Below are 72,089 nucleotides of genomic sequence, written 5' to 3' on the forward strand. Positions count from 1 at the left end.
CTAACTCTTAATTGAAATTGTTGGAATTCATATTTTTAAAACAAGGCCTTAATTTTGAACAATAGACGTATTAATTACATCTACTGTTCACGTACTACCTAGTACCTACCTCTTCCTCCAACAACTTAGCATTTGGCAATATACATTGGTTTCAAACTAACTAGTCTGGTACGAGTTTGGTTTTTTTTTTGACGTATAATAAATAAATTGATTAACACAAGTTAGGCAAAATTAGGAAATTTTGAAGAATGCGTTTCTTCTTAATTTTGTTGACTTGGAAAATTAATTATTTAATATGGAAGTATTATATTACAATCACAAGTCACATGTGATCGATGGACTTAATATATTATAAGAGGTGGACCAATTTGATCCTCTTAGATTATTACTCGTATCATATAACTTGTGAGCAAGTACGTTGTGAGCATTCGAGTTCTAATTTTGGCATTCCCAGTCACTCATGATTTTTCTAAAAATAAGTTATAGAAGGTAAAGTGTTAATTTAAAGGGTTTAATCCCACCAAAATATTGTGAATTTTGCAAAATATAATTAATACCGAAATATGTATAAGTTATAAAGCATGGTATGCAATTAGATGATACCGATATATAGTTTCAATGATAGGCTTAAGTGCAAGTGTATCATGCACCACCAAGCACAAGTTGTAAGCACGCCATTGAATCATTGATGCAATAAGAGTGAGAAACATAAAATAAAATAACTAATGGTTCATGTTTTGTCACCTTGCCTTATTTTGAGAAACATAAAATAGTCTTGTCAAAAAAAAAAAAAAAGTTCTAAAATAAATATAATTCAATAGGGGTCATTATATAAGTAGATTAGGGTTTGGGTACGAGATATGGGGTTGGAATGAATAAAACTTATACAACTATACAAGTGATTGATTCTCACCTCGCTCTTGTGAGTTATGACTATCTAAACAACAACAAAAATATTGCGGAAATGTAGAGAATCAAATAAATATTATTTTCTTCTTATAATTAAAGATGGATATTCCTATTTGTTAAAAAAATTAGGTTAAGATCAAATTTGGGAGATGCTACCGGCTAGCTTATGTCCTAATTAAGTATTATTAATAAAGCTTTAATATACATTAACGTCCCCAACAAATAATAAAGTAGCAGAGCATAATGTTGAGACCTGAATTAGAGCTAAGCCTACGACCACTCCTCCATGATTGTGTCGCTATTAACCTATTATCATGTGTTCTTATCACTACTTATATTACTAATTACGCTATTAATCACTCTATATTATCACGCTGAATTGTATCTATGTAGGTATATATTGTACTACTACAGAAGACATTTCTAATATAAGTAAACAAAAACAAAAAAAAAAAAAAAAAAAAAAAGTGTACATGTATATATATATATATATATATATATATATATATATATATATATATATATATATATATATATATATATATACACTAATCTAGTGACGTAGAGGTAAATTAAGAAACCTTACGTATACTCCGTATATAGTTGATACTTGATAGGATCATAGGAGTTATTAATATACGATTATACGTGTTACTGAGAAACGCTAAGAGAAAGCTGCCATTTTACAGTGTTCAGTAGCTTTTAACTATTAATAACCATTTTAAGTCAATACATTTTGTATTTTCTGTGTTATGAATATATTCAGTTAGTTTTAAAGTAAGATCAGATTTTCTATCAGCTTAAATGATGAAGCTAATTAATTACTGTCTCGTTAAAAAAAAAAAAAAAAAAAAAAAAACCGTTGATAATTTGCCAAAAGTGGTCCATTTTAGACATGGAACATAAAGTTGCTACTTGTATATCTGATTTGTAAATAGTATATTAAGCTTTGTTATTCAAGAATTTAAAACAAGTTTAAAGAACCAACAAGTAAATACTCCAATTGGATTATGGAGACGAATTATATAAGATTCCACGTAATAGCGCTTAATGTGATGATAACGAACCCATAATATATACTCCGTATTTTAATGTTTGTATAAGTGCTAATATTTCGCTACTATGTTAAACTTATTGTAATAATCTGTTATGATATCATAAAAGATATGGATGAGTAAATTGAGGTGCTACAGTGCAAAATATTTCACAGCTTCTAATAATTGACTTTGTATTTCAATGGTGAATATAATTATTACTGGTATCTATAATTCTTCTGAAGGGCGGGTAACAGCAAGCAAAACATAATGTAAGTAACACTAATTAATAAGAAGATTAGTATTAGTACTGTGGCGTAAATGGTCCCGACGAAACAAAAAAAAAAAAAAAAAGGGGTTTAGCAGAAGCACGCACTAATAATGGAAGATTGAAGCAGTATGTAGTAAATGGAATTGATGGATTATTCTTTATTCTTTTCCATGGATCGGATCGTCTACTCTCTCATAATCATCTACATTATTGTAGGTGTACTGTTAAGTTGGCCAGCCTTAGTGCTGGACGGTGAGTGAATTCCAGAATAAAGTGTTTATAACTAAGGTAGTTATCACTTGCTCATGGTCAAGGACGTGATGTAAAGCCTTGATCCAAGGGGCATACCAACATTTGATTGATTTGCTCTATTAAACTAATTACAAATATGTTTTTAATTATTACTTATCTCAATTTATTCAAACTTTATTCCAACTTATCTCAATAAAACTTACTTGTCTAAAATAACTATTGTAACATACACTTGTTGTGCAACACACATTATCCTAGTTTCATTTACTTCAACAAAGCTATGTTCACATAATTACAGATAATTTAGATTCAAAAATAAGTTTAAGGCTAATATAAGTTCAATTTATAGCTGAAAAGTTCAGATTGGACCTGTTCTCATTGACTGAACTCAGCTAAACTGAACTGAACTGAACTAAGTTGAGCTGAACTGAAATGAATATTTTATAAGAGAAGGAAATTAGGGTTTGTTCTCTTACGTTGAAATTCAGTTCAGTTTAGTTCAGTTCGGCTCGGCTCGGTTCAGCTCCTAATTTCCTTCTCTTATAAAATATTCAGTTCAGTTCAGTCAATGAGAACAGACCCTTAAGAGCTGAGCTGAGCTGAACTGAGCTGAGTTGAACTGAATTTCAACGTATGAGAACAGGCCCTAAGTAGTTGAGTTAAGTCCATAAACCTAGCTAGATAAAATCTAGTGTGTTTACATGTTCTACTTCTCTTTATAATACCGCTTAATTTGCATTTTGATGCTTTTATATAAACATGTATAACTATTGAAGCATTTAGATTCGTCATATAATTTACAAGTTTATAATAAAAGTCATTCTGAAACCAATTTGTTGTACGAGGAGTTAGTTGGTCGCATTTATACAAATTTCTTATTTCAATGAGTGACAAATAATAATCCTAATTTACATATATGTGGATAATTATCATAATGCCCCCTCGCATGAGCCCATCTAGAAAGGCTTAAAAAATCTTTGATGGCTCTCTTTGGATTTCCAACATGAGAGGACCCTTACTAGAATACAATTAAATCTCTAAATTCTCTTGTCTTGCGTTTTTCAAATTAATGGTTTAGCTGTTCCTTTACGGGATTGATAATAGGCAATGATCTTAACCCTAAATTAAATTGATTGCCTAAATTAATCTCCATTTTCACACAATACTATGCAGTAAAGGTAATAGCTTGGGAATTAAATAAACTTTATAAACATATTGAATGATGATGCTTAATATAACTCAATAATGTAACAACATTCAAGATCGAGTAGATTCTAAAAAGGAGTACTATATTAATCCGCATGCACTGTAGATCATATATTAGCACAAAACAATTTGCAGCATGAGAAATGAAGTTATTGATGAATAGAACAAGTATCTAAGTAAAATTAAAAATGATGGTAGGAAAATTGATACTGGTATAAAAAGAAGGGTGAGATAAGTACTGTGATATTAAAGGTAAGGTGGCAGTTAATTGGAGGAAGAGGTAAGGAAAGAAAAAGCAGGTTGACAAGACACGTGGAAGAAGGAAGACCGTCAGATGAAAGCATGCAAATAGTAGCCGGATATTGAGATGAGGGCAATAACAGTATTCCGTAAGAAAGAAAGAGGGAATTGCTTGGAATTGGAAACACCAAACATCCACATTTGTTTTTAAAATGAATCAAGAAACAAACAAATAAAATCCAAAGAATTGTACTGTACTATTTGTTGATTATAATAAAAGGGTAATTATAAATGATATGATCAGCTTTAAGAAGAGAGAGAGAAATAAAGAGAGTAGCAGAGTACTATAGTGCAGCAGTAGTAGTAATACTCCAAAGAAAGAGAAAGAGAAAGAGGAGAGATACTCTAGAGTAAAAATTGTTGTTGGGAAGGGAAGGTGTCTAATTCTATGGCGGCGTAGCAGAGCTGTCTCAATAAAAAAAAATGTCTCATCTTTCTTCTTAAATGTTTCCTGATTAGCGCTGCTTCTCTTCTGACTTTCTTTCTCCTTCCATTTACTTAACCTATTCTATTCCTTCTTACTTTCTTTCTTTTTTTTTTTTTTTTTCTTTTACACCCTCATAAACAAACAAACACCCACTGTTAACCAAACAAGCATCCAAATCCACCCCTTTGTTTTAGGGTAAACATAATTTTCACTAAACAGTGATCTGCCCTTGATAATTTTTTTTTATTTATAAAAATAAGCTTGTATTGATATTTGAAAGAGGTTATGGAGAGTTTTGTTGAGAAATTGAGGGTAGGGGAGACCAAATTATGGCTGAATATTTCTCACTAGGGACTGGAGGAAACAACAACAAAAACATAAATTACAGGAATGAGCAAATCCCTAATAATAATAATAATTACCAGCAGCATGAAAATAAATTATCAACAGAAGAGCTGTGGCAACACCTTCCTTGCTCGGAATTAAGGATCGCACCGACGGAAGATGGTGGAGATGAGACAACGAGATCTGGTTTAATGATGATGAGAATGAGTAGTACCAGTGGTGCCGCTAATATTAGCTGCCAAGACTGCGGCAACCAAGCTAAGAAAGATTGTGTCTATATGAGATGTAGGACCTGTTGCAAAAGCCGTGGATTTGATTGTGCTACTCATGTCAAGAGTACCTGGGTCCCCGCTACTGTTCGCCGGGAACGCCACCAGAAACTTCTCCAGCAACACCCTCAGCAGCAGCAAGACCAACAACAGCAACAACACTTGAGAGGTGCGAATAACCCAAAGAGGAGAAGAGAGAATTCTTCTACCTCTTTTTTTTGCACCCAATTGCCCATCACTACTACTACTAATACTAACACCGCCTCTTTTTCAGGTATAGTAGTATCACCCTAGGGGAAGGAATCTTTTTTTTTTTTTGGGTTATGTAATTTATGCGTGTGAATATTAACATATGATCTTGATATTTTGCGTGTAAATGGGGAAAATGAATTTATTAAAAAAAAAAATCCCTCATGGTTGGTTAGTGGTGGTGTCTTTTGGTGATACTGTTTTTTAGTATTCCTGACGAATAGATTGACAAGAAAGGAGAGGTGCTGAGCTTTTGCCCCTTTCTTTCTTTCTCTTCCTCTTTGTCCGTGTTTTCCTCTATGTTTTTCTAAGCTATTATTTGACAATCTGTATTTTGAATCATTGTCATTCTGATGTGCACATTCACCCTTTTCCCAATTCTTTTTTTTTTTTTTTTAAAAAAAAAAAATTTATTTTACAATCCTGACTTTTGAGAAAACAAATTATTACTACTTAATGTTAATTTACTTGTAAAAAGTTTAGTCTGTATAACAGTAGGATATCATATCATGAAAATTCTACTGGTAATTAAAACCTAACCTGGATAAAGGTTAGTAGTGGTGTTTAATTTAGCATAGTTGAATAATGATATTTGTGTTTTAATAATACAGCAGGTATGGAAGTTGGAAATTTCCCGACAGAAGTGAACTCGTCGGCGGTGTTCCGGTGCGTAAGGGTGAGCTCAGTGGACGAAACGGATGATGAGTATGCATATCAAACGGCAGTAAACATTGGAGGACATGTATTCAAAGGGATTCTGTATGATCACGGAGTTGATCATTCTCACCAAGTTAATACTCCAAGCCCCAACTATGGTGCTGCTGAAACCTCTTCCGGAGCTAACCTTGCTGCTTCCATGGGTGTTCCCGCTTCTATCTCGGCTATGCCTACTTCATCTTCTTCGCCTCCAGTCGGGTATTTAGACCCGTCTTACTACCCGCTTCCTCTCAACACTTACTTGGGTCCGGGTACGCCATTCTTCCCCAACCCAAGACCTTAGAATATTAATCTAAGCTGCCCAAATAAACATACAACTATATGCAATATTATATGGACTTTTCTTATGTTTCTTGCTATTAAATCATTAGCTTCCTTTCTTTCCGCTCTCTACTCACTCATACATTGGTGAAATCCGGTGATGATCTTAGTTTTATTGGGAATTGTTTTTGGTAAAGATAAATTGAATAGGTAAAGCCTAGAGCAAGGGAAGAAGAATACATGATATGATATGGGTTGTTATTATATTTATCAAGGTTTATTTTGTTTTTGTATGTCAATGTCATCCATTTAGAATATCATCTATTTTTAATTTGTTATTGTTATAAATAAAAGCATGTAATTGTATCATTCTTGCTCTGTAACAACTCTCTATTGAATACATATATAGTTAGGCAAGTAGCTAGGATGGTTGATAAGTCTTACTAGCTTGATTGGTACCAATTCTTTGTTCAGAGTTTCAAAGTTGACTTCAACTTGAAAACGTTATTGAATTGCCTACACACATAGTTTTCCAATATTTACTCTATACATGATAGTTACATAATCCCATGTCAACTCCCTTTAGTATCATCACTTTTGGCTTAATCCACTGCTCTAGAATACTTTGCACCTCTGTATACTGAAATTACTGATCATACAGTATTGTAAAGCCCTTTCTTAGCTCAGCTCTCATATGACAATTAATGCTCTTGTCACAACTCTTAATTAATATTAGACTTCGTTTTTTGTTTTATCTCAACTTGATTTATGATGTAAAATGATCTAGTCTTAGTAGAACTAATTTTTCTATGTCGAACAATAATAATAAGCTTCTATTAGTGCATGATGGTTTTAAACAAATCTGAATTTATATATACATTTCTATTACTTAATAAGTCAAAACATGGTAATGTATTTCTACTAATGCATGTTGATCACAAATGACGAATGCCTTGTTAAAACTAATCTGAATTTACATTCTTCATACATCCCTAAAAGTTTTAACTTAAAATTTTTAGTCAAAAATGTGGTAATGTGTTTCTACAATGCATGATAGATTAACAGATGATCAATGTTGTTGGAATAATCTGAATTTATGCATATTCCCAAAACTTAACATTAGTAATCGAAAAATGATAGTAGTGTTTCACGAATAGCACGCATGATGATCAGATGATGTATGTTAGTAACCATCTCCTTTAATTTAAAACTTAAGCATGAGATGTTATGTGCTCTTCTATACATATTTTCCATAAGGAGCATTTCTTTGATGATCATGAATTCTGTCATTAACATGATAGCAATAAAGGGTGTTTCTTTTTTTTCCATGTTCTTGAAAACTCTTTTTATTATTTAAATTTTTATAGCACATGCATTTTTCTTTTTCTTTTTCTTGGGTGTGGTAGAAAAAGAATTTGAAGCCTTTAAATTAATTTATGGGTAATCCAAATAGATAGAAGGAAAAATGGGATGATGTTTAGTGGTTTATAATTTTTGGAATATCAAAGTTCCTTTTCCCAGTTTACCCGTAAGAGTGCCGGAGGGTTTTCTTGTTGAGTTGGAGAAAATATACTCCACTTTGGGGGGCGCTACAGCTAGCTTTCTTTTTTACTGTGAATGCACTGCCCTCTATGCCACCCATATACATTATACAGTAGAGTTGTATATACAGTAATGCTTTTACAATGTGCATGTCAAATTTTATCATATATATGTACACACCAAGAAAGAATATATGTCTAAACAAACTGTGTAAATAAATGATTGTACTACTAACTGCATACTTGTAGCATATTAACAAGTGACATAACATTAATAGTAAACCATGGAATGGAAATAAACTGTATATTATTTGCTTCTCCAAGTATAATATCAGTACTAAAATATGTTTTATATGAAGAGGACAATATTATAAACTAGTTGAGACTTTCAACTCCATGTTCATAATCCCCCAAGCCAGGCCAGCTGTTAATTGTTTCTCAATTATCATTACCTTTTCTTGATTCTTTTCTCATAATAAGAATATGGAATTTCAAATCAACTTTCTTTTTGGCTCATATTACCATGTACCTTTGTATTAATTAAGCTTAGTTAAGCTTTCCTATGCTTAATTAAAGTCGTAACTTGAACACTTTAGGCATCTGAGAAAACTTAGTTATCCAGTAATTTTGAATTGTTTACTTAAGTTCTGTGCTGATCAAAGAACTTTGAGTTTGCAATGATAAGAAAGTCGTCGTATACTCTAATTTATTGATTGCCTTCAACCCTCTTTTCAGCAGCTCATGTGTTAGTGTTGTAATGAATCTTTTAGGTTTTGTGATTTGTGCATCTTTTACATTTATCTGTTGGTAATTATCATTTTCAACCTTTTTATCTATCAATTGTTTTGGATTCCGTTGGAAGAGAATCATGAATTGTCCGCTTTAATAAATAACATATTCATTGTTTGCTTGGTTGCTGTTATTTCTTCATTCCTTCAAGGCAACTTCAACTTTAACACCCTCCCTCAGTCCCTCTCCCTTTAATGTATGCTGTGAGTTGCTACAAAAGTACTCTGTATATACAAAGTACGGAGTATTGCATTTATTCAATTAACAGTCACTTTAAAGTGTGATTTTAATTAGCACTCCCACTAGCTACAAATTGTGTTTAGCAGTTTAGGGCTTATTGTCAAAGCATCTGTATAGTCACGTATGTGCACCTCTAGGTGCACCCCTCCACGGCGGCTCCACATCAACTACTCACATGCGCTACATATGAGCTAAGTGCACCTAGCTCATGCTTTGACAATTTAAGATGAAATCCTATTGAAGTTGTATGTGGTTAAATACCAGTGGGGTAATCCTCTTATTACCAATTGACAATTTTTAGTGATAAAATCTTATTGAACTTGTATGTGGTTAAACTACTATAAGCTTGCTATAACGTACAAGGTACAACTACTAGTCTACCACCAAGTAAGATAAAGTAATTGTCTGGTAGTAGGATAGGATCAGAGGCAAAAGCTTTCCATGTATGTATTTAGAATTAACTCCCTAATATTTACAGCCATATATCCTCGCTCTATTGGAATTAGCTAGCAAGCTGAACATATTGTTGACTTAGTTTTTTTTTTTTTTTTTATTAAGGCAATGATGAGTAATGGTACACCAATATAAAGTCACTCAACATGATATTTTGTTTTTTTTTTTATAATATTTTATAATGACTACGAGGCAGATTGTGTAAAATCTACTCCCTAATAATCACATCAACTTCAAAGTCTCTGCACCATGGTAGGATAATTTTCTGGCACTTATAGATCCATGTAAATACGTAGTGCCAATTTTGGTTGGATATGAACATATGATGAAATTCTGTTTGATTTTACAGGTTGATTTCTATATCATTTTTCATCGTACACTTCTTGCTCGCATACATACATTGATACATATCGCTACGCTGATCGTACCCATCTACATACTTGTACATACATATCTATACAACGAAACATCTATTATGGTCTATATCTGAGTCTTAATTGTTAACTATCTTAATACAGTAATAATTACTCCGTCATAAATACCTATCTCTACTACAAAACATCCAAAAGCATGCAATGAATTCTTTTAAGACAACTACAAGACTAAGTAAACCTAATTGCCTAATCATTATCTGGAGTTTATCGACAAATAACCTTTCTGGTCTTTTAGTAATTTCCTTTTTTTTTCTTTCATTTAAATTCCTCTCGATTTTTCGACTAAGTTTCAAGATGTGTATGGTACGACCAATAATAAACCAAATAAAATGAACATATAAACCAAAAAATAGCCTTCCTGTTGTACAATAATAATTGACGAGTACTATGATCTAGAGTTTGGGAAGTGGAAGCTGAAATTGGAGGAGGTCGGTCATAGGATGGGAAAAAATAGTAACTAAAATCAGCCCATTTCTATTTTTGTACAACCTATAAAAGGTGGTGCGTGCTCATGTTTATTTAATTTGTTCTAATAAGTGCATGAGAATGATAATTACACAATTTTAATGAAATTTCAAGGTTAATAATTTTTGCGGTGACACATTACATCATTAATTAGCAAGTGTTCCGTTTGAATTTACAGATTTTCATTATCATGGCCGCTTCTATAAAAAGCAATTTTTTATTAAATAGTACTGGAAATGAGTATTGATGAAGAAAACATGTCCATATGAACTTGATACATTACTATAAAATTTTCGTACAAGATGTTATAATAGTGAAAATTCTACAATGTCATTCTTAAATACAATCTTAATTAAATAGATACAACCTTAGCTTGTATCAGTTGAAGTGTATGTGTATTAGTATTCATTATTCACTGTTATATAAGCATTTACTAATTAATATAAGCGTTTCCTTCATAAATTGATGGTTCATAGTCCTTTTTTTGGGGTCATTCAGAGTAGGATGATTTGCTACAATTGTAAACAACCATATGTCGCACTTGTTATTTTTGAACTTTGATTAATATATACCACCTCTTTTTGTATGCTTGCAACAAACCATTTTTATATGGAATTGAAGGTTGAGATTAATTAGAAAAGGTAAATAAACTAATAAATTAATAGTTAAAATAAATTCACCACTCGTGAATGGAATGTATTAGATTTTTATACGGAGTAGTTTACATTTTTTATGTCGATTTTGTCTATTAGCCATTTTTACTCACTCCGGATCCTCACATATTGTGCCATCCCGACCCTCAAATATTGTGCCAAAAAGGTTTATTATTAAGTATTATGAAACAGAGCAAGTAGCTAATATGCAAAACTTAATTTATATTATTGCATGAGTTTAGTCTCGAGGGAACAAATTTGGTTAATATACTTGTGTGTATGATACTATACTTTAATTTTAAAAATTTTGCTTAGTTGTATCGTATATTTATTTTTAATAGTTTTTCATACATATAAGAGTATAGTGCTTGTACAAAACTCCCTATGTTAGCTTACAAACAAAAAAAAAAAAAGTCTCTATGTTAGCTTACACAAATGGTATATGTATGTGCGACTTCTTGATGACCGACTATGTTAGTTGTATAAAACAATCTTATGATTGACGTTTAAGAGATAACTAATGTTTCGGGGTTTTCTGATGTCCTGCGGGAGAGTTACAATTCCGAGACTGGAACCGGACGCCTGTACCTGCAAAACAAACGGATGCTCCGGATGATTGGAGATCCGCCTCCGACGGTCAAGTTAGTACTTGATTAAGGAGTAATTAATGCGGAAATTAAAGTGATTGAGTCTCTCTAGGTGAGAGTGTTTAATGTGTGTAATCTGCGTAATCTCCCTTAATGAGGATTAAGGGAGGTATTTATAACCTCGGGAAACGTGCCAATCTAGGTTTAGGTTAACCTTGGGCTGATTGGGCTTCCCTCGGAAGTTGGGCCTAGGTGACCGGCTTCTCCATTAGGCATGGAGTATGCCACGTGTCATGACATAATAAGTCCAGGGTGGACGAATAAGCGTGTGCCACGTGGCAAGCCCTGAGAGGTCCAACTGGGGGACACTTGGCAGGACCTGATTGGCCCACGTGGCGCATTCCGATTGGTGGGAGCGAAATCCCCTAATCATTTGCCCCTCACAGGTGGCACGTGACTGGTCACGTGTTACCTGTGACAGGTGTCGCCCTGTAACAGGCGACGGCCTGCTACAGGTGTCACTCGGCGAGAGGCCGAGAGATTCTCCCGCCAAAATTTGGAATTCTGGAAGTGACCCTTCGCCTTCTCACTTCGCCTATATAAAGGAGTGTTGACTTCGGTCATTTTCACACTTGAAAACTTTGTGAGAGAACATTTGGACCCCTGAATTTGCTCTGACATTTTGGACCCTTTCTGCCTACCGCCTGCTCTGACAAGCCAACTGCAAAGGATTTTCAGAACTTCATCAATCGTCACTCGTTCAGGTAACCGTCGGTTCTCTTACTCTGAATTTTCTCTTTACTTTATTCTTTTTTGAAATGGCACCACGGAAGCACACGACTCGACCTAGGTTAGTGATCAGCCGGTCACCGGGGACGGCTGAATCTAGGACTAGGAGTGTCGCCTGCCCTTTTCTGGATCCATCTTTGCCTTTATACAAAGTCCGACTGTATCTGTGTCTATGCAGAGCATGATGGCCAGAACAAAAAAGACTGCCAGGATCTCAAACTCAGACGGCTCCTCCCACAGGGTGCCTATTAGTGAAACATCTGACCAGGCGCCAGATGTGGAAGTGAAACAAAGCGGCTTGAAAGCCGGCGGTTCTGAGGGAGGAGTCAAAGTGACCCCTTCCCATTTTACAGTTGACAATTCTACATTCTCTCCTGCTCCTTTTAAAGGAGAGGAGGCGGGCCCCTCCGGGAGAGGGGAGGAGTCGTCCTCTTCGGACTCGTCAGAGGACGAATCCGAGTCTAGCTCTTCTGGCCATGCTTCTCTGGACACATAAGAGAAAAACAGTCGCCTACAAGAGGCGAGGCTTTCTCACGCAGTTGAGAAGGGGGACGATTGGGCGGAGCCATCCGCCTCTCACCGAGAGCAAAATACCCCCTACTACTGCACGGTACCTCGGGGCCGGATCACGGCCATGAAAGAGAAAGTGGGGAGCTTTATCGCAAACCACACAATGGGCCCCGGCTTTTTAGTGTTCGTGCCGGATCCAGAAGACACAGTCGTCTGGCCGGCTGGTACCAGTTATGATGGCGCCTGCTTTGACTGCTACGAGGCGGCCATCAAGGCTGGGCTGCGCTTCCCACTACATCCGGCTGTTCAGCGGATCTTGGATGGGTATGAGTTGGGGTTATGGCAGTTAGCCCCGAACTCCTGGGTCAACGTACTCGGCTATGTGGCCGGGTGCGAACTGCACGGGGTGGAGCCGAACTTCGAGGCTTTCGCCCACATGAACTACCTCAGTCGGGCCCCTAAGGCAGGCGGTACCGGCTGGTATCAATTGACGAGCCACAGGGGCTACCTCATGACGAGAGGTAAAGCAAACAAATGGAAGGACTGGCGGAGCACCTTCCTTATCATTGAGAGTTCAGACACAGAGCTGAACAAGCGCTTCAACAGGTGGAACAGGAATCCGCCCCTTCTTGCAGGCGGCCGCAGCATGCCGCCTGTTCCCCCCAAGGCTAAGAAAGAGATCCTAGATAAAGGACTCTTCAAAGTAGAGTCGAAGGTGAACTCTACTTCAGGGGTACGAGAGCAAGTACCCCTGCACTGCGTCCCGAGCTTCAAATGGCTCTACGACGAGTACTTTTTGGCCGCCTGTGGCCTCAGCAGTCGGTGCTCAAGAGGTAGCCGGCCTGTCGAATACTCTGTTGTTCCGTGCATTTCTTGTTATGACTTTTATTAACTTTGCTATTTGTTTTTGCAGCGGACGCCATGAGCAAAATTACCGCCTCCAAGACTGCGGCGGCCATGTTGCGGGCCTCCATCATGCAACAGTCTTCAACCGACTCCCCCAACAAGGGGGCACCCTTGGTGGGCTTCGAACCTTTCACCCTCTTTTTGGAGTTGTGTTTATGCATATACTGACTCTTTTCTTCTTTTTTAGACAGGCGCTCCAAGTTCTTCTTCTTCCCAACAGCCGGACCCCAAGGCCCGGAGGACGACTGTTGCGAGCTCTCCTGGTTCTGCCAGGAAACATGCGGCGGCTGAGAAACAGCCGGCCACTTCTTCTAAAACTCCAGCAGGGCCACCTAGAAGTATGAAATTGTCCTTGTAAATTTTAGACTTTCTCCCTCCTTTACTAGGTCTAATCCGTTTGTTTATGCTTGATGCAGCCGGCCCTCAGGAGCCTGACTTGGTCGAAGTGGCCAAGTCTATGATCAAGGTCGTACCTCCAGCTGAAAGGGAGGCGGTCAGGGGTGTCGGCACCCTTGAACTAGACGGGATTGCAGGGGTCCTTGCTGAGGTATACTTAGCATATTTTTGAGTATTTGAATTCCAGGACGCCTGTTTTCTTTTTTGTTTGGAAACTGACGCCTGTTCCCCTTTTTACTTAGGCCCTGCTTCGAGTGAACGGCCTTCGCAAGCCGCTTGACCGGAAGAACAAAGAGGTAAAGGCTGCAAAAGCTATGGACGCCTCTGACTGTGATAAGGCAATGTTTCAAATTGCCCAAAATGAAGTTCTGACAATTGATATTCTTTATTATCAGGCGCAGGCTACCGCCGCTATCCGGGCTTAGTTAGAGGCGGCCCAGAAGAGGAATAGCGAGTTGGAGGCGACCATCAACAACCTCAAGACCGAGCTGAGATCTCTTCGCCAAAAGATGTCCTCATACGAAACCTTGGAGAAATCCTTGGCGAGCGTAAAGGAACGTCTGGTGACCCAGGAGAAGAGTCTTACTCAGGAGCTCTCGGAAAAGGCCGAGCAAGAAAAAAAAGAGCTGGTCCGGGAGATGATGGAAGACTCTGCTCAAATCCAGCGCATGACTTGGGGCCGCCTCTTCCCCAATGCCGACTTTGCCTCCTGGGAAAAAACGTACCGCCAGTGTTCTGATAGATATAATCAAGAGATCCTGGCGGCTGCTGAGGAAGAGGTGTTGGAGGAGGAGGAGCAGCCGGTAGTGGCGCTTGTGCCGCTTGGGGGTAATACATCGAAGAAGGATGCAGCTGAAGCCGAGTCCAGCAAAAAGAGTGCTGACCAGGCGGCAGCTGCTAATATTGAAGATCTGCCCCCTTCATAAGCTTTATGTCTTCTTTCCCCGGCCTGCATGCCGTTTGTTTGTATTTACCCGGCCAGGGGGTCGGGGCTCTGAATATTTTGCCGGTCTTTAATGACCAGCTTCCTTTTAATGAATATTTTTGTTTTGCTTCAAATTTGTTCAAGTATTGAATATTCTGATATCCAATTGTACACTATACCGACTGTTTTACATGGCCGATAGTTGCAGACAGGTACGGATAGTTAGTCACGCCGCCTATGCCCCTGGACGACTGGTTGTCTGTTTCCAGGCTAGACGATCAGTCGGCCATTTATCCAATCGGTATTCGAACCATTTTAAAGGCAGGTGGTCCTGTCATTTGTAAAATTAACCAAGTAGGAAAGTGGTTTCCTACTTGTCATGTTTTTAGGCTAGAGACTTTAGGCCGTCTAGGCCGACTGTTCCCCGCCATATTTAATCTAGTGTGAACAGGTGCTGTATGAACACCTTTTTAGTTTCATACTAAATTTTTAAGGAGTGACCAAGTAAACATGATTGTTACCTAGTCGCCAAGTAACTGAGTAGTAGAGGTATCAAGCGGTGGGTACCGGTTGTTCCCCTTTATTCGCCAATGTTTGTTGGCTTTTAACTCATAAAATACCAACTGTTCTTATCCCAAGTAGTTCAGTCGGTCGGTTGACCCGGATGGTTACTGCGAACACTTGCTTGACGTGATTAGTCAGTTAAGTGAGAGATATCCTTGTCCGGGAAACGGCCACGTGGTTGTCTTGGTTAGACAGTCGTATAGGTGCCGTGTAATGATTTTATGGAACAATGTTCCACCCAAAAAGGGAGCTGCTCTCTGCGACGAATTTCATCCGGATGGATGCCGTCGGACGCCTGCTATAACGTTGGGACAGGTCGAATTGAATTTTTATATTTTGATCAGTTGGCTTGGCGCATGGTCTGATCATTTTAGCTATGAGCCTTTGATAGTTCTTGGTGAACTGTATTATGGGAGTGTAGCCGGTTGAGTGAAACAAGCGACGTGCCCCTCTTAAGTAAGAATAAAAATTAAACATGGAGAGTAGCCGACTGTTTGTCAGTAGGCATGCCCCTCTTAAGTAAAAATGAAAACTGAGTATGGAGAGTAGCCGACTGTTTGTTAGTAGGCGTGCCCTTCTTAGTACAAAATTGAATATTAAGTATGCAAACTTTTATTAAGTAGCCCTTGACTATTTACATCATTCAAAAGAAATATTTCTTAAGATTATCTACATTCCAAGTTCGAGGCAACGGTTGGCCGTCTGGTGTTTCCAGACGGTAGGTACCGTCCCTGACCTCTTCACAGATTCGGTAGGGTCCTTCCCAATTGGGAGTTAGTTTTCCAGACTCATTAGCCCTTCCAACTGCTTCCATTTTTCTAAGTACAAAGTCCCCCACTTTGAGTGGACGCCTGTGTACTTTTTGTTGTATGATCTAGTCATTCTCAGGCGGTAAATTTCATGGCGCAAGACAGCATTGCCCCTCCTTTCAGGAAGTGAGTCTAATGCCAGGCGCATGGCTTCCCAGTTTGCCTCTTCGTCATATAGCATTACTCGAAGAGTCGGCTCGTAGTGTTCTATTGGAAGAACAGCTTCCGCACCATAAGTTAGGAGGAATGGAGTTTCTCCAATCGCCCCTTTTTCAGTCGTCCTAATGGCCCAGAGAACATGTGGTAATTCATCCGCCCATAGGCCGCCTGCTCGTTCAATCTTTTTCTTGAGACCGTCTGAGATGATTTTATTAAAGGCTTCTACCTGGCCGTTTGCTTGTGGACGGCCGACAGATGCAAAGTAGTGTGCAATTCCTTGGTCACCCAACCAGCTTTTGAGAACAGGCGTCTCAAATTGGGGACCATTATCAAAAACCATAGACATGGGAACCCCGAACCGAGTGATGACATTTTTCCAAATGAATGAAATTACATCCTTCGTCTTGATTCCCTTTACAGCCTCCGCCTCTACCCATTTAGTGAAGTAGTCGACGGCAACAAGTATGTACCTCCTTCCGCCTGTAGCAGGCGTATATGGACCCAGAATATCCATGCCCCACTTAGCAAACGGTAGTGGGATATGAATGGTAGTGAGGTCAGTAGCCGGACGGTGAATTAGTTTGCCAAACCTTTGGCACTTGTCACATTTTTTCACCATCTCCATCGCATCTGCTTCTAAAGTAGGCCAAAAGTAGCCCTGTCGCCTTGCCCGTTGAGCAAGCGTCCTACCGCCTATATGGGAAGCACAGTAACCAGAGTGAAGATCATCTAGTATCTCTCGCCCCTTTTCTGGAGTAACACACTTTAAGAAGGGTTGAAGGTACCCTCTTTTGTGAAGTTCTCCCTTTATTATTTCAAAACTGGTTGCTCGTTTTTTCAGTGTTGCCGCCTGTTGATGATCATCCGGCAGGGTACCATTTGTCAGATATGCCCTGATTGGATCCATCCAGGTTGAGCTTCTGTCTAAGATTCCAATAGGGTCTTCCTCAATGCTTTTCCTCTCCATTACTTCCCAAAAAACAGTTCGAGGAGTATCACAGGAGGCGGATGATGCTAATTTTGAAAGTGCATCCGCCTGGTTGTTTTCTGATCTCGGCACTTGGGTCAGATGGAAATCCTCAAGGGAGCCGACTGCTTGTCGGACCGCCTGTAAATACTTGATCATGGCCGGATAGGTTGCTTCGTATTCGCCATTGTACTGACTCACTATCAATTGTGAATCGGAACATGCGTCTATTTTTCTTGCCCCTGCCGCCTTGCACATGCGGATTCCGGCTAGTAAAGCTTCATATTCTGCCTCATTGTTTGAGGCCTGAAAACTGAAGTGTAGAGCATACTTGTACCTGTCGCCCTCTGGCGACTAACATATGACGCCTGCTCCACAACCATTTGAAGTAGAGCTTCCATCCACATATACCTTCCAGACTTGGTCTGGAACTTGAGAGTAAGGAGGACGAGTCATCTCAACAATAAAGTCAGCAAAGGCTTGCCCCTTCACTGCTTTTCTAGGCTCGAAGGTAACTTCGAGGCTCTGTATTTCTATGGCCCATTTGATCATTCGGCCTGTTGACTCCATGATGGTCAGTGGCCGCTTGATAGGTTGGTCTGTATACATGACGACTGCATGTGCCAAAAAGTAGGGCTTCAATTTTTTAACAGCCATGAAGAGTGCAAGACTAAATTTCTCCACTAAGGGATACCTCAACTCGGCATTTTTCAGTACGTGACTGACAAAGTAGACCGAGAGTTGACAACCGTCTCTTTCAGCAAGGAGAACAGCGCTTAACGCATGATCAGAGACGGCCAGGTACATGTAGAGTACTTCTTTAGGCAAAGGGCTGACCAGCCTCGGCAAGGAATGCAAGTGAACTTTCAATTTCTGGAAGGCCGCCTCAGCATCCGGCCCCCATTCAAACCTTGCCTTTTTCTTAATTGCCTGGAAAAAGTATAGGCATTTGTCGCCTGATCGGCTTAGAAATCTTCCCAAGGCCGCCAGACAACCTGTTAACTTTTGAACCTCTCGGATGGTACGAGGCGACTGCATGTCGATGACCGCCTGCACCTTCTCAGGGTTCGCCTTTATTCCTCTCTGATTGATAAGGAATCCGAGAAATTTCCCAGACTCAACTCCAAAGAAACATTTCCTGGGATTGAGCATGACATGGTGCCGCCTGAGTGTGGCGAAAGTTTCTCGGAGGTCCGACAGATGATCTTTCTGAAGTTTAGACTTGACAATCATATCATCAATATATGCCTCGACATTTCTCCCAATCTGATCAAAGAACACAGTGTTTATCATTCGCTGGAAAGTGGCCGGGGCATTCTTAAGACCAAACGGCATGACCGTGTAACAGTATAACCCCTGATCAGTGACGAAGGCCGTCTTCTCCTGATCTTTCTTCCATAAAGGAATTTGATGGAAACCAGAGTAGGCGTCCATAAAGCTCATCAAAGCATGGCCGGCTGTTGAGTCGACCAGGTTATCAATTTTAGGCAGAGGGTAACTGTCTTTGGGGCACGCCTTGTTTAAGTCTGTGTAGTCTACACACATTCGCCAGGTGCCATTCGGCTTTTTAACAAGCACCATATTTGCAACCCAGTCTGGGAAGTAACATTGCCGAATGAACCCTGCATCAAGTAATTTTTTAAGTTCGGCAGCTGCCGCCTGACTTCTTTCTTCGCCATGGTTCCGCTTCTTCTGCCGTACCGGCTTCTTTTTCGGATCCACGGCCAGTTTATGTACCGCCAGATCAGGACTAATGCCTGGCATTTCATGGACTTCGAATGCAAAGATGTCCTTGTATTCTTTCAATAGTTTGTGAAAGTCGTCACCCAGGTCCCTTAGAGCAGTCGTCCCAACCTTGATTGTTCTGTCAGGACGCGAGTCATCTAAGATCAGGTCCGTATGCTCACCAGCTGGCTGAGGGAGGAATTCATCCAACCACTCCTCTGCCAATGATTGCTATTTTCTGTCTTTTCTTGCGGCCCCTGTCTGGGATGCCTTTCTCTTCTTGCCGCCTGCTTCTTGAACACGCGCACTCTCTTTGACATTGTCAAGGTCTATTTTTCCACCTCTCGACCCAGTGGCCATAACAGTGGGCTTGACATCCGAGAGATAGCACTCTCGGGCCATCCTCTGATCTCCCCTTAGGGACCTGACTGTTCCATTATCCCTCTCAAACTTGAGCAACATAAGAGATGGGATTATAACAACCTTGGAATTATTCAGGGTTGGTCGTCCCAGAATCATGTTGTAGGCCGAGAGTTCTTCTACTACCAGGAACCGGACTACCATGTGTCGTCCTTCCCCTTTTCCGCCCAGGCGGATGGATAAATCCACTCGTCCCACTGGGTGGACTCCTCCTCCTCCAAACCCTACTAAAGGGTAGGATGCCGGATGTATGCAATCAGTCTAATATTATAGTTTCGACAGACATTTGCTACTGATGAGATCTGAGGAGCTTCCGGTATCTATGAGGATTCGGCCAACTCTCTGGTTGGCCACTTTACATTCAATAACGATAGGGTCGTCATGCGGCCCTCTTACCCCTCCTAGATCTTCTTCAGTGATGACAATCTCAGGACCTCTTTTCTCTTCTCGTCTTTGTTTGACGACTGCTTCTGTCGTCCTTCTCTTTTGTCGGACCTTTTTCCGTCTGACTGTTTTACCGTACTACAAAGATCAGTCGCCTGTATATAGGCTTCTGCTTCAATCAAGGCCTCTTGAAGAGTCGCCACCCTCTTTCGGACCAAATCAAATTTGAAGGTCGACCCGTCTTTGAGACCTCTGAAAAAGTCAGTATAGGCTACTTCATCCGGTAACCCTTGAATCTGTATTCTCATCAGGTTAAATCGCCTGATGTAAGAACGAAGCCCTTCCTTCTCGCCCTGCTGAATTGTTCCTAAATCAAGGGTCGTCTTCTTCGCAGGGATGTTCATGGCGAAGTTGGAGGTGAATAAGTAAGCAAGCGTCTTGAAGTTATTTACACAACCAGTCGGCAGGTTGCCGAACCATTGTTGTGCGATTCCTTTGAGAGTCGCTGGGAAACACTTGCACCAAGTGGGATAATCCAACCCTTGAAGGTACATCAGGTTGGTGAATGCCATCAGATGGTCTTCTGGGTTAGTAGTGTCGTCATAGGCGCCTACTAATACATTTTTCACTTTGGCCGGCTGAGCGGCTTCAGTAATTTCCTTGGAGAAGGCCGACGGCTGTTCACCAAGTCTAAGCAACCGTAGCTGCCAGTCCATAGGTTGGACATTTTTTGCTGCATGTCCACCAAACGGAGGTGGCTGTAAAAAATATTGTTGTTGCGGTACAAACGGTAAGTTTGGTACCGCCTGGTCGCTATGAAAGCCGGACTGACGGGAGGTGCCGCCTGACTGACCCTCATGATACGACTGAGTATGCCTCATCGAGGTATTTCGCAGACTGTTTTGGAAGTTTGAAGTAGAGGCCGACTTTGACAATCGGTCACTCTTCTTCTGCTCTAGCAGTAGCCGAGCGTCTGTGTATGTTTTCCTCGACCCATCCGCCTGAATATGACGAACAGGTTTCCTATTTCCTGGAGTAGGAAAACGGTATTTTGTGAAATCAAGGGCAGGTGGCTCCCACTTCCTAGATTTAGGATGAGGGGTCGCCTCTCGCCCTTGAACTGGCTTCCTCTTCCGTGAAGTGGAGGGTTTCTTAGCCGACTGCTCCTTGTCCAGAGCAGGCGGCTTCTTGTTGATCAACTCTTGAATTTCTCCCTTGAAGTCCCTCATGAAGGTCATGAGTTCGTTCCTTGTGATGGGAGCAGACCCATCAGTCGGCTGCTGCCGAACAGGCGGTGTGCCTGCTGGCTCGCTTCCAGTTTGAAGATGTTCCCGTTCCCTCCTTTCGGTATGACGGGTACGTCGGGCCCTTAGGGTCCCATCTGAATCTGTGTGAGCTTCAACTTCAAATTCATTCTCAGTATCGTGGTCCGACTGAACTAGAGGATCGTCCAGGGGACGTCTCTCTTCAGGAGCCGGTACAAACGTGGGTGCCATCTCAGAAGTACTCTCCCCACAGACGGCGCCAAAATGTTTCGGGGTTTTCTGATGTCCTGCGGGAGAGTTACAATTCCGAGACTGGAATCGGACGCCTGTACCTGCAAAACAAACGGATGCTCCGGATGATTGGAGATCCGCCTCCGACGGTCAAGTTAGTACTTGATTAAGGAGTAATTAATGCGGAAATTAAAGTGATTGAGTCTCTCTAGGTGAGAGTGCTTAATGTGTGTAATCTGCGTAATCTCCCTTAATAAGGATTAAGGGAGGTATTTATAACCTCGGGAAACGTGCCAATCTAGGTTTAGGTTAACCTTGGGCTGATTGGGCTTCCCTCGGAAGTTGGGCCTAGGTGACCGGCTTCTCCATTAGGCATGGAGTATGCCACGTGTCATGACATAATAAGTCCAGGGTGGACGAATAAGCGTGTGCCACGTGGCAAGCCCTGAGAGGTCCAAGTGGGGGACACTTGGCAGGACCTGATTGGCCCACGTGGCGCATTCCGATTGGTGGGAGCAAAATCCCCTAATCAACTAATAAAGAATTAAAAAGTATAAACCCAAAAGTATATGCGTATAATAATAATAATAAGCAAATTAAAGGGTACTAATTAGGGTGAGAAATGAAAGGATTAATGATGAATTGAAAGAAGCATACCTTATAAAAACTTATGTGCTTGCTTGAACTGGTACAACAATCTTATGTTGACGTACGATAGAAATTGTAACTAGTTAGGCACTTGAATTCATTGTTGATGATCACTGGATATTGATGAAACACACAATAGAATAGAAGTTGTAAGTAGAAGAATTAAAGGAAAAAGAAAAGAAAAGAAAAGAAGAAAAATGTAAGTGTAAATGAAAAGAACGTAAAGAAAAAAGAAGGAAAGTGTCTTGTAATTTAAGGCACAACCTAGTCATTTATGGGTAGGCTTTGTCAGTCAATTATTATAGGACACTATTCTTTACAAATCTACGGTAAGATCGAATGAAGGAAGCTAGCTAGAATTCTATAAAGGCATGTCTATCTAGTGTCTACGCTCTACACTCTACAATAAGAGGAGAGGAAGCTAAAGCTAAGGCACCCCAACAATCACGGGAATTGAGAAAGTAACCAATTTGAGGGCATAGCTTAGGGTTTCTTTTCGTGTCATTAGCCCATGCATTTTTATGCTTATTTTATTTCTGACGTCCTCTTTTTTCTTTATTATTATATTTGGCATGCATTACATTTTTCATTTTTCATTTTTCAGGTCCCTTAAAATGAATGATACATACTAACCAACAATAATGCAACTTGTTTACATTTCTTCTAGCTAGGGTAATTAATAACCCCCCACCCCCCTCTAATTTTATCTACACAAAATTCTTTAGGTTCTATTTGATTTGACTATTTATCTTTTGAACTTATTGATTTGGTTCATAATTAAGCATCATTATTTAAATACGTTGCAGTAGTACTATTGACTATTGAATTGGATACCCAATAATCAGATATAACGATATTAGTTCGGATACATGACTCATATATGCTCATCACAGTCAGGGGCGGACCCACCTTTAGTCATAGTGGGTCCGGTGACACAGTATTTTTTTTTAAAATAAAATATCAAAGAGACCCCTTATTATAGATAGGTGGTCTCTTTAATGCTGCTATTGGTAACAACAAACAATATCAAAGAGACCTCTTATTAAGATAGGAGATCTCTTTAATGCTGCTATTGCTACAAAAGACTTGCTGTGGTTTTTTTTTAAATATTAAAGAGACCTGTTATTTATATAAGAGGTCTCTTTGATGCTGCTATTGCATTCCGCAATTTTTTTGCGCTACTTTCTTTTTTTCATTAAAGAGACCAGTTATATTTAATAACTGGTCTCTTAAGTTATCTCACTTTTTTTTGTATAATTTTTTAATAATTTTTTTCCCTTTTTATATCTTATATTTGTACAACCAATTTTAATATTTCCCCATAAAGCTTATCAATTAACGAAAAAATCATAAAGTTAATTCAATATAATAATTTTATTGTACCATTTGTTTATAACATGTTATTTGTAGTATTTTCGACTTGTAAAATTGAATTCTTAAGTACTGTATTTGGTTGTGGTATGAATTTTTGTGTCCTATTTTTGGATTGAAATCAATTTGGTGAAATATATATATATATATATATATATATATATATATATATATATATATATATATATATATATATATATATATATATATATATATATATATATAAAAAAAATTTTTGGATTGAAATTAATTATGAACAAGACATGGAAAAAAAATTGTACTTTCACAAATGATCAATAATTGATGGTGACACACTATCTCGAAAATCCTGGATCCGCCACTGATCACAGTACTTAAGTTCGTTGTGCCGATGGGATCAAGTTATCGATGAGCACAAAAGAAAAGTAGTGTATGATATACTGTTCAAACAATTCTACAACGAATTTACAACGAATGTAATTTGCAGAACAACAATACTCATCAGTATATAATATAATGATAAACTAATAAAGTATTTGGAATGAAGAAGACAATTAAAAGTACAGTGAGATTAAAGAGGAAATAATAATGGAGGGGAGTAGGGGACCTTAGAATTGAATATTTGAATGGGCCACGTCACGTAACAAATACGAGTAAATAAATGCAGAGCAGTAACTAGACAGTGGCACAAGATGCTTAGTTACATTATGGTTGGGGCTCATTCGATTCTAAGCTACTCCGTATAAGCCTATATCTAATACGGAGTATCCTTCAATTCCGTTAGGGTTGAGACTTGAGAGTGCGTGGCGGAATTAATCTAATTAAAGATGTAGACAATAAGAAGATGTCATTCATGGCATACACATATACACTCAATTCCCTCTTATTATATGATTACATGATTATAAATATAATTACATAATACGGAGTATGACATCATTATCCTGATGTGGCATCATTAGATTCACATGACATTATTATTGTCAAGTCACATCACTCCAATACACTTATATGACATCATTATTGTCAAGTCACATTACTTTAATATACTTTTATGACATCATAATATAATTTTATGACATCATTATATTCATATGACATCATTATTATCAAGTACTATCGATCTCTTCAACATACTTTTGTGACATCATTATATTCAAAAATTTCAAAATAGAAACATAACACATTCTTGGTATTTTATAGACATCTTTATAGGTGTGTTATGGTTTCAAACCACCTTATATGACCCCGAGAGTCACCCCACGTATTCAGTTCATTTTTCGAAAAAATGTCAAAAAATCACTCGAAATCGTGTATTATAGCCTTCAATTCTAGACAATTTTTCACTTTTTTAGACCCGGAAATAAAAATTGCCGAGATGTTTCCCATGGACCCTAATACACCCGTGAGTCCATTTGGACAGGTAAAACCATCCAATATACCTTCAAACTATTAATTTATCCGTTTACAACTTGCACCGATTTCATAAACTCGAGTCTACCCGTTTTCAACCAGGCGACGCATGCGCCACACGACCCCTTGCCCATGCACAAGGAAGAAACCCCACCCCCTAGGAGAAACCCCACGCCGAAGCTCAAACCCCACGCCCAAGGAAGAAACCCACGCCCATCGATCATGAAACCCCACGCCCTAGGAGAAACCCCACGCCGAAGCTCAAACTCCATGCCCAAGGAAGAACCCCACGCCCATCATGAAACCCCACGCCCTAGGAAAAACCCCACGCCTACTGTATCAACCCTACACCCAAAACTCAAACCCCTCGCCTACTGTATCAACCCCACGCCCAATGATTGACCCCACGCCCTAGAAGAAAAACCCCACGCCCAATGAAGAAACTCCACGCCCAAGATGAAACCCCACGCCTAATCTCATACCCCACGCCCAAGGAAGAACCCCACGCCTAAGAGGGACCCAACGCCTAACCTCAAACCCCCCGCCCAAGGAATAACCCCACGCCCATCCTAATACCCCTCGCCTAATGTATCAACCCTACACCCATCCAAAAACCCCACGCCTAAGCTCAAAACCCACGCTTAAAGAGGGACCCCACGACCAAGGAAGAACCCCACTCCCAAGGAAGAAACCCCACACCCATCTTGAAACCCCACGCCCAAGGAAGAACCCCACGCCCAAGGAGAAACCCTAAACGAACCAACCCCACGCCCAAGGAAGAACCCCACGCCCAAGGAGAAACCCTAAACAAACCAACCCCACGCCCTAGGACCAACCCCACGCCAACAAACCAACCCCACACCCAACTAATAAGCCCCATGCCTTAGGGAGGACCCCATGCTCGAGGGACACCACGCTTATATAGGGGCGGGGCCAACGCCCAAGGAAACCCCATGCTTATAGAGGGACCCCACACCTAAGGAACCCCACGCTCATAGAGGGACCCTACACAATACTTTTTTTGGGGTGCTCAAAGTTTCCGAGGATAGTACTCTTTACGCCCTAGATGAACAGAATAATATCTTTTGGTAATCAAATATATCTAATGATCAGGCAAATAATTCAGTAGCTCAGCTTTTAGATATTCTGCTTACAAATGCTATTGGGGAGACAATCTAGCAGAGTTCGGAACATCCTTCACACAACTTTTAGATATTCTACTTTCAAATGCTATTGGGGAGACAATCTAGCAGAGTTTGGAACATCCTTCACACTCATTGTTGCCATCAACTTGTTGCCATCAATGCACGTTGATGTGCATAGTAGCTCAGCTTTTAGATATTGGAAATCTTATTCTTCTTTCAAATGCTACTGGGGAGACAATCTAGCAGAGTTTGAAACTTAAGCTTAGGTACTCTTCCTTGAAACCATCTTGAATTTTTCACTTTAGATGGTGATCCCAGCTATAAGATCAAACTCAATTTTCCTCCAATGTGTCTACAAATTCCTGACTGACTATAAAAGGTAATAACCCGGGTTATTACCTTGTCTCTAACAAGGTGATTCCTTACTGATGGGAAAATCCTAAGTGGAATAGCCAGTTGTGACCCAGTTGATAATTTTTTTTCTTCCTCAACTCTTTAATATCTTTCATTGTGCGTCATGCGTCGGATGACGAGGACGGACACAACTCGTGGTACGATGTTGCTCGTTGGGCCTCTCGGGGGAGTGGGGAGGGGGTTCGAGCGAGCCCGATGTCCCCGTAAGGGCGTTTGAGGGCTAACGTTGGACAACAGGACTTGCTGAACCCTTTAATTAAGTCATTTTGGTCGATGAATCCTTTCGAGTGTGAGGGTACTCGTTGAATGACGGTGACTCGGATTGGGCAAATGGCGAGGATAGGTGCTCAAGGATCCCTTGTGATCAACTAGCCTCAGTCCCTCAGTCCCGAGAGGGTGTCTTACATGTCTAACCATCAGTCCCTTGTCGTTGGCTTTGTCCCTTGTTCACGGGGTCCCGAACTTGTCGGTGCGGACCTCGCACTGCCGCTCGCCTGTCCGACACACTATAATATGATTGTCGCCACCCGCTCGCCAAAGTCTTCACCCCCATTATGGGTGTCTCACATGTCTAACCCTCGCACTGCAGTTAAGTAGTAAAATGTAAATGCCACAATATATAATGTGCATAATACATTAGCTTATATTCTGGGAAATTGAGACATCATAGCTATAGCATTAATAAACACTAAATGGGCCTGATTCATTTTGAAGCACTATAATGGCAAGCTACTTGGGCGTAATAAACTTCTTTATGAATAGAAAACTATTAATTGTTAATGACATATACAAACACACATTCCAAAACAATTTTACTTAAGCGCTCATTCTAAACTTACTTGGCGCCATTGGTTATGAAACTTTATCATTACATTATTAAAAACTCCAATTAACATACCGTATTTTATTTCTAAAAAAATGAAAAATTTATGTGTTCAACACTTCAACATGAGAAGCCCATTACTTAGTGAGAGACAAAGTTAAAGAGGCAAAGTTGTAAGAAACAACTTGTTCCAATTTCTATAAAATAATTTGATCCAATTTCCCAGAGAATAATTTGATCCATTTTTCGCATAAAACATTTTTAAAAAAAAAAGTAAAAAAGAAAAAGTTTCCGCCATAAAATCCATACATCATCATCATAAATCATCATCATCATTCATCACCATCATCATACATCATTATCATCATCATCATCAGCAGCATTCTCAGCAAGCACCATCATCTAAAAATAATCATGATCATGATTAGTTATGATAACCATGATGCCTAAGAATTCAGGCTTACAAGAACGTTAATCAAGATTAATTGATCCTCAATTTCAAACAAATTAGATAAAAAAAAAAACAAATTATTGTGGGCTATGAATGAAATGTAACAAATGGATCTGAAATTGGAGTATCAAAGCCCTGTATAATCACATGAGACCTCAATCCCGTAAAGTGCCATGGAGAAGACTGGTGGAACAATGTGGCACTTGGAAATTACAGTTGGGTGCTCAAAAGAATCATAAAATGTACAGAGTTGGGTCCATACTTTGTTTGGACCTTGCTTGCTCCTTCTGTTTCAGAGGTGTACTGCTGGGCAAACATATCAAAGGGGGTTGGTTTCTCTATGCAGGGGGCTACTGGTCAAGTCAGTGGATTCAACTGATGCCTGTGGTTTTGGTTGTGGTCTAATGACCTGTAACAGATGGTTTTTTTTTAGGGGGGGTCTGCAGAATGCGGTTTAAATCTGCAGATGGGGTTGTTGTTTTCTGCTGCTGGGTGGTATAGCAACAGAAGGGGTAGGCATCATGCTAATGGCATCAGTGGTTGAGCTGCAGTGGTTGTGTTGGTAGGTTCTACACATGTTGTGATCAGCTTGGTGAAGGTGAGTTAGACTATAGCAGCTTGGATTTGGCTGTTGATCCAGGTTCAATTAACTGTGGGTTTTTTGAAAGGTTCAGATTTTCAGAGCCTTGTGGGCTTTCTTTTGAATTTTAGGTCTGCAGTTGAGCTCCTATTTACTGTCATGCTTGATTTGATGCTTGTTTTGATGTTGTGCTATAGTGGAATCAATTATCACTAGTAGAAAAAGGCTCATTTGCGTCGCTCATTTATAGTGTATTTGCGTCGCTTCTATGAGCGACGCAACTGCTCGCGACGCAAATGACTTTTAAGTCATTTGCGTCGCTCCTAGGCGCGACGCAAATAAGAGTCATTTGCGTCGCTCCTTTATAAAGGAGCGACGCAAATGACTTTTTTGATAAACTTATTTTTTGTCATTTGCGTCGCTCCTTTATAAATAAGCGACGCAAATGACTATTCTGACAAACTTATTTTTTGTTATTTGCGTCACTCTTTTATAAAGGAGCGACGCAAATAACTCTTCAGATAAACTTATTTTTTGTTATTTGCGTCACTTGTTTATATAGGAGTGACGCAAATGACTGAGTAGACAATACAAAACTGCTGTATTTGCGTCACTTGTTTGTTTAATGAGTGACGCAAATGAGGTGAATTTTTTTTTTATAATTATAATATAATAATTGCCTTGTATATGTTTGTAGTACCTGTTTTCCTAGGTATAAAGTAATATGCTAACGCTAATATAATTGAAATTAAAATGCAATATTATTGAATAATGCAAATGTAAATTTCGGCAGAGTCTCCTTTGTAATTTGGCCTACCCATAAAATTTCCAAACCATGTTTCTTAACCAAATCAACGTATAATACAACTCCAACTTCTAGACTTAAACTTAAAGGTAGAAGTACCTCAACAGCTCAACCTAGAGTTCAAAACGTGGTAACTACTGATTACTGACTATAGTATACAATTTCGCCCAAGCGAGCAAGAGGCATATGGCAGCTTGCCTATTGTGACCAGAAGTGAGACAGCCCTTCCATTTTTGCAGGCCGCAACACACTCAAGCACATATTCTCTGAGCTTCTTCTGAACTTCTTCCATTGGCAAGCAGGCATCAACCATCTGTTATCATTCAGCATCGTATGAAAATCTAGATGGCATTATTACGGAATTTGATGAAACAACAACTATCTCACAGAATCTAGTTAAAAAACATAATTTACAAAAATAAAAAGAACATTGCAAGAAACTGGAACATGTTTAAGTAAAAGAAAATTAGTATAACCTGCACTACATAATATTGCAGGCATCACTATAATGACACTATGCAAGATAAAGTCACCACTGTCAAACCTATTAACCTTACAGCCTTACCAAAATTGTACAGTCTGATGCAAGCTATGAAAAAACTAAGATTTGGTTTAACAGCCATGTCTCAGATCTTACCAAATAAATTAACCAATAAATAACAACATAGAAAGGAATTAGATTTAGCTAAACATAACATCAAACACATGGTATGCAACTCACAAATTATGTATAAAAAAACAATCATAAAAAGAAAAAAGAAACAACCTTTTCTCCCAACGATTAGCACTGAACAAAAGATGAATAGTATGATCATCCAAATTAGATTGATTGGAAAGATAAGCAGAGATCATCTGCCCAACAGCAGTATTTCGATCCGGAAATCGCCATAACTCAGCAGAACACCCAATACTTTGCAAGTGAGAGAGAAGCTGAATACACTGAGAGCTCTTTCCACTTCGATCTAACCCTTCTAATACAACCAAAGCACCTCTTGATTGTAAATTGGGGTTTAGGGCAGACACTTCAATTTTCTTGGAAGAATCATTCTCCATTTTTGTAGCAAAAATTGAACAATTTAACTGAAATTTAACATCCTGGTTTCTCCTCTGTGCTCCTGCAAAGTGCACCCAAGAAACAACTCAGATCAATATTTTGGTAATTAATATCGAAATCCTGCTTCTGTTGCAAAGGAAGATAACTGGGCATAAATTATACATCATTAGTAGTTATTACTTGTGAACTTCACTGTCATGTCTTTTCCTTGTCATCTGCCATGTAAACGGACTATTAGGATCCACACCAGGCTGTGAAATTTCCAAACCATGTTTCTTAACCAAATCAACGTATCTGAAAATTCAATAAAAAAAATGACAAAAGTTTTGTACTGAATAGCTCAAGACATTAGAGGATATGATGTAGAAAGAGTGCTAACTTTTCAGAATCAAAATTATCCACTCCCAAATCTTCGTCCCAGATAAATATGTAATCATATGGTGCCACAATGTCAGGATGTAGAAATCGTTTTGCATACCACCTTTAACCATACAATGAAAGAACGGATCAGTATGATAAAATTGATAATTAATCTGACCCTATTGCCTTAAAAACTAGAGTACTAACCATTTCGCACTAGTTTGCAAAATTACCAAGCAGGGACACAATTATGAATCATGTAAGAATAGCCAAAGTTTGCAAATAAAGCTTACTCAGCACACTCATTAATCTTCCCCGAATTCTGGCTTTCCACAATCTTCAGAATCAAAGACTTGTTTTCATTTAAGTACTGCCAAGATTTAAACCAACCAAAATTTAGAAATCAATAAGAAAAAAATATTTCCAGATGAGAACTAACCAAGCAGTATATATAGATGAAGCGGCTAATAGACTAGAATCATAAGTGAATTAATGTAACAAAGGATGAATATGTCATGCATAACCAAAGTGTATTACAGTACATATCAATTTTTACTTAAGCGTAAGGATCAAATGATCTGCAATTAGCAATGTTTTAGAATCTACCCCGGTAGCCCTAGACTAAGATAAAAAGCAATGCATACAACACCATTCCCTTATATAATTTCATATGTATTAATTGTTTTATCAATGATCATTTGATTCACAATAACTTCCTTTTATTCAACCATTTACAAGGGAACATACGGATTCTCCATTTTAATGAATCGGAGATGACAGTTGTTCATGCTTGAGACTTACAAAAAAAAAAATTGAAAATAATAATAATAATAATTCTGGGTTTTTTCCTCCAAATTTAGGCCTTCAAAAGTAGCTTAACAGATAAGAAAACTTGATACTAGGTTTAAAAACAAGTTAAAAACCATCATCACTAAAAACCACTAGTTAAAAAAGTACATTTACACTATTTTTCATTATTAGCCAAATAGTCATAACATTAGTTGAGTAAGAAATACTGACATTGCCTCCTTTTCAATAAAGGTTTAAACTAAATTTCTAATACCAGCAAAACAAAAAGGTCTTACAGAACTGATGAATATGTGAAGACCATTACAGGAGCCGACACCTAAAGCTTCATTACAGTAAATTTTAAGTTTGCTACACTTCAATGATTACACTGACATTTTATACTTCCATTTATATTTATATTTATATTTATATTTTTATGTTAATTCTTGAATTGCTTGTTGTGGTCCAAGTTCAGAAAAGGTTCAATTTCCAACTGCAGGAAAAGTTAAGTTTGGACCAAAAGGCAGATCTTAGGCCAGGGGTTGAACCATGCTCTTAAGGTATGTTGAACAGCATGCCAGCAATAATCAAGCTGCATGATAGTATGTATGATGGATATCGACTTTTCGATGCTTACAAATGCGAGCACGTAAACCTTAATCATCTGTTAGGCTAATTACAACTAAGATAGACATAACAATGTATCACTCGACTGAAGTGCTCATTCAGCATGCTTCAATGACTAAACCCGAGATCATAATGGACTTTTTAATTGCAATTAAGGCAGTAATAACTTAAATCATCAAGTAATGTACATTTGTACTAGACTAGAATAGATTAAGGCAGTAATAACTTAAATCAAAGTTTGCAAAATTACCAAGCAGAGACACAATAATTATGAATCATGTAAGAATAGCCAAAGTTTGCAAATTAAGCTTACTCAGCACACTCATTAATCTTCCCCGAATTCGAAGCCTTAAACCAAGAAAAGATTGAACATAAATAGAAGCAATCTTACCATAGGTGGAATTGACTTCAAAAATTCAACAATGTCGAGCCGAAATCGAACTTCAATTGTTGTTGCTGTAATTTGCTTGAACTTCCTCGGGTTTTTTGGGGCGAAATTAAGCGATTTTTCCACTCGAAAATTTCAGTTATTGCTCGAATTTTTGTTGCTATAATTTCTTGACTTGAACCCAGAAAAAGACGTAATTCAAACAATTATTGTTGCTGTAATTTCTTGACTTAACCTATTGTTGCTATAATTTCTTGACTGAAATTCGAACAAAAATTATTTATGACTGAAATGGGACGAATTTCTTAGGGTATATTGCGTCGCTGCCAAAAACCTTAGAAATCCCCCCACGAAATCCCCCAATCGAACTTGAAGACCGAAATTGAATTTTTTGGGGCTTTTAGGGTTCGAATTTGTATGATTTTGAGTTGATTTTTTGCTCGAAATGGGGGATTTTTAGTCGAAAACAATCAATTTTTCTGGGTTTAAGGCTTCGAATTTCTTATGGTTTTTGGTCTAAATTTTTGCTCGAAATTGCTCGAATTTGCAGCCGATTATGGGTCTTCGACTTCACTGCGATTTCAGATGTTAAATTTGCTGGGGAAACGCAAGTTTTTGGCCGAATTTGTTGGATTTCAGAGACAAATTTGTGGGTGTTTTGCTGTAGAAATTCGCTGGAATTTAAGAACTCTTGTTTTTTTTTTTTCTTTTTGTATAGTGAATGTAGGTACCTGATGAAAAACTAAGGTAAAAAACGCTGAAAAACCTAAAGCCAAAAGAGTTATTTGCGTCACTTTATTATAAAAAAGCGACGCAAATAACCTTGTTTATAATGTTGTACAATGTACATATGCATCGCTCATTAGTAAAAGAGTGACGCAATTTACTTAATCACTTATTTGCGCCGCTTGCTAACTAATGAGTGACGCAAATAAGTTTATTAATTGCGTCGCTTTAATAAATAGGAGCGACGCAAATGATAGAAAGATGAAATGCACTTGAGTTTTGCGTCGCTTCTTAAATAATATGCGATGCAAATAATTTAAAAGGAAGGTAAAATAAAACATTTGCTTCGCTCCTTAGAATGAGTGACGCAAATATGGCGACACAAATGTACATTTTTCTACTAGTGTATGCACCCTGTGGTTCTGTTCTAAACACGTGTTTGAGTGACTTTGGTTCCAGAATTCTCACTTAGTTTTCATTAATCAAACATGACCATCAACATTTTATAATTTCTAACACATAAAACATCATATATTTCACAAAAAATCAGACATAAGAATCATAAACAAAAATCAATATTGACCCTAACGAGGACCCTAATGATGACTTCTAACCTATAATCTAAATCAAAATTTTTTTATTTTTTTCGCCTGGAAATAAAAATTTCCAAGATATTTACCATGGTCCCTAATACCCACCGGGAGTCTAATTGGGTGGGTGGAATGATGGGCGTTAGAACGGTCGTACATTCCACACTCAATCAAACACATTTATTAACAAACACCTTACAAACCAAGCATAATGACAAGTAAGAGTTCGGTCCACAAGGAACGGGATATGATTGCCAAAGATCTTTACACTTAAGCTAACTCGAAGTCAATTGGTGAATTGGGGTTCGTCAAGAAGACAAACAAACTATGGTTCTAAATCAATGAATTAAAGATACTAGGGAATGAGATCCACTCAACCAAGGCAAATAGGCAAACGGGGAGTAAAATAGACCTATATGTAAAATCAACCTCATGCAATTAGAAAACAACTCACACTACTAAACTTAGATTCCTCATTAGTTTAGCAATAGATGATACATAATCAAATTACAATAAGTAATGACGTACTCAATTTACACTTCCATGTCAAATTAGGCATATCATACTATCAAGCTCCTTAGTCAAGGGTAGCTAAACCTATCATGGGGAACTAACAAGCAATCTCATATAATCAATTTAATTGCAATACAAACATCAATGCTTCTCCCACATTTGCATAGTTAACCCAAAAGGTCGAGCTTCACCCAACCCCTAGCAAGAAGACTACTCACAACTCATGTTTATCAACATGCAATCAAGAATTAGGGTTCTAAATACTTCAATAATTGGGGAAAAGTGGTTAACAATTGAAATAACTATCATCCAATAACAAATTACCAAGAACAAAGAATATTTAAATAACATGCAAATACCAAATAAAATCTGAAATTAAAAGGAAGAAGGTTGGAGAAATTACTAATTGAAGCTTCAAATGTTGAATACAAATTGCCAAACTTTGAGAATAATTCTTGAATTTCACTAATACAATGATTTGATTTGATGAAAACTAAGCTAAATTAATCCTAAGGAATGTTTCAAACTAAGAGAGGTTTCTGAAAACTAGGCTACTGTCCTTCTTCTCCTCTTTTTTAAACGATCTCAAAAGGACCTTAAATAGTCCGTACAAAATTGGCTGAGATCGGGAAAAGGTCCGACCGAACTCTGGGTAGGTTCGGTCGGACTCAGGGTGGGTTCGGTCGAACCCTGTGTAGGTTCGGTCGAACCTCCCTGATCCTTGTTTGGTCGAACTTTTGAGGTTCGACCTCTCCTGCAAAATTGCTGAAAACTGGTTTGACACTGCCTTCACTGCACCCTGGAGGTTCGGTCAAACTTTTCAAAAGTTTGACCACACCAAGGTTCGACCGGACCTTTCAGAGGTTCGGCCACACCTCCTCTTGCACTTCCTTTTCTTGCTTCCTCTCCTTCCCTTTTGCTCCTCTTGCCTTTGTCCATGGCTTCCATACTTGGCCAAGGGGCCTCCCACCGTGCATAGGACCGTCATGGAACCTGCAGAAGATACCAAAGTTCACAAGAGCATGGGGATGATAAAATAATGCATAAAGATTATCAAAATAAGCGCAAATAAGCATTACTTTTCATCAACACAAAAAGAAGCCATAAGAGGATAATGAGGTGGAAAAACCTAAGAAAAATAAGAGGAAAAAGACCTAAATACTACCCCTAAGAGTGACATAAATGTCACTCATCAAACTGCCCCACGCTAAGCCTTTGCTCGCCCTCGAACAAAGCAAAGGAAAAAGAACAAGGGAGAAAGAATTAGTTATTCAAACATGCAAGGAACAAAAGAAAAACCCAAATTGCTTTTAGCAAAAGCAACAAGCCATTTAAACCCCAAGGTCGCCTATGAGGACGAGTTGTGATCTCGTGAGGGTTTCCAGAGAGCATACCCCACAACTCTTACAAAATTGCGTTCAAGACAAACCAAAAACAAGGGAAAGAGAAACAACAAATCCAACACAAATCATAGCCAAATCGAGCTTTTGGAGATAACAAACATGAATGAGTGTCAAACTTTCTGAGTAGTAGAAGTGAGCATGCAAGGGGATGCCGAAAGTTGATTGAAGGATAAGTTATGCTAAGCATAGTGAACTCAAACATGCACCACTCCCCCCGCATTCCATACAATCTTACCGCGTTCCCTCATCTAGGTTCAAATCCGCCCTTGGAGATAGCATCAAGTGACTCCTCGAAGGAGCCGGAACAAAGATAAAACACTGCAAAATAGGGGAACCCGACATCTCACCAAGTCATGCCTTCTCCATATGCTTGAGTTCCAGCTCCCTCCACCGATTAGTGACTCAACCAACCTAGGACAACAGGGCATTGAAAGGGTTGTAACGATGGCTAGGGGGTAAGGGTGTGGAGGAATTTGGAAATTGGTGCTTAGCCTAACCGTGAAGCAAAGGGTGATCAAGCCTCTTTTTCAAAATCAATCATCAACCAATTTTCAAACTACGTTGCCACAATCTTGAACTATAATGCCAAACACTTTTGAGCTTTCGCTTTCCTCTTACATCTTCATTCATCAACTCTTCGTTTCTCACATTCTCTCTGTTTTTTTTTTTTTTTTTTTTTTTTTTTTTTTAAGCTTCAAAGGATTTTTCTAGGATTTACATTTGCTTTTCTTGAACATATATTCACAAAAACACTGCTTCACTTTCCAAGTAGAACCATTCCCTTCCAAATTTCAAATCAAAACTACAATAAGCCCTCATGGCTTGAGCTTCACGATTCTAAGGGTGAAAGTAAAACAAAAGGGCCATGGGCTTGCAATGTGCTATAATCAAGGAGGGGAAGATTCAACATGGTAAGGGCAAATGCAACCCAAAAATACAAAAGAAAAAAAAACTAATACTAGAAACAAAAATAGTCACCGAATGAAGAATGCCTTTGTCATTCGTAGGTTAGTTCGGTCTCGATCTCGGGAGCCAGACGCCAAGTTCTAGATCTAAGCATGCCTTGGTGAGGATCCTATACCGCTCATACAAGTAATGTTGGAGGCTTGAACAATAAAGCTCACATCGGGTTACAAAAACCATCTTTAGGGCTTCAAATCCCCTAATGAGAGCAACACCTTCTTACCACAAACAAGTGAATTTGGGTTCGATGGGCCTAACGAGTTCTAGAACAACTACCTTAGCATGAACATGTCCCAGAGTCAACCAATGGCAATCCTGAAGCATGCAAACTTATAACACTCAAGAAGCAAAGCATTCAAACACACGAGTCAACATTATTATGCTCGAAATGAAAATGAAACAACTAAGCTTTTCGTGGTTTACCATGAATAAAAAGGAAAATCTTTTTCATTTTTTTCACATTTTTCGAATTCTTTTTTTTAATTTTTTTTAATGCAAGGAGTACAAGAGAGATAAGAGGCTAGTAAACATATAATTCTCAATCGACAAACAAAGATCGTTCGGCATCAATACCAACGATCACCAGATTCCGAGGAATCAAATGCAAACAACCTCGAACAATCAACTCCATTCTAGTCTAAACTAACTATACACACAAAGAAAAATAAAGGAAAGTAGGGAAAGATCTCACCAAATGCTGCTTGAAATAGAACACAAGGCAAAATTGCGATCTCACCAAGGTTTCCGGAGCTTGAGTTGCTCCTTATCCCATCATTTTGTGCTTCCGTTTTCAAGCTACAAGGAAAGTGAGCCAAAAGAAAAGAAACACTACAACTATACAAAGAAAAGTTAGTGAACAAAAGGAAAAGACTAGAATTATAAACAAAAGAAAATGATTGACAAAAAGCTACCTACAAAATTTGGATTAAGGGATTTGGATTTTGGGATTTGGATTATGGGATCAAGAGAGAAGAGGGAAAAACAACTTCAATTTTTTTTTTTTTTTTTTTTTTTTTTTTTTTTTTTTTTTTTTAATTTTTAGAAATGGTTCATAACATCATCATCATAAGAATATTACCAACCAAAAATCATCTCTAACTACAATAAATTCATTATCCGTGATGGTTCTCCATATGCACAAGCTACCATCCTACCACACTACCCTCCTATGTACACTTCAACCAAAAGGAACATCCTCCCCCACGAAACATTTGGCGCCGTCTGTGGGGAGAGTACTTCAGAGATGGCATCCAAGTCTGTACCGACTCCAGAAGAGAGGCGTCCCCTAGACGATCCTCAAGTTCAGTCGGACCATGATACCGAAAGTGAATTTGAAGTTGAAACTCATACAGCTCCAGACGGGACCCTAAGGGCCCGCCGTACCCGTCATACTGAAATAAGGGAACGGGAGTATCTTCAAACAGGAAGCGAGCCAGCAGGCGCACCGCTTGCTCGGCAACAGCCGACTGATGGGTCTGCTCCCATCACAAGGAACGAACTCATGACCTTCATGAGGGACTTCAAGGGAGAGATCCAAGAGTTGATCAACAAAAAACCGCCTGCTTCAGTCAAAGAGCAGTCGGCCAAGAAACCTTCCACTTCACTGAGGAGGAAGCCAGTTCAAGGGCGAGAGGCGACTCCCCATCCTAAATCCAAGAAGCGGGAACCGTCTGCTCTTGATTTCACAAAATTCCGTTACCCTACGGGAAATAGGAAACCGGTTCGTCATATTCAGGCGGACGGGTCAAAGCAAACGTTCACAGATGCTCGGCACCTGCTAGAGCAGAAGAAGAGTGACCGATTATCAGAGTCGGCTTCTACTTCAAATTTTCAGGACAGTTTGCGAAATGCCTCGATGAGGCCAACTCAGTCGTACCATGAGAGTCAGTCAGGCGGCACCTCCCGTCAGTCCGACTTTCATAGTGCCCAGGCGGTACCAAACTTACCATTTGTGCCGCAACAACAGTATTTTATGCAGCCACCTCCATTTGGTGGACCTGCAGCAAAAAACGTCCAACCTATGGACTGGCAGCTACGGCTGCTTAGACTTGGTGAACAGCCGTCGGCCTTCTCCAAGGAAATTACTGAAGCCGCTCAGCCGGCCAAAGTAAAAAATGTTTTAGTAGGCGCCTATGATGGCACTACTAACCCGGAAGACCATCTGATGGCATTCACCAACCTGATGTACCTTCAAGGGTTGGATGATCCCACTTGGTGCAAGTGTTTCCCAGCAACTCTCAAGGGAATTGCACAGCAATGGTTCGGCAACCTGCCGACTGGTTGTGTAAACAGCTTCAGGACGCTTGCTTACTTATTTGCCTCCAACTTCGCAATGAACATCCCTGCGAAGAAAACGACCCTTGATTTGGGAACAATTCAGCAGGGTGAAAAGGAGGGGCTTCGTTCCTACATCAGGCGGTTCAACCTGATGAGAATACAGATTCAAGGGTTACCGGATGAGGTAGCTTATACTGACTTTTTTAGAGGTCTAAAAGACGGGTCTACCTTCAAATTTGATTTAGTTCGAAAAAGGGTGGCGACTCTTCAAGAGGCCTTGATTGAAGCAGAAGCCTATATACAGGCGACTGATCTGTGTACGATGAAACAGTCGGACGGGAAGAGGTTCGACAATAGAGAGGGACGACAGAAACAGTCGTCCAACAAGGATGAAAAAAGAAAAGGGGTCTGGGCGGCTGATTCCTCTAAACAGCCGGCCCAGAAAAAGAAAAAAGAATTCAAACCATACTCCCCAAAATATGTGTTTAACAAGGATAACCAGTTTATCCTAAAAGAAATAAAGGGACGGCTCTCAATTGAGAAGCCGCTCCCCATGAAGGGTTCTGCGAGCAACCGGAACCAAGACAAAATCTGTGCTTATCATGATGACATTGGTCATCACACCAATGACTGCATCAGTCTCATGCGGTACCTAGACCGATTGGCTGATCAAGGTGATCTTGACACTTATGTCAAGAAATCTGCGGGAAACACTTCCTCAAAAAAGCAGTCGGCCAAAAAGAATCAGCAGGCCGACAGTTCTGATACAGATGATGCAGTCGTCTACACCATTGCAGGCGGCTTCTCAGGAGGCGGCCCCACTATTAGGGGCAACAAAGATAATATAAGGCGGTTAGATGTAAATTCCGTTCACCAAGAACGACCGTCCAAATATACATTTCCTGAGATTGTCATCACTGAAGAGGATCTAGGAGGAATAAGGGGGCCGCATGACGACCCTCTCGTTATTGAATGTAAAGTGGCCAACCAGAGAGTTGGTCGAATCCTCATAGATACCGGGAGCTCTTCAGATCTCATCAGCAGCAAATGTCTGTCAAAACTGAAATATCAGACGGACTGCATACATCCGGCCTCCCACCCTTTAATAGGGTTTGGAGGAGGAGTCGTCCACCCACTGGGACGAGTAGATCTACCCATCCGCCTGGGCGAAAAAGGGGAAGGACGACACATGGTAGTCCGGTTCCTAGTGGTAGAGGAACTCTCTGCCTACAACATGATTCTGGGTCGACCAACCCTGAATAATTCCAAGGCTGTTATAATCCCGTCACTTATGCTGCTTAAGTTTGAAAGGGACAATGGAACAGTCGGCTCCCTTAGGGGAGATCAGAGGATGGCCCGAGAGTGCTATCTCTCGGATGTCAAGCCCACTGTTATGGCCACTGGGTCAAGTGGAGAAAAAACAGACCTTGACAATGTCAAGGAAAGTGCGCCTGATCAAGAAACAGGCGACAAAAAGAGAAAGGCACTCCAGACTGAGTCCGCAAGAAAAGCAAGAAAATAGCAATCATTGGCAGAGGACCGGCCGGATGAGTTCCGCCCTCAGCCGGCTGGTGAACATGCGGACCTGATATTAGACGACTCCCATCCTGACCGAACAGTCAAAGTAGGGACGACTGCTCTGAGAAACCTTGGTGACGACTTTCACAACCTGTTGAAAGAATACAAGGACATCTTTGCATTTGAAGTCCATGAAATGCCAGGCATTAGTCCTGATCTGGCGGTACACAAACTCGCTGTGGATCCGAAAAAGAAGCCGGTACGACAAAAGAAACGGAACCATGGTGAAGAAAGAGGTCAGGCGGCAGCAACCGAAGTCAAAAAATTACTTGATGCAGGGTTCATTCGGCAATGTTACTTCCCAGATTGGGTTGCAAATGTGGTACTTGTTAAAAAGCCGAATGGCACCTGGCGAATGTGTGTAGACTACACAGATTTGAACAAGGCGTGCCCCAAAGACAGTTACCCTCTGCCTAAAATTGATAACCTGGTCGACTCAACAGCCGGCCATGCCTTGATGAGTTTTATGGACGCCTATTCTGGTTTTCATCAAATTCCTTTGTGGAAGAAAGATCAGGAGAAGACGACCTTCGTCACTGATCAGGGATTATACTGTTACACGGTCATGCCGTTTGGTCTTAAGAATGCCCCGGCTACCTTCCAACGAATGATAAACACAGTGTTCTTTGATCAGATTGGGAGAAACGTCGAGGCATACATTGATGATATGATTGTCAAGACTAAACTTCAGAAAGATCATCTGACGGACCTTCGAGAAACATTCGCCACACTCAGGCGGCACCATGTCATGCTCAATCCCAAGAAATGTGTATTTGGAGTTGAGTCTGGGAAATTTCTCGGATTCCTTATCAACCAGAGAGGAATAGAGGCGAACCCCGAGAAGGTACAGGCGGTCATTGACATGCAGTCGCCTCGTACCGTTCGAGAGGTTCAGAAGTTAACAGGTTGTCTGGCGGCCTTGGGAAGATTTCTAAGCCGATCAGGCGACAAATGCCTATACTTTTTCCAGGCAATTAAGAAAAAGGCAAGGTTTGAATGGGGGCCGGATGCTGAGGCCGCCTTCCAGAAATTAAAGGTTCACTTGCATTCCTTGCCGAGGCTGGTCAGCCCTTTTCCCAAAGAAAATCTGTACATGTACCTGGCCGTCTCTGATCATGCGTTAAGCGCGGTGCTCCTTGCTGAAAGGGACGGCTGTCAACTTCCGGTTTACTTTGTCAGTCACGTACTGAAAAATGCCGAGTTGAGGTATCCCCTAGTGGAGAAATTTGGTCTTGCACTCTTCATGGCTGTTAAAAAATTGAAGCCCTACTTTCTGGCACATGCAGTCGTCGTGTATACCGACCAACCGATCAAACGGCCCCTTACCACCATGGAGTCCTCCGGACGAATGATCAAATGGGCCATAGAAATGCAGAGTCTCGAAGTTACTTTCGAGCCTAGAAAAGCAGTGAAGGGGCAAGCCTTTGCTGACTTTATTGTAGAGATGACCCGTCCTCCTGACTCTCAAGTTCCAGACCAAGTCTGGAAGGTATATGTGGACGGAAGCTCCACTTCAAACGGTTGTGGAGCAGGCGTCGTATGTCAATCTCCAGAGGGCGACAGGTTCGAGTATGCTCTACGCTTCAGTTTCCAGGCTTCAAACAATGAGGCAGAATATGAAGCTTTACTAGCCGGGATCCGCATGTGTAAGGCGGCAGGGGCAAGGAAAATAGACGCCTGTTCTGATTCACAACTGATAGTGAGTCAGTACAATGGCGAATACGAAGCAACACATCCGGCCATGATCAAGTATTTACAGGCGGTCCGACAAGCAGTCGGCTCCCTTGAGGATTTCCATCTGATCCAAGTGCCGAGATCAGAAAACAACCAGGCAGATGCACTTTCGAAATTAGCATCATCCGCCTCCTCCGATACTCCTCGAACTGTGTTTTGGGAAGTAATGGAGAAGAGAAGCATCGAGGAAAATCCTATTGGAATTCTAGACAGAAGCTCAACCTGGATGGATTCAATCAGGGCATATCTGACAAACGGTACACTGCCGGATGATCCTCAACAGGCGGCAGCACTGAAAAAACGAGCCTCCTGTTTTGAAATGATACAGGGAGAACTTCACAAGAGGGGGCACCTTCAACCCTTCTTAAAGTGTGTTACTCCTGAAAAGGGACGAGAGATACTAGATGATCTTCACTCTGGTTTCTGCGCTTCCCATATAGGTGGTAGGATGCTTGCTCAAAGGACAAGGCGGCAGGGTTACTTTTGGCCTACTTTGGAAGCAGATGCAATGGAGATGGTGAAAAAATGTGACAAGTGCCAAAGGTTTGGCAAATTAATTCACCGTCCGGCTACTGACCTCACTACCATTCACAGCCCACTACCGTTTGCTAAGTGGGGCATGGACATTCTGGGGCCATATACGCCTGCTACAGGCGGCAGAAGGTACATACTTGTTGCCGTTGACTACTTCACTAAATGGGTAGAGGCGGAGGCTGTAAAGGGAATCAAGACGAAAGATGTAATTTCATTCATTTGGAAAAACGTCATCACTCGGTTCGGGGTTCCCATGTCTATGGTTTTTGATAATGGTCCCCAATTTGAGACGCCTGTTCTCAAAAGCTGGTTGGGAGACCAAGGAATTGCACATTACTTTGCATCTGTCGGCCGTCCACAAGCAAACGGCCAGGTAGAAGCCTTTAATAAAATCATCTCAGACGGTCTCAAGAAAAAGATTGAACGAGCAGGCGGCCTATGGGCAGATGAACTACCACATGTTCTTTGGGCCATTAGGACGACTGAAAAAGGGGCAACTGGAGAAACTCCCTTCCTCCTAACTTATGGTGCAGAAGCTGTTCTTCCAATAGAACACTACGAGCCGACTCTTCGAGTAATGCTATATGACGAAGAGGCAAACTGGGAAGCTATGCGCCTGGCATTAGACTCACTTCCTGAAAAAAGGGGCAATGCTGTTTTGCGCCATGAGATCTATCGCCTAAGAATGACTAGATCATACAACAAGAAAGTACACAGGCGTCCACTCAAAGTAGGGGACTTTGTACTTAGAAAAATGGAAGCAGTTGGTAGGGCCAATGAGTCTGGAAAACTAACTCCCAACTGGGAAGGACCCTACCGAATCTATGCGGAAGTCAGGGACGGTACCTACCGTCTGGAAACACCAGACGGACAACCGTTGCCTCGAACCTGGAACGTAGATAACCTTAAAAAATATTTTTTCTGAATGATGTAAAGTAAAGAGCTACTTAATAAAGTTTGCACTTACTATTCAATATTGTATTACGAGGGCATGCCGTCTGTACCTTTACAGTCGGCTACTCTCCATTGAGTTTCACTTTATCTTCAGAGGGGCATGCCGTCTGTTCCTTTACAGTCGGCTACTCTCCATCGAGTATTTTACTCACAATACTTAGCTAAAAAGATTAGGGCCTGGCCGATCCTGTAACTAACAGGCGGCTACCCTTCTTTTACTTAGCACCTACGTTCACCAAGAACTTACCAAGGCCACCGGCCGAATGATCAGACCAGGCGCCAAGCCACCTGATCAAATCAACAAAACTAATTCGACCTGTCCCAACATCATAGCAGGCGTCCGACGGCATCCCTCCGGATGAAATTCGTCGCAGAGAGCAGCTCCCTTTTGGGTGGAACATTGTTCTATAAACTAATTACACGGCACCTATACGACTGTCCCCAAGGGCAACCACGTAGCCGTTTTTGAGACAAAGATAACTCTATCACTAACCAAACCAATGGTAGCAGTTGACATCTGAGTCAGATAACCGCCTGTATTACTTGGGATAAATGCAGGGGGTACCTATTGAGTTAATAGCCAACAAACATTGGCGAATCAAGGGGTCTAGCCGGCCTACGCCGCCTGGTACCTCTACTTCTCAAACAAAAGTGATGGCGACTGAGTAACTCCAAAGTTAACTCATAGTCACTCCTTCAAATTTGGCATGGAATCTAAAAAGTTTGAGTCGTCCGCCTGTTTTAAACAAACGAGGGCACTCGAACCCCTATTCCTACTGGATAACCTATTGAGTTAATAGCCAACAAACATTGGTGAATCAAGGGGTCTAGCCGGCCTACGCCGCCTGATACCTCTACTACTCAATCAAGATTGTGACAAAGACTAAGTAACTCCTATGTTAACTTAATAGTCACTCAAACTTAGTATGGAGCCTAAAAGGTATGAGTCGTCCACTTGTTTTTAATAAACAAAGGCTCTCAACCAATACTCTTGCTAGGTTAACAAATAACGAGTTAAAAGCCAACATTGGCAATAAAGGGAAACAAACGGTACCCGCCGCTTGTTTTCCTACTTAAATTCCTTGGCTACTAGGTAATTCTATTTACTTGGTCAAATTGAATAAAGAGTTCGAATACCGATTGATTAAATGGCCGACTGATCATCTATCCTGGAAACAGACAACCAGTCGTCCAGGGGCATAGGCGGCATACTTACTATTTGTACCTGTCTTAACGTTCGGCCATACACAACAGTCGGTCAAGTGAGCAAATTTCAAATACTTAGACAAATTTGAACAAAAACAAAAAATTTGATTAAAATGAGCCGGCCATAAAAGACCAGCAGAATATTCAAAACCCCGGCCCCCTGGCCGGGTAATTACAAAGCAAACGGCACGCAGGCCGTGAAAAGAAAAAAAATACTTAAAGCTTAAGAAGGGGGCAGTTCAGTATCAGCAGCAGCCGCCTGGTCAGCACTCTTCTTGCTGGACTCGGCCTTAGCTGCATCATCTTTTGATGCCTTACCCCCAAGTGGCACAAGCGCCACAACCGGCTCTTCCTCCTCCAACGCAACGTCCAACGCCTCTTCTTCAGCAGCCGCCAGGATCTGTTGATTATATATTTCCGAACACTGGCGGTACGTTCTTTCCCATGAGGCAAAGTCGGCATTGGGGAACAGTCGTTCCCAGGTCATGCGTTGGATTTGGGCGGAGTCTTCCACCATCTCCCGGACGAGCTCTTGTTTCTCCTGCTCGGCCTTGTCCGAGAGCTCTTGGGTAAGACTCTTCTCCTGGTTCACCAGGCGTTCTTTTACGTTAGCCAAAGATTTCTCCATGGCTTCGTAAGAGTGCATTTTCTGGCGAAGGGGTTTCAGCTCGGCTTTAAGTTTGGTGACGGTCCCCTCCAGCTCGTCAACCTTCTTTTGGGCCGCCTCTAGCTGAGCCCGAACAGCGGCGGTCGCCTGCGCCTGATAATAAAGAAGATCAATGGTCAGTACTTCATTTTGGGCAATTTGAAACATTGCCTTATCACAGCTGGAGGCGGCCATAGCCTTTGCGGCCTTTACCTCTTTGTTTTTCCGATTAATCGGCTTGCGAAGGCTGTTGACTCGGAGCAGGGCCTAAGTACAAAGAAAAACAGGCGTCAGTTTCCAATCAAAAGAGTTAACAGGCGTCCTGGAACTCAAAAGCTCAAAAAGGTGCTAAGTATACCTCAGCTAGGATCCCTGAAATTCCATCGAGGTCAAGGGTGCCGGCACCCTTGACCGCCTCCCTATCAGATGGAGGAACTACTTTAACCATAGACTTGGCTACCTCAACCAAGTCTAGTCCCTGGGGGCCGGCTGCATTAAGCGAAAGAAAAAAAAAACAAGTTAGATCTAATCAAGAAGGAAGCAAGGGTGAGTTTTTACAAGTGAGGGTCCATACATCTAGGCGGCCCCGCCTGGGTTTTTGAAGAAGTGGCCGGCTGCTTCTCAGCCGCCACTGTTTTCCTGGAAGACCCAGGAGAGCTTGCAACAGTCGTCCTCCGGGCCTTGGGGTCCGGCTGTTGCGAGGAAGAAGCCCTTGGAGTGCCAGACTGAAAACAAAAAAGAGTTAGTATATGCATAATACAACTAAAAGGAGAAGAGTTTTCAAAGCTTACCAAGGGTGCCTCCTTGCTGGGGGAGTCGGCATACGACTGCTTCATTAGCGAGACCCGCAGCATGGCCGCCGCAGTCTTAGATGCTGTTATTTTACTCATGGCGTCGGCTGAAAAAAATAAACAGCAAAGTTAGTAAAAATCCCAAGTAAACAAGGCGTGAAAAAACAGAGTATTCGTCAGGCCGGCTACCTCTAGAGCACCGACTGCCGAGGCCACAGGCGGCCAAGAAGTACTCGTCATAGAGCCACTTGAAGCTCGGGACGCAGTTTAGGGGTACTTGCTCTCGTACCCCTGAAGTAGAGTTCACCCTAGTCTCTACTTTGAAGAGTCCTTTGTCTAGGATCTCTTTTTTAGCCTTTGGGGGAACAAGCGGCATGCTGCGGCCGCCTGCGAGAAGAGGCGGATCCCTGTTCCACTTGTTAAAACGTTTGTTCAGCTCCGTGTCTGAACTCTCGATAATAAGGAAGGTGTTCCGCCAATCCTTCCATTTGTTTGCCTTACCTCTCGTCATGAGGTAACCCCTATGGCTTGTTAATTGATACCAGCCGGTACCTCCCGACTTAGGGGTCCGGCTGAGATAGTTCATGTGGGCGAAAGCCTCAAAACTTGGCTCCACCCCGTTCAGTTCGCACCCGGCCACATAGCCGAGTACGTTAACCCAAGAGTTGGGGGCTAACTGCCATAACCCCAGATCATACCCATCTAAAATCCGCTGAACAGCCGGATGTAATGGGAAGCGCAGTCCAGCTTTGATGGCCGCCACATAGCAGCCAAAGCAGCCGTCACCATAGCTGGTACCAGCCGGCCAGACGACAGTATCTTCTGGATCCGGCACAAACAGTAAATACTCTGAGCCCATTTTGTGGTTAGCAATAAAGCTCGCCACGTTGTCTCGCATGGTTGCGATCCGGCCCCGGGGCACCCTGCAGTAGTAGGGGGCGTTTTCCTCTCTGTAAGAGGCGGACGGCTCTGCCCAATTATCCCCCTTCTCCACTGCATGGGAACTTCTCGCCTCTTGTAGGCGGCTATGTTTTTCTTCTGAGCCAGAAGAACTATGGTCAGAAGAGCTGGATTCGGACTCGTCCCCTGACGAGTCCGAAGAGGACGACTCCTCCCCTCTCCTAGAGGGGCCCGCCTCCTCTCCCTTAGAAGGAGCAGAAGGAAAATTAGACATGTCCACGGTTAGATGGGAAGGGAACACCTTGGTCCCTCTCTCAGAACTGTCAGCTTGACAGTCGCCTCGTTCTACATCTGGCGCTTGGTCAGATGTTTCACTAAGGAGCACCCTTTGGGAGGAGCCGTCTGAGTTTGATATCATAGCAGTCTTTTTTGTTCTGGCCATCACGTTCTGCATAGACACAGATTCAGTCGGACTTTGTATAAAGGGCAAAGATGGGTCCAGAAAAGGGCAGGCGGCACTCCTAGTCCTAGATTCAGCCGTCCCCGGTGACCGGCTGATCACTAACTTAGGGCGTGTCGTGTGCTTCCATGGTGCCATTTCAAAAAATAAAAAGAAAATTAAGAGTAAGAGAACTGAGTTACCTGAACGGGTAACGGTTGATGAAGTCCTGGAAGTTCGGGTCAGTCGGCTTGTCAGAACAGGCGGTAGGCAGAAAAAGTCCGAAAATGTCAGAGCAAGTTCAGGGGTCCGAATGTTCTCGCAAAAGTTCTCAAATGTGAAAATGACCGAAGTCAGCACTTCCTTTTATAGGCAAAATGAGAAGGCGAATGGTCGCTTCCAAATTCAAAAATTGGGCGGGAAAATCTCTCGGCCGTCTGCAAGGTGACACCTGTAACGGGCCGTCGCCTGTCACCGTGCGACACCTGTCACAGGCGACACGTGACCAGTCGCGTGCCACCTGTGAGGGGCAAATGATTAGGGGATTTTTATCCACCAATCACCGTCTGACAAGTGGACCAACCAGGTTCCGCCACGTGTCCTTCACGAAGGCCAACAGGAGCTTGCCACGTGTCAATCACAGATACGTCCTCCACGGACCACTTAAGACACGCCACGTGTCCACCCATGCCAAATGGGACAACCGGCCATCAAGGACCATTTCAGTCTAGAGGCCCGATCAGCCCTAGGTTTACCTTAAACCTAGAGAGTTGCACGCTTCCCAAGGCTATAAATACTCGATTAATCCTCATTAATCACAGAACCGAATAATTAAGAGATCAAGCAGAGAAGAACAGACTTATTAACAACCGGCTAATCTCGCTAACAACACAGATTACCAACACTAAGCACTCTCACCTAGAGAGATCTGATTACTTTATTTTCTGTATTGATTACTCCTTAATCAGGTACTAACTTGACCGTTGGAGGCGGAGCTCTCAGGAGTCTCCGTTATTTTGCAGGTACAGGCGTCCGGTTCCAGTCTCGGAATTGTAACTCTCCCGCAGGACATCAGAAAACCCCGAAACAAGAGGGAATCAATTTAGGCATAGAAGAAGGCAAAGAAGTATTATCAGAAAAATCAGATTTCATCACATCAGAAGAAGCAACAAAAGAATCTATCATTTCAGTGCTCTTGAAATCATCAAACACACCATTTTCAAACAAGTTTTCACACCACTCATCAAAGACTTCTTGAGCCATCCAATCAATAGCATCAAAAGAATCTATAGAACTAACATTACTGATATCACTAGGGTACTTCATAACATCAAATATGTTAAATTTAATCAATTCACCATCAAATTCAATTGTAAGATTACCCTCATGAACATCAATCTTAGTTTTAGAAATCCTTAGAAAAGGTCGACCCAACAATAAAGGAACACTATCAGATCTATCACCCATATCAAGCACATAAAAATCAGCAGGAAGGGCTAATTCATTCACTTGAACAAGTACATCTTCTATGACTCCCATGGGAAATGCACTAGATCTATGAGCTAATTGGATAACAACATTAGTCTTGGATAAAGGACCTAAAAAATCACACCTTGTTGCAAAAATCACTGATAATAGCTAATGGGAAATGCATTAGACTAATAGCCTTGTTGCAAAAATCACTGATAACAGTAAAAATAATTTAAGTTCAGTAACAATAAGTTTAGTTACCGTCTGGCAAAGTGCTGGGATAAAAAATCCAAGAAGAGGAGGATCAGTAAATTAGTTTAAGTTTAGTAAAAATAGCATAGTTTAGGAAAATTAATTTCAATTCACTAGAAATAATTTAAGTTCAGTAAAAAGAAAAAAAATTTCAATTCATAAAAAATAATTTCAGTTCAACATAAATGAGGTGAAGTAAAAAGTAGGGTCAAAATAAATTCAACTCCTTATAATTTTTCTTATCCTATACTACCTCCGTTTTTATTTAGTTGAGACCTTTTTTTTATCACTCTTGCCAATGCACTATCTTAACGATTGATATCTCTAATTTTCGACATTGAAAAATTATAAAAAGTGGATATCAATAAAATATAAATTGAGACGATTCAAACAAGATCCCACTTGACTATATTTTATCATAGCTATAAATCACAAAAGCTAGTTAAAGCATAATTTGTGAATTAATAGTGTAAAAGTCGAATAGTCTCAAATACCTCCGTTTCATAATAATTGCAACACTTTGACCGATACACATATCGATGCACAACTTTGACCATTAATTTTTGGACAAATGTTTAATAAAGGCCGGGGCACACTAAATTATTGTGTGGCGGGCTTTGTTTGGAAATAAAAGTATCCAAATATTCACTCCACTTGTGCCAGCCAAACTTTCTTTTTTTTTTTTTTTTAATTTTAATTTTTTATTATAACCATTTCTCTTTCCTCTTTATTTCTCTTTCTCTCTCTTCTGCTCTCATCCTCTTTCTGTTCTTAGCTCAATTTCCTTCTGGGCTCAATTTTTCACCATTACAAATTCGATTTCTCAATTTTCTAGGTTTTAATCTACTTTTCGATTTCGATTTTTAATTTTCTGCATTTTTCTTTTGATTTTTGAAGTTTGTTAAAGTTCCAAACATATCAATAAAGAAGATTAGTACAAATCCACCACATGGAAATATGTTTTCTGAATTGCTTTACGTTGCTTAATTTCAGTAAAATTTATGTGATTTTGCTATTGTTGAACTTTGATTTCTATTTTTGATTGCATTTCTTTTATCGTTTTTAGTACATTTTAACTTGTAAATTGTGCAATGAAAAAGACTAGTAATCTAGCTTCAAATAAATGATGGAAATCTATTATGTATTAAGTTTTTTTAAGTTTTGCGTATTATAATTTAGCTTCAAACAAATGGAGATCTAAGTTTAATCTTGCGAAATGCTGATGTATAGTAAAATATGAGTCACTTTTATAGTAATATGGGTCACTTTTGTGAAAATATTGGTTACTTTTGGAAAAAAAAAAAAAAAAACTGATGAGATTATGGATAATTTTGTGTAAATATGGGGTCACTTTTGTAAAAATATAGGTCACTTTTGCAAAAAAAAAAAAAAAAGGGTCACTTTTGTGATAATATAGGTAATTTAAAAAAAAAAAAAAATCTCTGTATTACAGTTTACACACACATGAAATGTTTAATGTACAATAAAATTATTGTAAATCTATTTGTAATTATAAATAGTGTAAAAATTAAAATATGCGATTATTGTAAAACAAGATGAAGTAAAAAAATCGGAGGAATTACTATGCATTAGCAATTTAGCACGGGTATATTCCATGTGAAAGTTAATTTACCACATCGTAGAAGTTTATTCATTTGTCGTGGACCAACCGGCTAATCCACATTGCAATAATCTCCCGCATTCTCAGGTGAAATCTGGTTATCAAAATTCTGAATACAATCTTCTTCTTTTTTTACAACTCAGAAAATTCCCAGGAAAAAATACGTAGTATAAATCCTACCAAAGATCAGAAATTTTCAAAAAATTAACATTCAAAATATTAAATATCTCAATCAATCAATCACATTTAAAAAATCACACCCAAAAAAAAACTGGTTCAAAGCAATGAACTCTGATTCTCTCTCTTCTTCTTCTTCTTCATCTCCTCCTTCTTCTTCTCCTTCTACGTTGTTGTTTGTTACTCCGCCATCATTGGTTGAATTGGGTCCTTCTTCTCCGACGATTTCTCCTTCTGGGGATGCTCAATTTTCCCCTAAATCATCGTCGTCGCGGTCGCAATCGCCGCCGCGAATTCCACCGCCGATTTCAGGAATTTCCACCATGACTACTCGGGATCCTGATGCTGTTTTCAGTGGTGGAGGTATAAGGTATTTTTCTCTTTCCTTTTTTCATTTTTTAATTCCCATCTTACCTTTTTTTCAGTTTTTGTTGGTGGGTAATTAATTTATTTTCATGGTTAGAATGTTTTGGGTTTAATTTTAATTTCAGTTGATGGGTTATTGTGGGATGATGTAAATTTTCTTAATGATGTATGCATTTATTTTCTTGGGTTAATTTTTGAAAGAATATGTGGGATTGTTATGTTTAGCATTAATGCATTATGGTTTGATTTTATGTTATATTGAGTTAGTTAAGTTGTGAATATGTGAAATTTTGAACTTTTGTTGGTTATTTTACAAATTTGCATGCTTTCAATTATATAGTATATGAAGATGGAATGGAATTTTGGGCATGTGGAGGTGTGGTGTACACAACTTTTACCTTGAAAATGTTATAATTAATGAAGTGTTGATATCGACCATGAGCACTTATTGAAGTAGGGATTGTAATAGTGTTGTTCCTGTAATAAATAGATTTGTATTGCTTTGGTGTTTTTATGACTTGTATGCGCGTTTGAGTTTCCGGGCTAGCAAACTTCATTTCTTCATTGGCTTCTGGAAAGTCTAAGGGGTAAGGAATTTGGAGAGGCTTCTGAAGCTGCATTGCACTATTGCAGGCTGGTTTTTATCTTTGGCCTTTTGTATAGTGTGGTTTAGTGTAATGGTTTATGGAAGTGAAATTATCTAATATGTGTTTTGTGTTAATTGGAAATTGCCTGCTATGGCTATTGGCTTCTCTATTGATGTTCAAGAATAAATTAAATTAATAATTATATAAAATTACTCCTTTCCGACCATTGGCCAGAGTTTTAGGAGAGGCACTTGGGTAACGAGGTATTGTATATTGTATTCCTGTTCTATAATATATCAAACAAATCTAAGAAGAGGCAGTAGGATAATGAAGTATATGTTCCAACTTTCCTTGTTTTATGTGAAGTAATAGAAAACAAGGTTATACAAGTGAACAAGTTTTTACTTCTAGAAATGATATTAGATATGCCGTAAAGTTTTTGATAGAGATAGTATTAAAAAAACGGAAGTTGTTATCTAAAATACTTAGGGGCCGTTTGGTTGGGGTTAATAATCAAAGGGAAAGGGAATGAACATGCCTCATTCTTTTGTTGCCGTTTGTCACTTTTTTCATTCCCTTTACCTATTTTTATTTTTGAGTTCACCCAAAATACCTCTACATTGATTCCTTAACCCCCCCTAGCCTTTTCCATTCCCTTTCCTAAGCCACCACTACACCACCATACCCACATCAACAACTACCTTACCCAGATACCCCCACCGTCAAGCCACCTTGTAGGAACTCGTCGCACCTCCACCTCTCCTCACCGGAACCCACGTTTTCACCATCGGATTATCAATCTCTCTCCTCCTTTTCACGGCGGCGCTTTTCCGCTTCGGCCATTTTCTCTCTCCTCCCCCCAATTCTCACGGCGGTATTCTCGACTAGACTCAGAAAGCCGAACCTCAAGATCTATATGACAAGATTGAGTTTTCTCGAAACCCTAGCGGCTAGGGGAAGGGACCGGCAGTTTTAAGGGGAGGAGGATCGTTTTCTAGGGTTTTGCGTGGGCGGGGGAAGGTTTCACGAGTCGACGAGGGGTGGGAGAGGTGCGACGACGGGCGGTAAGGGGTAAGGGAGGTGCGACGACGGGTGGCGAAGGGTGGGGGAGGTTCGACGATGGGTGGCGGTTGTTGGTGAGGTTGTGCTGGGCGGTGGAGTGGCCGGAGAAGTGGGAAAGAGGGGTTGTGTGGTGGTGGTGGTGATTCCCTTTGTTTTTGTAAACCAAACAACATACTACATGGAAAGGGTTTCATTCCATTCTCTTTCATTCTCTTTGTTTATTCCATTCCGTTTACCCTATGCAAACCAAACGGCCCTTTAATGTAATGGGAAAGCTGAACTTAAAATAATATTTCATACCCCCCACCCCAAAAAAAAAAAGATAAAGCTGATCTAAGGTCTGAGATACTCAACATTTGTTATTATGTAATAGACTAACCTAAGGAGGGGTAGTATAGGTATTCTAGTAATATTATTTTACTAGGTTAATAGTCCTTAGTATAAATAGAGAGGGGAGGGAAAGAAATAGGTAGGTAGAATTTTGGAGTGAATCCTTTTGAGAGTTGTGACCTCAAGTCACTAATATGAGCTTTGTAGGCTAAACCTACTACCCTTTTGTAAGAAACCATTAGCAAGTTTAATATAATTTCAAGCTTTTAACCTTAAATTTCTGCTTATTTATACAAATACACAAATCAGATTGGTAGTTCATCACACATTGGTATGGTACTTAGACACTTCTTCTTGAGCTTTAGGGAAAAAAAAAATCATAATATAGGCGTGTCTGACAATTAGACACATACGTGTCAAATGAGCCTGAGTAATTTACATCACATTAATATTATTATTTCCAACATTGTTCAGGGTGGCTGAACAACTGATGGAACTTTGTTTTTTTTGATAGCTTTCTAACTGGGGAACGCAATGTAAGGTTCAGCTATGGATATTCTACTTTCAAGGGTAAACGAAGCTCAATGGAAGATTATTTTGAGACAAAGATATCTGAAGTTGGTGGTCAAATGGTTGCATTTTTTGGTGTTTTTGATGGTAGGTTCAGACCTCTTTTATTACTCTAGATTAAATGTCAAGGTCTCTGCAACTGAGATACAAATTTTCTATTTTGTTGTTACCGTTGATGCAAACATTAGCTGTCTGTCTCGCCAAAAGGAAGGTTGTGAAACCTTGTATGTAATGTGTCTTTATTCTAATTTATCATTTCGTGTTCCATGTTTAGGTCATGGAGGTCCTAGAACAGCTGAATATCTTAAGAACAACCTTTTTAACAATTTATGCAATCATCCAGATTTTTTTAATGATACAAAATCAGCTATTGGTATGTACTTGCTCAACATGCTGGTAAATTTCTATTTTTGCCTACTTTCATAACGTATTTAATCATGGATCACTAGTAACGATGATTTCCTTTTATTTTTCCTTTCATATTGTAGTTGAAGCATTTAAACAGACTGATGCCAATTTCCTCAGTGAAGATATAGGACAACAAAAGGATGCAGGATCAACTGCATCAACTGTGTTGTTGGTTGGTGACCGCTTGCTAGTTGCCAATGTGGGCGACTCCAGAGTAGTCTCCTGCAGAGATGGATCCGGTAAGTTCAATGCCGGAATTGAGTGTATGTTCGTTCTTCTGCATAAAATAAAACAAATTTTTTTTTAAAAATGACAACAGATTTTTAAGAGAAATGATGGTGGCAATGTAGAATCATGTCTAATTATTCTATTTAATTGTTAAAAGGTTTTATTTATGTCTGAGATCTTATAATGTCCAATATCTATATACTATATATTGAACTTGTGTTTGTTCTCTTCTTTACTCTCTGTCAAGAGAAAAAGGGGTGTTTAAGGATAAATGGAATACAAGTAGAAAATATTTTAGGAATAATGCCATAAAGTTCTATTTATGTTGGTAACAGTTGAAAAGATTTCTTTACCATTAGCAAATACTCAAAAATGGAGCCAAAAAAAGCCACTTTGTTCACACATCCTTTTAAATGAAATTGATTGGAACTAGAAAATTATGGTACCTTTAATTCTACCTTAGATCCAAAATATTTACTTGGTTTGAGAAATAAGTTCAAAAGGTAGAGTTAAGTTATTAATGATATCTGTATTCATTGTGTTTGAGTGCAGCTATTCCATTATCAATAGACCACAAGCCTGATAGATCTGATGAGCGTCAAAGAATTGAAGATGCCGGAGGCTTTGTAATTTGGGCAGGTGATTCAATGTCTAATTTTCACAATGAAAGAGTAGCTCTTTATAAGTTTATTTCATTAAACAAAATGTTTGTTAACACCTTCCTAAGCACTAATAAAGCTTCTCCTAGGTTCTTCTACTGGTGTTATTTATTTCAAAACCATAGGATGCTTGATGCTTCATTATGGAACATGTGATTTTAAGTGTAACATCAAATCAGAGTTTGCAATTTTGATCTATTTTCTTTTTGCATTACCTTTAATCAGTCTTTTGTATATTTGGCAAAGTTCTTGCAACTGTTGCAAGCAGTATTTCTGGTTTACTGTCAAGCAACACAATGTTTTCATTATTAATGATTAACTACTGCTTTAACTTTTACTTTTAAAACTTCACTAGGCACATGGAGAGTTGGAGGAGTTCTGGCAATTTCACGAGCATTTGGGGACAAATTACTCAAACAGTTTGTGATTGCTGAACCTGAAATTAAGGTAGTCATCTATCTTTAGAGTTGATGTAAAATTTTCAGCTTCACCTTCTCGTTAATCCTGCTACTACCCTTGCCAAGATCATGTAGCTTGCATTGTATAGTTGCAACGTCACTACTATCTTGCACATGACCTACTCCATACTTGATTTTTTATTTAATTATATTTGTATGTTTATGTAGTTTACCCTTGTTTCATGTATTTAAATATCCAGGAACAAGAGATCGATGGTGTAGATTTCATCATTATTGCAAGTGATGGGTTGTGGAATGTCATCACAAATAAGGCAAGTTATGGCAAATTACATCTTTAGCATTACTTACTTTACAGAGAAAATGTGTTAGGGTTGTGATGTTTTGTCTTTTTGGTTCAGCAGGGCATAGCCTAGCCTAGCCTAACTTGGTTACATAGTGATTTTGCCTAAAACCTCCATTGTGGTGCATGTAGGCTCAAACCTGGGGTGTGTGTAGGAAGGTTATTGGATACAAGTAATTGTGGATTATGTATTCAGTCATAGTCTTTTCTGTGTGTGACTATTTAATTGGATATTGTTTGATATGAAGTGTAGTATTTTATAGAAAAGGACTTATCAAAGCAGGGAGTTAACTGAAAGTTTATTTACAATGTCTAACTGGTATATATTTTGTGTGGTCGTAATGATAAGAAAAAATTGTGTTGGAAATTGAAGGTGTTGATGCACTTAGGTTCTCTATTTTTAAAGTAGGCAAAGAGAAGTGTAAATGTTTGAGGTTTAACTTGGACAATTCTGTTGGAAAATATGATGGAGAAAGATTAGTCATCCACCACTTGCAATTTTGCTAAGCGCTAACCTGCCCTAATCCCATAAAGAAACACTAATTTGACAGTTTGATTTTGGCATGCTCTTTATTACAATTATTGATAAGGTTGGGAGTATAATGAGAATGTAGAAGACCTTTTTCCCTTCTTAATGTGTGAATTGAGCTGAAGTTGCAGTTAGTGCCTAGAAAGTTAAATATTTGAAATGATAATATTGATATAAGGGGAAAGAGGTAATAGTTTCAAGATGTATACATTGCAGTTTTGTTTGGGGATGCGGAAGATGGCATGCGTTCATTTTTTTTCTTTAATTTATTTTTTGAAGGAAGCACTTAATAATGGCAAACAGCGGTGTATCAGGAACCAATTTTTGCAATTTTTTAGAGGATATTCAATGTAAACAACGAAGTGTAAATGACATCTTATCAGAGTCGCAAATCTTTATCAGTGTTGTGTAAATACAGTTTACATGTGACACAATTTAAAGTTGTGCCCTCAATAAAATCTTTTTTTCTTTGTATTGCTGATATTAAGTTGATTCAGAACCATTTCATGGTCTCATGCTGGTCTCTACCATTAGGAGTGCACAATCTGGCATCATCAATGTTTCATTGCCCAACATTCGATAGGATTGATTTGCTTGTTTTGCTTAATTCTTTCTAGTCTTATGTAATTGACTATGGATACACTCTGCGTCTTCAGGATGCTGTTTCACTTGTGCAAGACATAAAGGATGCTGAAGCTGCATCAAGAAAACTTACAGAGGAGGCTTTTACAAGAGGGAGCTCCGACAACATTACATGCCTCGTTATTAGATTTGAAAATGAAGATTCTCAGTAGAATTTAGCTCCCCTGTGCATTTTCTAGGATCTTTATACAAGTACTTGGTAAATTATATTGCAGGATTCAAAGGGAAGCAGACGAACCTGATGTCTGGAGAAGTTGCTCGTTAGATGTAATTTACCATTCTTTTCAACATTAGAATTGTTTCTACTAGTCTGTAATTGAGTAGGCAGGTCGGGTTCCATCATGATGGGTATTGTTTCTCTTTTTGCATTGTTAATCTATTACACTCTTGTAATATTGTGTCATTAGGGCCTTTTTACCGGCCAGCATCTACTAATTGAGTTTCTGGACTTGGTAATGAAGGTCAGAAGGTCTGTAATAATAGTTATCCACCATAGTTTCTAGTCCAGAAGAGGCATGGAATTGCTTAAGAGTTGCATAAGAGCGACAAGACTTATAACTTTGTTCTCTCATTTTTCATGTTTGAACTCTTGACGAAAGAAAAAGGCCACAACATGAGAAGAAAACTATGTATACTGTAATTATAATTATATGCTTCGATATATAAGTTTTCCATCAAAAATAAGATGCTTTGATACAAAGTTCTAAAATATACTTTGAATCTTATTTTGCATTAATGAATTTACCTATTGATGGAATACAATGAGAATTCAACATTGTTTTGGTTTCTCTCCTCAACACCCTGTTGATCCACTTATTCTGATTTAGTTAAGAAGTAAATTTGATCCACTTATTCTGATTTAATTAAGAAGTAAATTTGATAAGTTAACATAAATTTAGACAAAATTATTGAAGACATTTTCGCTTAGAACAGTTAGAAGGTAAAAAAAATCTTAAAATCATATGATCAATCAACCACATTCCTAAAAAAAAAAAAAAAGAAAATCAACCACATTCCTTATTATAGATACACATAAAACACGTTTAAAAAAAAAAAAAAAAAAGATACACATAAAACACGCGATTAAGGTCAACACAGACTACACAGTTAGCTTTAAAAAATTAAATATGCTGTTATTGTCTTATTGTTTGTCTCTATTATTTTTTAGACAATTTAATCAACATGGAGTTTTAGGTTATCCATTTAAGACACTAAATTCTATGCTTTACAGTGTACCCTGTGTTAAAAAAAGAATAAAAATAATAAACAAATTCTACTGAGATTCTTAGAGCTTTTGTTGTATTAGAATATATATCCATACTTAATTTAAGTCCCGTGCATTGCACAATTGTTATTAAATCTTATAAAGGGTTGTTATTGAATTTTATAAAAATTTATACTCGTAATACTTATTATAAAATAAATATAACTTAAATTTTATTTATACCTATATTAATGTCAAGATTATTGACACTTAGACATGATTAAAAAAAAAAAAAAAAGGTATGAAGTTTTATTTTAAAAAATAAAAATCTAAGGATAGTACTTGCGCATGATGCATTATTATTGATACGACTTTTAAAAGTAGAAAAATTAAGTATACATAGTTTAAATATGTTAACAAAATAATTTTTTTTTTAAAATTGAATTATACATTATTGCCAAAATAACAAAATTGGAAGCAAGAAAAAAAGTTGATACTCCCTCCATTTCATAATGTTAGTTCCATATACTATTTTGGGCGTTTCAAAAAGATCTACCCATATTAAATATGTTTCATTTTTAACTTATTTTTTTTGGAATTTGTTGGTTGTGGATTGATGACATGACTCTAAGTAAGAAAATTTCTACCTTGAATTATGCGATTATGACTTATGCTTTCCAAAAAAAAAAATCAAAAAACTTAAATAAGGTAAACTAATTATAAATTATTTTGTATTTTAATGTTAGATTCCAAATATTCTTCTTTTCTTATTTTATGTGATTGATTGCATATGGGACTAACATTATGAAACGGAGGGAGTAGTATTATTGTACTTAGGGGTGTACAAAAATTGGCCCGGACCTGAAACCGGACCTGAACCGACCTGAACCGGACCGGACCTGACCCGGACCTATTGATTCAGGTCCGGTCCCGGTTCTTAAAAATCCAGGTTCCCGGTCCCGGTCCAAACCCGGGGTTTTCAGGTCCGGACCTAAAACCCGGGAAAATCGTAATTAAAAAAAAAAAAAAAAAAAAAGAAGAAAACCAAACTCTGAAAAATTGAAACTGAGTTTTCGTGAACTTATTTGTATTTTCGGTGGACTCATTTGTATTTTTGGTGTTTGAGAATCGGGACTTTATAGACTTTATGTAGTTTTGTAATTGATAATTTTGGTTTGTATGTAATTATTAAATTATGCAACAGGTCTAAAAATCACAAAACAGGTCCATATGCAGGTCCAACAGGTTTTGTATTAAAAAAAAAACGAAAAAAGACACAAAACAGGTCCATTCAGGTCCAAACCCGGACCAGACCTGATTTTTCAGGTCTGGCCCGGAACTGGACCTGTTAATTCAGGTCCGGTCCCCGGTCCTCATAATTACCCAATTCAGGTCCCCGGTCCAAACAGGTCCGGTCCAGGTCCGGTCCGGTTTTGGACCGGTGTACACCCCTAATTGTACTGTACAGAGTAGTATAATTTAATACGGAGTAATATTTACATATTAAATGTTAATTTTTTTTTTTACAAAAAACCTAATATAAAATACTACATATGTAAAATATACTACAATTAGTTTAGTGTATATGGAAAATTATTGTTAAGAATGTTTATTGGAAAGAAGATATATTGAATTATTATAAAATAATTTCCTCGAATAATCTGAGGAAAAAAAAAGGAAAGTAAAATGGGAGGGAAAATTTTTAACCATGAGATGACATGTGTCATTCTCGGTTTCGCTTTTAGTATTAAGTTATTGATATTCTCTCTCCTATTATTAATTATTAATTAAAAAAATTAAAAAAAAAACATAATATAATTAAAATTTTGGCAAGGGCCAAGGATTTGTTTCCTCTTCAAAAAGAGGAATCTACCATTTCCTCTTCTTAAGAGGATCCTTTAAGCCATTTGAACATCAATAAGGATCCTGTTTCGGATGTAACTCGACAACCCGTATCCAAGATCCGTGAAAACCCTACCGTCCAGCTAAGCACTTACACGGAAAATATGGATTAGCTAACCCCAAGGTGAATCCGGGGATAACCACTCCGATGGTAAAGTCAGAAAATGTTAAGAAGAAGAAGAAGAAGAAGAAGAAGAAGAAGAAGAAGAAGAAGAAGAGAAGATATTAAGAAAGAGAATAAGAGAGAGAGAGAGAGAGAGAGAGTGTGTGTGTGTGTAATACTCCGTATTTTTATAATATTTATATATATATAAATTATTTATTTTTATAAATCAAAATGATTCTTTTCATTTTAAAAGAAATTAATTATTTAAATATTATGTAAGTGTACATAAAATAATATGGGTCATTAATTGAGGCAATAAAAGTGTTTTGAATTGGGTCATCTTTATTTAAATAGTTGGATCAACTTGTTGGGAAATTAAGGACACTTAAGAGCCCAACAAGTTGGCCCCAAAGGAAATAGTCAATGGAGAGTAGGATTTAGTAATGACAGTTTTGTAATTATGAGTTTTTGTTTTAAAATGGGAGTATAAATACTTCAAAACCTAAAGGTTTTTCACTATTAAATCATTATTGTCATATTTCACAAAAATCCCAAAAGTTTTCTCTTTATTTTCTCTCTTTTTTCTCCTTATTTTTCCTCTCTTTTTCCTCTTCTTTTTCTTTCTTCTCCCACGCCTCTCTCTCCTCTTCCCCCTCACGCACGCCGGCTGCCACCGGCGCCACCACCAGCCACCTGCGGCCAACAGCAGTAGTTAGCGCGCACTGCCGGCCACCCCTCCTTCTCTCTCCTTTTGTTTTTGCGGTTTGGTATTATTATTTTTATAAAAAATAAAAATAAAAGCACTTTTTCTCTTCCTAATTTAATTCTATTGTTTTTACTAATATAAAGCATGATTTTGATTACGTTTTGGTATTGATTTTAGGTATTTGATGTTGTTAAATTATTTATATAATTTTCAGATTTTTATTCAATCAAAAACCCCAATTTACAAACCCTAGAATCTGGGAATTTAATGTTTATGGTTAGGGTTTGATCCTAGGTTGTTGTTGTTTAATTAATGGTTTAAACATGTTTTTAATGAGTTTAAAGCCCTCAAATTAATGCTGGAATTTATTTATGTACACTACTTTTTAATTATTGAGTTAGGGTTTGATTACCCATAAAAGGGAAAAAGGTTTTAATGATTTAAATATGATTTCCTAGTCTATTAGTGATGTTTTATATTAAATAAGTATATTGAAATTTTATCTAAATCATAAAAATTAAGTCTTTTTGAAAGGATTTGAATTACCCACTTAAAGAAAAGGTTCTATGGCTTTTATGTCATTAAATTAGGTTGATTAGTAAGGTTTAAAGTGTATTATAGTTGCTGGAAATTTGTGAGAATAGTAGATTAATTATAGTTATGTATTCTTATTTGTAGGAAGCTTCGAGTTAGGTGATTTCTAGCGAGTGTGGCCGAGTTTAGGCGGTTTTCAAGGTACTATGTGCACAAGAATATTTGTGTATGCGTAGTATCATGCTAGGATTTGTAAAGTATGATTTAAGTGATGAATTAGTAGCATGTTTGGTTGATTATATGCTTGGAATTGATGTTGGTTGAGCATGAATTGTTATGCAAGCATGTGAATATATATTTGAGGCATGATACAAGTTGAGTATGTATGAATCATGAAAGTATGTTTTATTTTCAAGTATTAAGAAGGCATGTATTTAATAAGCAAGGCTTATATATGAATTAATTAAAGAGCTAAAGTTAGAACTATTGAGCATGATTCATGAATTTATTTCTCACCCATTTATTATTGGTGTTGAGTCAAGAAATTAATTAATTTATTTACTCGCTCATGTAAGTAGAGTTTGAGTCAAAGAAGTTTAGTAGTGCATTTTATGCACCAAGGTAGTAATCGTGCAATTTTGTGCATAAATCTAGGCAAGGAACCTTAATTAAAATAAATAGTATGTGCTCACTAATTAATTCAAGAATGAATTGGAAGTATGTATTGATTGTTATTATGTTTGTTCTTGATTGATTGGTTTGAGTCATCACAAGTTAAATTGGTAAATCACATAAAGTGTAAGAGGATACGCACCAAAACTCTTGGAACGTATATACCTTGAGTATGAACATATGGGGGGAGTTATGGGGTTTTATATTTAACCATAGCTTCTACAGGGGTACAAGACGCTGTACTTTCTTTTATTATTAATGCACTGGAATTCCGTCACAAGGTGACATAGTAGGTGCCAATTGGGGTAGCTCCCTAATTGGAAGCTTAATATTTAAATGGGCTATTTTCAAGGAAGGAAACCGGTTCGATGCATAATCCAAAATTATTATTAATAATTAATATTGCTAGTTATGAGTCAAAGGTAAGTTGACTTATGATTGTGTGGCGAGCATGTTTTGATTATTACTTTTATTGTGATGCTAGGATATTCATGTTAGTGTGGTGCATATGTACTCAGCTTTGCTGATTCTTACTTTTGTGTTTGTATTTGGCTTTCCTTTGGATTGGCCCTATTATGACCCATTTATATGGTGAGTAGAGAGTTGAATAAAGAGGAAGTAACAGGTACTTGAAGCATGAAGAGCATAATGGGATAGAGTGCAAAGAATTACTTGTTATGTTTCTTAGTTTTGATATTTTGAATTATTGGTTATTGTTTATGGACTAACAATATTATGTTTGTTTTTAATTGGTTTTTAAGAAGGGTCATGTCTGAATTGGTTCTAACTTGTGGATGTTTTATTCTACATTTGTTTTGAGGTTGTAAACTCAAGTTTTATTTTTAAAAGTTGGTTTTTATTTTTAGATTTCCGCTGTGAGACTTTGAAAATTAGCCTCAGCCGTTATCACGGTGGCGGTAATATTTTGGTTATTTCCTTGAAAGGGTTTTATTTAGAGTAAAAAGAGTATTTTAAAGGAAGGAAATTTCCAGGGTATTAGAGAGAGAGAGAAAGAGAGAGAGTGCATTTATTGTTACCCTTTAATGAAGAATAACTTGCTTATTTATAGAGGATTCATCTACTAGGTGGTTGCATGCCATTCAAATAACATACATGTTAGGTGTTAGTCGCCTCACGCCACGTGTTGTTCGCAGGACAACCTTTACCTATGCCGTTATGAGAGTATACTGATATGGTCATTATGACCTGTTTTTAGGAACCTGAGCGTTCTGTAAAAGGGGTGATATCAGCACTAGTATACCCTTTACCGGTATCTCCCCATACAACTAGCCCCCCAAATGAGGACGTCTGTGCAACTGATGTTCTCAGTTGTCCTTGTTCCTTTCGTTGATGGTTTGACATCCCTTTACGTGTTCTATCACTTTAACCTTTGGGATTCTGACTTTTAGCTCAGTCACTTCAACTTTCGGAGACTGAATTCTCATTGGAAATCAATCATTCAACCTTAGGAGACTGATTTCTCATTGGAACTCAATCATTTCAACTTTTGGGGACTTAGTTCTCATTGGAACTCAATTATTTCAACCTTAGGAGACTGAGTTCTCATTGGAACTCAATTATTTCAACCTTAGGAGACTGTGAGCAAAACATTTCGATTTGCCCCCTAAGTGAGCTTGTCTGTTGATAGCAGATAAGCTCTACTTTATATTCAGGCTGGGAGAAAAAAGTCTCCGATTTGCCCGCTAAGTGAGCTTGTCTGCTGAAACCAGATAAGCTCTACTTTATATTCAGGCTGGGAGAAAAAATTCTCCAATTTGCCCCCTAAGTCACTACTACATTTTTAACCAAATGCAACAGCCAATAAAGGGCTAATGCAACGCCATTTTTGTTACCGTCACAATAAATTAGGCTAATGCAACGGATATTACTTTACACTTCATAAGATAGAGCTAATACAACGGCTTTTTAGATCCGTTGCATTAGCTGAGCAGAAGAAGCTAATACAACGGCTAAATAAGCTAATGCAACGACAAAGAAATTCAATAATACGGAGAGGCGCTGAAAATTTCACTTATTCCCTCTAATTTTTTCCCCAAATTTTGAACCTTCTACTATATCACCGCCACACTTACAAGATAAACCAAAAAGAAAAGAAACTCTCTTATCCTCTCTCTCTCTCCTCCTTTCCCCAATTCCTCATTTTTTTTCTCAATCTCATGCTCCTACAATGGCAGTCGCTGCTACTCATTTCTTCGTCTACGCTTTAACCCTTCTAAAATTGGCTCATTAGTTTATTGTTCATAAGAAATTTGGGTTGAGTTCTTTTTATAAGTTTTCTCTTTTCTTTGTTTCCTTCTCTTCCACTCAAATTCTTCTGATTTCTACTATTGCCCAAATCTCAAAGAAAATATCGTTATTTCTTCTCATTTTATGGGCTATTAGCCCCAATTTCAACTAGTAAATTGGTGAGTTCGCTGATTTGAGCCTCGTTAATTCCGCCATATTTTTTTTAATAAGACTTTAATTTCGTCATTTACCTAGCTCATAAGTTAAATTAATTTTTGGTTTTTATCTTGTTGTCTTAATTTGGTGTTATATATGGAGTGGATTTCGATTTTGTGGTTATTTACCAAATCTATAATTTTATCAGTTCATAATTTTGTTGAATATTTTTTTATTCTTTGTTTGGTTAATAGTTATGTATAGAACTCGTTATACTGTGGTCTTAGTTAGTTATTTGCAATTCTATAATATTTTTCTCTATAATTTATTTTTCTAAAAATTAATTATTTTGAAATTGGAGCTCCCCTTTCTAGATCTGTTTAAATTGTAGAAGAAAATTGAGGAATTAGGATAGGAAAGGGCCGATAACGACCAAAATATATGTAATTACTGTCGAGAATTTTTATTGAAGGTCTTTACTTTTTCTCTACTACCTTATCAATGGCAGATCAAAGGTTTCTAGGAAATAGATAATTGTTTGTTGAATATGGTTTTGTAGAGGAAGTGAATGGAGGAGGAGACACACTTTGTGTGTGAGGTGTGGCTTTCACCATTCCCTCTTCAGCAAAGTCGTTGCTTTGGTTGTAGATCTCCCGTCACTCGCAAGAGAAAATATAATCTTTCTCTTCATTTTTTAATCTCTTCTACAAAGTTATTTTTGTAGTTGTTATTATTGATATCTAGCCTTTAATATTGATATTGTTGTGGGTGTTTTTGTCTCTGTTGTCTACTGTTATGTAAATTGTAAATTATAAATTTTAATAGCCGGAGAGCCACTAAAATTCTTAGTCAAAACTTATGACATACTTATGCATCTGTCTTTCAAATGGCCTATTTCTTGTTCTATAGATGATTTGTTGTCAGGTCAAATCTAGGATGCTTAAAAATATATGGCCTTTCAATTGAATGTCTTTTATTTTACTACGAATTGTAATTGACTTTGTAAATTTTTAATTTTAAGGCGCCCTTCTGTAGGCTACGATGCTTCTTCTGATTTCGGCTAGTTCTTTGTCACATTTCTTTCTAACCACTTATTTGAGGTAATGCTCTTTCGTCAACATTATTGTGAATAACTGCATCTTGAAGACTTATAGTATGAAGTGATAGAAGTTAAAAAATAAAGCTAATACTTGGGTAGCAGAACATTGTTTAGTGGTCCGATGCAATTTATATTAAAAATTGTTTCCTCTACCGGGTTCTTGTTTGAAGATTTTTCCTGCTGTCAGCTTTTTGTATCATGAGAAAGTTGTGAATATTGAATCTGTTGTCCTTTTGGGTTACTCTTAAGAAAATGTAGTAGAAGACACATGGTTTGTAAAATCAGTTTTCCATTCTATTTAAATAATTATAGTTGATCAGGCCATTCTTGATTCTTGCTACTAATTTTCTTTATGAGTTTGTTTAGAGGTATTGAAGTATTATTAATGTTCGTATTGGATATGAGTTCACAGGGTATGATAATATGAAGATAAAGCTTGACAAAGATAATTTATCACTTTGAAATACTTTGCTTGGTTTCGTATAATTTTGTTGCATGTATAGTAGTTATCCTACTCAATTCTGATTAAGGGTGTTTTTTTTTTTTTTTGGTTTATTCTCCTGTTGTATTATCTATATATAAAAAGAGCATTAGGATCTTTGATTTTGTATACATGGCTAAATTTAATTTTAATTGATTTTGCCAAGCTTAAATTGACAAATGTACATAATGAAGCTTGGAAAACAGTGACAAGATATATGAGCAATAAAAAACAATCTCATATCAATGTCAAAATGTAACTTCTTTAAGCTTTTGTGTTGCTGCAATGTTGGGATGTTTATGTTGGTTGTTATGTTGCTTTTGATAACTATAGGACATCTAGTGCTCTAAATTTGTCTTTATTTTGATCCAAACACCCAATTTTGTTGTTAAAAATGGTTACAGGAAGAGCAGACTTAGTTGTTGTTCTTCTGAAGATATTGCATTCTTGAAAGTCTGTGAAATAGGGGAAATTGATGTAAAAGGGAGGGGGTTGTTTTTACTCGTTGTATGGATAGTTGGGTGCCCTGGTTTATTGTTTTTTAGATGTGTTTGGTGTGTGCCCTCCTTATTTGGCTTATAGTTGCTGCTGGTTGCCGCTTCTGGTTTGGTTTCAGTGTTAGATCTGATAGTGGCAGATCAACAGCTCTTGTTCAGGGTTCTACCTGCTTGCAGCCTGTTTTGTGCTTGTTGTGTTTTTGTTTGGTTTTGGGTTGGCTGCTGTCTGTATTGGCTTCAGGGTGCTGCTGTGTTGTGGCCTGCGGTCTAACATGAGTATTATTGTATAGCTGGATTCTCCGTGGGTTTTGAACTTTTCTCATGTTGATTGTGGCCTTGATCTATATAATTTATAGTTTAGTTCTATTGTATTTCTATTATTTTATTCTATTTTATGTGTAGGTGCATGGGGAGCTAAATGGAGCTGAAGTATAGTAACTAGCTAGTCATCTAACAAATGGCGCATATATGTTGGCGACTCTTATTCAAGTTCAAGTTTGTGAAGATTTGGAAATTCTGGCTTATATATATGTTGAAAATTTGTATTTTGGAGGATTAAATTAATTATATAACTTTTATTTATTATTAGTAGGGTGTCATACAAAAAACAAGCAACTAATATTTTATAATGTACGTATTTAGCATTATAATTATTTTATATAAATTTAATGATATTTTGTTTCTTAGTATATTTAGATTTGTACTGACTATTTATACATATATTATATTACCGTACCATTCAAAATAAAAAAAATAAAAAAATAAAAAAAAGATCAAATGATCAATCCGTTGCAGTAGATACGTACTCCATATATCATTTGTATTAATTAGCTTCATCCGTTGCAATAGGTGTCAATTTCATCATAATTAGTAGTTAGTAATCTATTACAACAGATAATTTATACCGTGGCATCAGGTGTAGAGCTAACGCAACGGATTATAGCTACCGTGGTATTAAGTGTTGTATACTGTTGCAATAGACCTACTGCAACGCCAGTAAATGCCACGTTACATGGTCGTTGCATTAGGCCTAATGCCACGGAATTTGACGCCTAATGCAACGGAGTTGGGGGTCGCAATAGGTAAAAAATGTAGTAGTGAGTGAGCTTGCCTGCTGATAGCTAATAAGCTCTACTTTGTGTTCAGGCTGGGAGCAAAAAATCTCTGATTTGCCCCCTAAGTGAGCTTGTCTGCTGATAGCAGATAAGCTCTAATTTATATTTAGGGTGGGAGCAAACAATCTCCGATTTTCCCTCTGAGTGAGCTTGTCTGCTGATAACAGATAAGCTCTACTTTGTATTCAGGCTGGGAGCAAAAATCTCCAATTTTCCCCCTAAGTGAGCTTGCCTGCTGATAGCAGATAAGCTCTACTATGTGGACTAGTGCTCTGATATGGAATAGGCGGGGACTTTGACCAGTCAATGGGCATGTGTCCTTAATCTGTACTGCGAAATTTGAAGCGTCGCTGTTTCTGGGCCGTTGACTAAAGAATCTAATCAACCGCCATTTTTTTATGGCTATTTATTGCTTTAACTATCATTGTTCATATAGACTTTGCTCTTTAGAAATCCCAAAAACTTTTAAGTCTGCGATACGTTGATCGCTTCTTTCGGTTTGGTTGTCGCCCATTATTTGCTAGCTTCACAAGGGATTAAGTTCTTCTTGTCTTCTGTAATTCTTCTTGCGTGCCATCGTATTTGTCGGTTGAATATTTGAAGGTATTTCAAACCCTAACTTTAAATTTTGCATGCTTTTGATTTATGCGATTTTAGTGTAATTGGCATTTGTAAATGTTTGATAGTAGTTTGGAGGAGGAACAACCTACCCTTAGTACTGTTAGGCGTCGCCTTATTAGGCAGTCTTTGGGTAAAGATATCGGTAGAGCCCAAGGTACAACCTCGTCTCTTTTTGATAACATTGACGATCCATTTCAGCCGTTATCCGCTGAAGAACAAAGGCAAGCCTTTTATCGTCATAAGATTATTGTTGATTGTGAGGATCTTTGTATCCTGATAATCCTGAATTGCCTGCTGATATTGAGGTGCTTGACGTCGAGCCAGTTAGCATCGGGTATCACTTGCGTAGTTTTGTAGATAAGCCAAAACTTGATTAATACGGTTCCAACATTGGTCATATAGGGATCAGAACCGCAACAATGTCGAGAGTTAAACAGACCAGTTACCACCAGTTATCCTGAACCATCTCCCGATAAAGTTGAACCTAGCTGAAGGCCCGGTACAGCATATGTAGTAAGTTCTGATAAGTCAGAATCTGAAGATCATGAGGTAAGTCAAAATGACGACAAGGGGTCTAAATCTCCTGTTCATGTATCAGCTTTCAACTCTGTTCTCGGCAACGAGGGAGATGGTGATGAGGAAGTAAATCAAGAGAAAGGCAGGAGTGTTGGGAAGGAGGAAGATATTGTGGATTTGATGGCGCAGATTACTAAAGAAAAAAGCCTAGATGAAGGCTATAACTCCGAAGAGGACGACACAGAGCACCGACAACCTCTGGTACTACCAGCCGATAGCAAAGTGGCTAAGGCAAAAATTAGCAAAGTCTAGCATAAGCTGGCCTTGGAAAAGGACTACTGCCGGCATGCAAAGCGCTTTTATCGGCTGCCTGAGGGGTATGAGCCGACCCTTCCTCCTCTTGAGTCTTCTATGCTGGATTGCCCAACTGGGCACATTGCAATTTACGCTAAGCACCTCGATTTCGGCCTCCGTTTTCCCCTTCATCCATTCATAGCCAAAATCTTGAGGGCTTGGAACGTTTGCCTTGTGCAGCTCACTCCTCCCACTATTCGGGCAGTAGTGGCCTTGGTTTGGGTTATGTTGTATAAAAACTTCCCTTTAACCCTTAACCTATTCAGGAAGCTGCTATGGATAAAACGGGATGACCAATCTGAGGGGTGGTGGTCGATCTACACAGCTCCTTACAAATATACTGTTCACCCTAAACTATCCAGCTGTAAAGGCTGGCAGGACAAGTTTTTCTTTATGCGTATTCCTGACAAATTTCCGATTAGGAGAACATTTTATCGTCAACATTCTCAATTTGATACTATCGCCGATAGAGGCTTTGGTGCACAAGAGCGCAAGGCTTTTAATTATTTTGACATTGAGGAAATTGATTTGGGTGATGACCGCATTCAAATAGTCCCAAGGGTGTGGGTGCCGAACGTGAAATACATTATCGACAACTCCCCTTTCTCTCATGTCGGTTTATGCACGACCGACAGTTATGGTACTCTTCTTATGTTTTAGTGTCATTCTTGTTTTCATTATTCCCGATTTTCGGATTTACAAGCATTAGCTCTTTTTTTTAACATAATTTATCTAATCGGTATCGTATGCCTTTTTCAGGGGTTGAGAAGTTGGACAAGAAAGTTCTTGGTATATCTGTCGATGGCAAGAGGGTGCTGAAGCGTTGTCCGAAATCTCCCATGCCCAGCTACGATACCCTTGCCACTTACTGCAGTCGATCCTTTGTACGAAAGCCTAAGAGGAAAGCTGAAGAGATGGCTGATGAGAATGCCAGAAAGAGCACCAGACACCTTGTGTCTTTTGCTAACAGGCGTGGTGGAAAGGGTGGAGTTGTTAGTTTGAGGAAGGAAGACGAGTAGCTCGCTAAGAGGGCATCGAGTAGCAACAAAAGCAGCAGGCCCCACATCATAAGGATCAAGATCCCCAATAACAGACCCAGCCACAACAGCAAAAGCGATCTGACCCTCCTATCCAACCATCAAAGAAGACTATGCCGGAAGGAATCACAGTGGAAGAGATTAAAGACTCTCCACCTCTCAATCAGCCTACAACAATAGATCACTCCGAGCCACAAGCTAAGGCTCATACCGGCTCTAATGTGAGCGCACCCGGCATTGTATACTGGGCAAATTAGTGGATAGAGCGGCCATCCAGTAAGATTCCTGACGAGGTCGCAAATAGATTCGCCATTCCTGACGGCAGTTCTTGAGATCGATGGCAGCCAGAGCTGGATGTATGTCGGAATGAATCCATCTTTACCAACGACCCACTTCGAGGGGGTAACTTAGGATATCAGTTGCTTCATAATCTGGCTACTCCTGTTGATAGGCCCGCTAGCCTTGTCGGCCCAGTTGCTGCACAACATATGCATGATTTAATGAAGGAATCATATCAAACTAACATGGTTACATTTCTAGCTAAACTTTACGGCATGTTTTTTACTTTAATTCTTTCTAACACGCTTCGTTATTGCGTTGATCACATAGGTTGTTGCCTCCGGTACCGAGCTTGTTGAGATGTACCGGTATTATCAAGAGCAACACTACCAGGCTGCACTGGACCCGCAAACCACGGAAGCGGCTCTAAAGAACGCACAGAAGGCTCTTGACGGCGTTATTGCGGCAAAAAAGAAGGATGATGAGGAGCTGAAAGCTCTTAGGGAAAAAGCCGACAAGTTCAAAACTGCCGAAGAAGAGATTATAGATTTCCATCAACAATTGGAGGTGAAGGCCAAGGTTGTTGATCGGCTGCCAGTGGTACAAAAGGAGCTTGATGATGCTAAGGGTGTTGCCGGCCTTTTAAAGGAGAAAATCCAGAAAATGGAAGCCGACAAGCCTGGCATCCGGTAGAAAGTTGTTAGTCGGTACTTGAGGTCTGCTGATTTCATAGAAAGACTTTAGAACCGTGATGACGGTGGGTGGACTGCAGCTCAACGGTGTGTTGTTCAGGTTACCGGCTAGACGGAACCTGACTGGGTTAAGGTCGAGGCAGCCTTCAACAACAAAGCTCATGAGAATGCTACCGGTTTTGAGCAACAACAATTTGCTAATTAGGATCTCTTTAATGCCGATCCAAGTGGAGATGACGCTTTGGTGGACCCCTAGCCTTCTGAACTTTCTAGTACCTGAGGGAACGCAAGAACCCCAAGCTTGAAGGGGCGGGCATTCATCACCGATATCATCTTGCGGCTCATGTTTACTTGGGCCTTATCAGCATTGATGTTTTGCTTTTGAATTTTTGTTTAACCATAAAACTCTTTACCTTTCACTTATGCCGTTTATTGGCATGTACCCTTTTTTGTGGTGATGCCTGTCGAATGTATATTGCTACTTTGATTATCAATTTGCTACTTTGATCACGCTTACTCTTATAATTACCTACGTCTTAAAAATGATTCTTATATGACAAGACGTTTTGTATGTGATCATAATTTTTTATATAAAAAGAACGTTTTGTATTTGATCATGTACACTATCTGCTCCCCCCTTAGTGAGTGTACGTGCATA

General features: G+C 39.0%; 3 protein-coding genes and 2 long non-coding RNA genes across 8 annotated transcripts; 3 read left to right on the forward strand and 2 right to left on the reverse strand.

The window, feature by feature from the left end:
• Positions 1–3,770: 3,770 nt before the first annotated feature.
• Positions 3,771–6,683, forward strand: LOC110685896 (protein SHORT INTERNODES-like). 4 transcript variants are annotated; one of them, XM_021862446.1, is made up of 2 exons: positions 3,771–5,287; positions 5,874–6,683. In XM_021862446.1, exons 1-2 carry the CDS (start codon positions 4,729–4,731, stop codon positions 6,260–6,262), a joined length of 948 nt encoding a protein of 315 aa, XP_021718138.1. In that variant the 5' UTR covers positions 3,771–4,728; the 3' UTR covers positions 6,263–6,683. The 4 variants fall into 4 exon arrangements, with proteins under 4 accessions (XP_021718138.1, XP_021718139.1, XP_021718140.1 ...); XM_021862447.1 differs by having other exon boundaries at positions 5,877–6,683; XM_021862448.1 differs by having other exon boundaries at positions 3,776–5,182.
• A 22,717-nt stretch (positions 6,684–29,400) lies between these two features.
• Positions 29,401–30,134, reverse strand: LOC110686266 (thymidylate kinase-like). The gene is made up of 2 exons (XM_021862881.1): positions 29,848–30,134; positions 29,401–29,473 (listed from the first exon to the last, which is right to left on the reverse strand). Exons 1-2 carry the CDS (start codon positions 30,132–30,134, stop codon positions 29,401–29,403), a joined length of 360 nt encoding a protein of 119 aa, XP_021718573.1.
• A 100-nt stretch (positions 30,135–30,234) lies between these two features.
• On the reverse strand, positions 30,235–31,631 carry LOC110685897. The gene is made up of 3 exons (XR_002504117.1): positions 30,789–31,631; positions 30,515–30,616; positions 30,235–30,429 (listed from the first exon to the last, which is right to left on the reverse strand). It is a non-coding gene; the product is annotated as an uncharacterized LOC110685897 (long non-coding RNA).
• A 19,278-nt stretch (positions 31,632–50,909) lies between these two features.
• Positions 50,910–57,879, forward strand: LOC110685898 (probable protein phosphatase 2C 11). Its single transcript, XM_021862450.1, has 8 exons — positions 50,910–51,443; positions 53,933–54,075; positions 54,263–54,361; positions 54,477–54,635; positions 55,177–55,263; positions 55,639–55,730; positions 55,942–56,013; positions 57,228–57,879. The coding sequence occupies exons 1-8, from the start codon at positions 51,181–51,183 to the stop codon at positions 57,363–57,365; spliced, it is 1,053 nt and encodes a 350-aa protein (XP_021718142.1). The 5' UTR covers positions 50,910–51,180; the 3' UTR covers positions 57,366–57,879.
• A 7,881-nt stretch (positions 57,880–65,760) lies between these two features.
• Positions 65,761–67,481, forward strand: LOC110685611. The gene is made up of 2 exons (XR_002504094.1): positions 65,761–65,840; positions 67,220–67,481. It is a non-coding gene; the product is annotated as an uncharacterized LOC110685611 (long non-coding RNA).
• The last annotated feature ends 4,608 nt before the right edge of the window (positions 67,482–72,089 follow it).

Source organism: Chenopodium quinoa, unplaced genomic scaffold, assembly GCF_001683475.1.
Source record: "Chenopodium quinoa cultivar QQ74 unplaced genomic scaffold, ASM168347v1, whole genome shotgun sequence".
NCBI lineage: Eukaryota > Viridiplantae > Streptophyta > Magnoliopsida > Caryophyllales > Amaranthaceae > Chenopodium > Chenopodium quinoa.

What these genes read in the sequence shown, in the direction of transcription:
- LOC110685896 (XM_021862446.1), top strand. Translation starts at nt 4,729, where the DNA reads ATGGCTGAATATTTCTCACTAGGGACTGGAGGAAACAACAACAAAAAC. An exon ending in TAACACCGCCTCTTTTTCAG is followed by an intron (nt 5,288 to 5,873) that starts GTATAGTAGTAT and finishes TTAATAATACAG; the next exon opens with CAGGTATGGAAGTTGGAAAT.
- LOC110686266 (XM_021862881.1), bottom strand. Translation starts at nt 30,134, where the DNA reads ATGGAGAATGATTCTTCCAAGAAAATTGAAGTGTCTGCCCTAAACCCC. An exon ending in GCTAATCGTTGGGAGAAAAG is followed by an intron (nt 29,474 to 29,847) that starts GTTGTTTCTTTT and finishes TTTTTTAACTAG; the next exon opens with ATTCTGTGAGATAGTTGTTG.
- LOC110685898 (XM_021862450.1), top strand. Translation starts at nt 51,181, where the DNA reads ATGAACTCTGATTCTCTCTCTTCTTCTTCTTCTTCATCTCCTCCTTCT. An exon ending in CTCCTGCAGAGATGGATCCG is followed by an intron (nt 54,636 to 55,176) that starts GTAAGTTCAATG and finishes GTTTGAGTGCAG; the next exon opens with CTATTCCATTATCAATAGAC. An exon ending in AGGCTTTGTAATTTGGGCAG is followed by an intron (nt 55,264 to 55,638) that starts GTGATTCAATGT and finishes AAACTTCACTAG; the next exon opens with GCACATGGAGAGTTGGAGGA.